This window comes from Leptosomus discolor, chromosome 5, assembly GCF_034619465.1.
Source record: "Leptosomus discolor isolate bLepDis1 chromosome 5, bLepDis1.hap2, whole genome shotgun sequence".
NCBI lineage: Eukaryota > Metazoa > Chordata > Aves > Leptosomiformes > Leptosomidae > Leptosomus > Leptosomus discolor.
The window spans coordinates 31,086,762-31,147,709 of record NC_141395.1 but is presented as its reverse complement, the minus strand read 5'-3'; the positions used below and the strand labels follow the sequence as shown (position 1 = coordinate 31,147,709).

Below are 60,948 nucleotides of genomic sequence, written 5' to 3'. Positions count from 1 at the left end.
ATCAGATACATCAGATTCATATTCTCAGTTAAATATATTACAAAATAATTAAAAACCATTTCAACTGTTTACAATGCTGATCTAAACCAAAATGCTAGTATGTTAGAAGATCAGATTTTAAAATGAGAAACAAGTGTAAGTGGATTTATACAGACACAAAAACAGTATGCTGAACTTCTACTGTGTTCAGTGGTACAATTTGCAAATAGCTGGAATCTCAGGTAACAACATTCCAGGTTCACTTGCCACAATTTTATTAGTAAAGGCCTGGGGTTCTTCACGGCACACAATCATTCTTAGGCTTAGCCGCTATTTCTTTTATTCTGAGCAGCAATTTGATCAGAGTCCTTGCTGGATGTTCTCTGAGCACTCTCTGGCACTTAACTCCTAATAAGGCCAATTCTACTCTTGTTTCTACAAATGAGATCTGACCAAGCTCCTCAATAAGTAATAGAATTTTCTTTGTGACCTTTCTTATCTTTAACATATAAAGAACTTCTGTTTGTAGTTCTTTGCAAAGAATAAATGTCTTTATAGGAGTTTACTCACGCTGAACTTCAGCACCTCCCATACCTTACAAAATGGAAGAAGGAATGACTGTGATGCAACACTAGTGATCCATCAGAGAACGTTGAATATATAGAGCTTTTGCTGTAATAGCTTTCAACAACTGATCAGCAATCCAAAGTCTGAATGACTTATATATGTTTTTCAAGTTTTAAAGCTTATCACTAGAAATGTGCCTAAAAACGCAAAGAGGACAGTCCTATTGTGACAAGCAGACTAAAACTCAATCCGTGCTCCAAAGAGCTGACAAACTATTCATCATTTGTCTGTTTCAGAAACAGAACACAAGAAGAGGTTATAGTGTAGGTCACAGTAATGAAGACAGGACTCCATAATTCTGATCTGTTCTCTAATGCTCAGCCTGCTCAATAATACCAAATTCCACAAAGAAACCCCAAAAAACTGTAAACAAACCAACTAATTTTATTTAAGCATTCAATACAAAAGACTGTTTTAGTATTTTTGTTATGGATAAAGAAATCACAGAAAGCTTCACGTTTCCATGGCAATTCTGCCATTTAAAAACAACAAGCAAAAAATGGGACAAAATCCCCACCAATGCAAACCATACAGCTGGTGATCCTGAAAGTTACAGACCTACAGTGAACCAATAGGGATGCAAAATCCTTATGCCAGATTGTTTAAGCACAGAAGAAAGCACAAATGCACATAATTAAGATCTGATGTTTGATTTTTCCTCTGAACACAAATGCAGTATTTGTGTTTGAGCACTGGCAATAACAAGTGTGAACTATGCTATTAATGTCTGATTTAAAAATGCTTGTGGCAGGATCCTGTCTGGAGGAACAAAAATAATAATGTATTCAGACAAAACAACAGTGAGAAGTGCATTAAGAAAATTAAAAGCAGTGATTACAGAAGAAAACCATGTATTCTTCTCTTAGAAAGTTATTCACATACAACTTTTCTTAAAATAGATCCAAACACTGCCATTCTCAATAAAATTTAAGTTTCTGAAATGATGTCTTTTTAAAGTATATGCAAATCTTCGTTTTATTTAAAGGGAGAAATATAGCTCAGTACCATTTTTGCTTATTTTCCCTGAACATCTTTCAGGTTAAATAAATTGGTACTAAATGGGCTGAAGAGTCTAGCTGCATTAATGGCTTCATTTATTAACTTGGGTTTAAGAATCTACATCTGTAAAACTAGATCATAGAATTCAAGTTTCTCAATTTCAGTAAGGAATGCAATGAAAATTGCTGGCAGCTTAGAGAAGCAGTTCACACTAAACCAACATTTGCTAGACAGTCTCCTAAATTGATCTCTGTCTCTAAATCAACACCTGGAAGTGCACCCTTTCACTGACCACCCATGAAGTTTATCTGCCTATTCTAAGTGGATAAAGTAGGACAACACGAATTTGTTTCCTTACCTGTTCCTATTGAGATATTCTGTAGTGTTCACAGTGCTGTGCAAATCAGTCCTATCAATTAGTCTTTTTTTGAGATATGCACATCGAAGCATTTTGGTGATTTACTCTGAATTTTTAAAGATATACAAGACTGAACACAGCCAAACCAGAGGCTTTGGGAAACCCATGATCCAGGTAGGCAGAGAATATCTGTCATGTCATCTTCTTGCTGAGTAGGGGTTTCTGGCAGCCACTGCTAGCAAAGCATCCTGCCAAATTTTGTATATTCATATTGCTATCAGTCACATTGTTTCTACCGTTAGATTTAATAAAAACAAAACTTCACAAGATGGCACTAAATTCCTTTTGAAAAACAACTGCTCTGTTGGATCTGTAATCGATTAAAGGTTTGGGCTTTTTTCCAGAAAAACACAAATGGGCAAGACTGTACAAGCTAGAGACACTTGTGAATGTCACCAGCTATTCTGAAGATGGACTTTCACTCAAAATCCAGCTCAGTGAAGTCTGGGTATGGAACTCCTAATAAAACAAAACAGCATCCTGAATGTCATTACATGCCCTTAGATCAACGAGTAAGAGGATTAGGAAAGTTTTGTATCACAGACATATTTAGCTTCAGGTCAACGTGGTCTGCAATATGTTTCTTTGTCTCAGGTTTCACATGTGTTTGCTTAAGGTGAATTAGAGAATCACAGATTAGCTAAGGTTGGAAGGGGCCTCCAGAGACATCAAGACCAACCCACCTGCTCAAAGTAGGGTCAGCTTGGGCCGGTTGCTCAGGACCACGTCTAGTTGGACTTCTGAACATCTCCAAGTGCGGAGACTCCACAACCTCTCTAGGCAACCTGGTCCAGTGTTCCATCGCCCCCACAGGAAAGATGTTTTTCCTTATATTTAAACATAGCTTCCTGTACTTCAGTCTGTGCCCATTGTCTCTTGTCCTGTCACTGGACACCACTGAGAAAAGTCTGGCTTTGTTGTCTTTAGTCACTTCATCAGGTGTTTATACACATTGAAAACATCCCTCTGAGCTTTCTCTTTTCTAAAGAACAGTCCCAGCTCTCTCAACGTGTTCCTGTCTCTTAACAATGTCACCAGCTTTTCATTGGACTTGCTCCAATATGTCCATGTCCTCTGTATCAGAAAGCACAGAACTGCAGGTGTGGTATCACCAGTGCCGAGTAGAGGAGAAAGTACCAACTCCCTCAGCCTTCTGCCAACACTTTTCCTAGCACAGCCGAAGGTGTGACTGGCCTTTGCCATGATGGTGAACTGCTGGCTTATGGTCAGCTTGGTGTCCACCAGGACCCACAGTGCCTTTTTTTGCAAAGTGGCTTTCCAGTAACCTTTTCCACAGGTGCAAGACTTCACATACCCCTTTTCTGAACTAAAATAAGTCACCATGGTTTCAAGTGAGTTCCATCTGGAGAATTTTCTTTCCTCCCTGCCCCTTTCCTCTAACCAATTCCCTCCCTCCCCCACAACACGTATTGATTTTCAAAACCCAAAAATCCAAAGCAAAGCTTGGGAGGCAAACCAAAAGCTACCAGGTTTTACAGAATTTTAGCTTTAAGTCCTAGAGAAGAATGACAAAGTCATGAGTGTTTTGAACCTCCTTGCAGGTACACAGATCTAAAACAGAACTATCTTATAGAATTCACTGCACTATTAAACTTTATTGATAGAACTTCTCTCACAGTGAAGTTGTAACAAGTTAATAACAGGACCTTATAAAAGGACTATTCTTCATCTTTGCTCATTGTTTACTTTCGTTTATAACATTTTGGAATCCCAAACATGAAATCTATTTTATGAACTTTTGTCCTCTGATAAAGTGATACAGCTTGATCTCTTATTGCCCTTCTGCGAACTCAGTCTGTATGAATTTGTTTGTCATTTCCTTAGTTATTCAATTTCATTAAAAGTTTATTTGTGTTTGTTATGGAATGAAAGAAAATTATCTTCCTTCAGGTTCCTTTGCAAACACTAGACCTGAAGTATTAAAATACATCAGTTTAACAGACATTTATTGAATACTTCAGATCTGGAAATAAGGAACACTACTGATTTTACTTGTTTGCCCTCTATCTAAAGTTCTAATGACAGTTAATAAAACCTGTTCCAGACTAAAGTTTGCTTATTGTTATATTTTAATATAAAAAAGAACCTTCTGTGTGATTTCCAAGCAATGTTGTAGCACATATTTTTACTCTATTTGAGAGAAAGCATATCTATATTTTCCATAAAGTATTTAGGATGGCTGAGCACAGAGAGTTGTGGTGAGTACAGTTAAATCCAGCCGGTGGCTGGTTACAAGTGGCATCCCCCAGGGCTCAGTATTGGAGCCAGTCTTGTTTAACATCTTTATCAATGATCTGGATGAGGGGACCGAGTGCTCCCTCAGTCAGTTTGCAGGTGACACTAAATTGGGTGGGAGTGCTGATATGTTCAAGGGTAAGAAAGCTCTGCAGAGGGACCTGGACAGGCTGGATTGACAGGCCAAGGCCAATTGTATGAGGTTCAACAGGGCCAAGTGACAGGGACTGCACTTGGGTCACAAAAACCCCATGAAACACTACAGGCTGGGGGAAGAGTGCCTAGAAAGCTGCCAGGCAGAAGGGACCTGGGGGTTCTGGTCAACAGTCAGCTGAACATGAGCCAGCAGTGTGCCCAGGTGGCCAAGGTGACCAACAGCAGAAATAGCGTGGCCAGCAGGAGTAGGGAGGTGATCATTCCCCTGTACTTGGTACTGGTGAGGCCGCACCTCGAACACTGCATGCGGTTTTGAGCCCCTCACTAGAAGAAGGACATTGATGTGCTGGAGCGTGTCCAGAGAAGGGCAACAAAGCTGGTGAAGAGCCGGGAGAACAGGTCTTATGAGGAGCGGCTGAGGGAACTGGGGTTGTTTAGCCTGGAGAAGAGGAGGCTGAGGGGAGATCTTTTTGTTCTCTACAACTACCTGAGAAGAGATTGTAGTGAGATGGGTGTTGGTCTCTTCTCCCAAGTAATAAGCAAGAGGACAAGAGGAAATGGTCTCAAGTTGTGCCAGAGGAAGTTTAGATTGAAGATTAGGAAAAATTTCTTTACTGAAAGAGTAGTCAAACATTGGAACAGGCCACCCAGGGAAATAGCAGAGTCACCATCCCTGGAGGTGTTCAAAAAACATGTTGATGTGTCAGTTTTGGACATGGTTTAGTGGGCACAGTGGTGTTGGGCTGACTTGGACTAGATCTTTTCCAACTCTAATGATTCTATGAAATTATGAATTAACAGATTTGCATAGAAATTTAAAATAAAACCAAAACCAACAGTGATGTTTTAGCCAAAATTCTCTGCATATTTATTTGTACATGACCATTGGGAAAATAACTTAAATTCTTAGAGAAACTTCTCACAGTGTTTGCTTCTCAGGAGCTGCTGGCTGAGAAAATGATGATAAATGCCAGTCTTGAACAAGAATTTTCAACTCTAAGCAGATTTACTTGTAAAGCAGGGGATGATGCCTGTCTGCTCTCATATGAAGCATATGGAAGATTCTGTTCCTGTTCCATAACAGCTCAACAGCTATTAAATACGCTATTTCTCATAACTCAGATCATGCACTCACCTCACCTTCCTCCTAGAAACAAAGACTTTTTAAGTATCTCTCCTGTACTTTTTAATGGCAGCGTAACTGTTTAGATTTCATGAAAAGTCAAATCCTAAATTTTTTTATTTAATTATGAAGACAAATTATGGACATCATCATTTGCTCTCACTGTCTGAGTAACAAACTTACAAAAGGAATTAGAAGTCTTACAGCAAGCATGCTCAAAAGCCTCAGCGAACTCAGAGCTACTCTGTAGACTGATTGACTTCACATTAGACTGAGAGCAAACATTGCTGACTACACTGAATTGCAGTTCCTACCTGTTGGACATAATCATTGGGAAGACAGAATTGCTACATCAGGTTGAAGTGCCAGTAAAAAGTGCCTTCCTTTAAAAACAACTTCTTTCTGTGAATGAGACTTCATTTCTCAGCCTGCTCAAGAAACACACTAGTTCCTAGGACAAAGTCAGATGCTCAGCTACATCGGAAGAAAGAGGGGAATAGGAAAACCAAAGAAAAATGGGCCAAAGAAAGGGCAAGGAAGAAAAAGGATTAAAGACAATTAAATTTCTTTATTTTACAGAAAGCAACTTTTAGATTTAACTGTATAAGCCTAATAAAGCAAAAATATCAGACCAGTAAATGTTAGAATCTCAATGCCAAAATGGTACATCACTCCACTGATGCTTCAACACTGTTTCAGTAACTAAGTGTAAGTTTTACCAGACACCAGAGTGTCTTACCTCAGTTTTCTTGACTGAGGACTAAAGACTCAGACAAAGATGGTAGAAATAATATCTGACTTTTGCTAAAATGATTTTAACTCATTTGAAACTACTGCTTTGCAAAATGCTGCTCTTAGCTTTGGATATTTGGGTAATGAGTTCAGTGACATTTTGTTTGAAGAAAAGGTCTAGTTGCTCCACAAAAGAGGAATTATAATTTCAACATAAGAGTGAGATAATAAAGTGTTTGTGAAGTACTAGGAAGGGGAAAGAAGCATTTTAAGTCAAGACAAAGGATTCCACATGAATACCCATTTGGAAAACACTTCAATAACCTGATTTTTTCCTCCAACCTGATCTCAGGTAAGAGGTTTTAAAGATATTTACAAGGTCTTACAACTCTTAGAAATGCGCTTATTTTAAGAACGCCTGTAATATACTAAGAAATTTAATCAAAAAAAATTTGGAGGGAAATAAAACCTTTTCAGAACACAATTAACATTTTACACTGCTGGTTTTGATATTTAACAAAATTCAGTAACAGTTTATTTTATTCAGGCACTGAATGTTATTGCGTTAATATCTGATGGCTCTTGACATTCACATAGTGCTTTATTATCAATATGCCACGTTTGTGCATGTCAAATATCGAAACAATGCCTTTTAAAGGAAAAAAGGCAAGTCTTATTTGTCCATCAAACAGAAGAATTACAAAGCAACTTTGAGTTGGTATGACAAAAACATATACTTACATGAGTTGTAAACCTCAAGTACTTCAACAAGAAGAAATTAATAGTAAGGGCAAAGGTTCTATGCTGCCTCCATAATAAAAGCATTCTCCACAAGGAGAAATCTTAATTCCACTGACTGGTTTTGTGCCATTTTAATATTTGACCTGATTAATTAAAAAATCATATGCATCTGAGAACAGTTACGTCATTGCCCTGCATGCATCTATTTTAATGTAGAAAAAAAGTTCTGGCTCTTTTTGAATAGAAGACCTGTTTTGAGGTTGACACTGTAAAGACTGTGATAAAATATCAGTCTATTGAATATTTAAATAACACCTATATAACATAACTTTTTTTAATTTCTACCTTTATGAAAGTATCACTCAGACAATCCTGCTGACATGCAAGCAGTCTTATAGTTATTTCCATTATTTAAGTAAAATTCTTGGTTGATTAATAGCACGTGATATAGCAGTGTCTTTTTAGTAGATGACTGTCTTTTCACCTCACTGGTAGTATTGAAACTCTACACATGAATTAGCTACCTACCTTCTCCTGGTAGATGTGCAGATATCACCATCCATGCAAACATCTTCCATCAAGTTTAATGTTATCATTAAGTAGTATCCACTTTGATTAAAAACCATGTGTTTAACGCTGCTTACAAAATTATCGTAAGAGGGACTCCTAACTCCCGACTCATTCAGTAAATCTCTAGTCAGGTCTGTAAGTCTATGTACAGTGTCAAAAGGTGTCCAAGAAATGTAAGAAAAAAGTAAACCTATCATCAGTAAGCTTGAATTCACTACAGAACAGCTGGTACTTGCAATAGCAAAGCTCTGCAAATGGAAAAAGTGAAAACCAGAGGCAGATACATCAGACAAGTGGGAAATAAGCCTCACCTTTCTTCTAATCAGACAGAAGTTTCTTTTGGGTTAAAATGGGTTTAGGAACATAAAAAAATAAGAGTTCTTCTTACCAAACATATCAACAGTTGCTTTGATTAAAACAGACTATTATAAACAGTCTGGAGATATATTTAGCACTGCTACTTGACTACATTTCTGCCCTAGGGGAAGATAAAAATTCAAGATTTCAAGTGTGCAGCAAATAGCTAAAACCTCAATTCTCCATATCACACAAGCGTATATATAACTTTCTGCCTGCACTTAAAGACAAGTCCTTTGATAAAGCTGAACAGAAACCTGTGCTTAAATACTTTGAATGATAATGATGTAAGTATTTATTTACAGTATCAATATTACATGCGCTGAAATCTTCCAAGTCTATTTGAAACAAAAGAGATATTCCTTATCCACATTATGTGCTGACCGCAACAGGATTATTTGAGGCACAGGAAGTTCTGCCTCAAAATGAGAAAAAACTTCTTTATTCCAAGGGTGACAGAGCACTGGAACAGGCTGCCCAGGGAAGTTGTGGGGTCTCCTTCTCTGGAGATATTCAAAACCTGCCTGGGCATGATCCTGTGTGACCTCCTCTAGCTGAACCTGCTTTAGCAGGGGGGTTGGACTAGATCTCCAGAGGTCCCTTCCAAGCCTTGCCATTCTGTGATTTGCATTAAGAGGAATGCAGAATTGCCTTTAGAGGCCTGGTACTGTAAATTAACAAATGCCTGTTGCATGCTTTCCATTGTCATTAACTATTGGAAAATATTACTGGAAACTGAAGAACCTGTACCACTGGAAGTCACACAGCTGAATATGTCCCTCATTTCATACAACCATATTCCATTTGAATAATGCCTTTTTATATCAGCATCCCACAAACAAATGAACTAGCACAGAGTCCCAAGCTCTCCTATTTGTTTAATGTACCATGCAAGCAGCATCTCCAGCCACTTTCAGAAATAAAAAACTAGAGCAGAGGATTTAGTATAAATTCCAGAAATCCATGGTACAAAGATACTGTCTGAGGTCAAATTCTGACCTCATTTTTGTGGATGCAGCAAAGTTAGTAAGTGGGACAGCAGAAGTTAGTGCCATGTTGAATACATTGCAGTATCCATCCATAAAGCCAGAACAGTCTAAGGAAAAGAATGAGAAGAGAAATAGAGATACAAGTACATAGAAGCCAAAATTTCACAATTTCACTGCCAGACAAACCTCAGACTGCAGAAATGGTTAGGGGGCTGAGCTTTGGTCCTTTTTTTTTTTTTAAGAAAGAAAATCCCTTTCTATTCCACTTCCACAGTGTATTCTTTTAAATCCCAAATAGATTTCCCAATTTATATTGATTTATACCAGATGGCACAGAGCTTCCTTAAGCTGCAAGTTTTTCTTGTGTACTTAGACAAAATGCAAAGCACAGAAACTTTGCTTGCCATGTAACTACCTGTGCCACGAACAACAGAACTACCAGAGCCTTTTTATGGTCCTTTGTTCTTAACTTCTCTAAAGTAATTCCAGCATTTCCTACCCACCATGTCCTGTGTAAACTGGACCAGGACACAGACAGCACATGCTGGCTCCAGTACACAGAGCCAACACATACTGAATTTTCAGCCTATTGCTTTCAAACCAACTGTACAACAGCTGAATTCTCCCCAGTCTTCCTTCAGTGGGGGCATTCGTTTGAGTCACCCTAATCTGTTAATTCAGTAGCTTTCCCCAACACTCCCAGATTATTTGCTCTGCAACTCCTACTCTTCATTTAAAGTGGCTGATAGGGCCATTGGAAACAACTGACAGGTAGACAGACTAATAAAACAAAACAAATTTACACAGAAGAACAGCACAAGAGAAAAAGGTGCTTTAAACAGTAGCAGTAGTTCTGAATTCTTTATACACCTGATTTTTCTCAGCAATGAAAAAACAGAAGTGAGATCACATATCCTGTTCTTTTAGTAGCTTCTCCACAGAGCTGACAAAAAGAACACGGATTTATTTTTCATGCTGAAAAGCTTTTATTCTCACTTTCATAAAACTCAGTAAATTGCCGTGAGTAATTTATTTTCTCTTATGCTCTCCTGAATATCTGTACACACACAAAAGATGGATGCTGGCAGGCAGAGTTATCAGTAGGAATTTCATCAAAAGTAAATTGTTTAGTACTTATAATGGAGCATAATAGCTGTAATTTCATTTGAACTGTTGCCACTAATAAGCTAATAAAACTACGAGTCAAGACCTAGCCATTCATCACCATGTAGCTGCTGGGAATTTCTCTGTGCACGCTTCACCACAGAGACAGGTAACTCAGTCCTTTAAGTGTTACTGTACCTGAAAGAATGATGAGCCGTGCCTGGCACTTTCTCTCAATAGTGATAGACACAGCTGCATAACAACCACAAAGGGTTTCCTATCCGTATTTAATGGGTGTTTTCACAGCTATTCCAATCCTCTCCCAAAATACAAACTAGTAACTTGAATGCATATGTAGCTGAAAAAATGTTTAAAAGGAAATTCAAACATATAATACACAGATATGCAAATATGTATATATGCACGCTGCACACTAGTTGGGCAGGAAGCATGTTTTTCTGAAGATCACTGAAGTACCATGAAATATTACAGTTGCTACATATGAACAGATATAAATTCATATATATTAGATACTTGGCTAAAGATATTATTGACACATCACTGAACAGTTCTTCACCTAGAATTTTGGTGAAGCATCTATCAAAATGCTTTAATTTAAATGGTGTGATTAAAAAAACATATCTTCCTGGTCTGAGAAAATACATAGCCAGAATTATATTATATTCTGTGCTGTTTGTGTACGCTCTGAATGAAAGCACAGAATTAGTATATGAGCTATAAAGGCAATGAAACATAACCAATTCCAGAAAAAGTGCTTTGACTAATAAAGATTACTTTTGCAGTGGTACCCTTTCTACTTAGAAAGTGCATATATCGTTGCCTCTGATAGATGAAACTAGTTAACCACTCTGAAGCAGCCACAAAGGTCTATACAGGAGCTCAGACATATTGAAGTGGTGAATAAGTCATCAGCTCTCTCCAGAGGAATTGATTTTGAAATGCATGTCTTTCATCACTGCTTATCAACTATGATAGACATTCTTTCTGCCAGACTCCCTGAAATATAGGGGCAGACTTCTGCAGAGTCATGAAAAAACACTATGCATTTTACCTGCCTGTCCGACCTATAGTAGGCAACAAAAGTGAGCAGTGAACTGCACAATGCAGGCAGACAGGACAGGCTAGCAACTCGGTGGTTGGCTCATGACAGACTCTGTATATGAAAACAATTAGGGCTGCTGTAGGGAAAGAAGAGCAAATGTGGTAAGACAACAATGTAAAAAGGAAATGCCATTCCTTTTACAATGATAGAGAGCATAGCAAGCAAAAACTTGTAAAGAATAAGAAAATAGATGAATGGAGGAATGAGGCATCACAGGGAACAGCGAAGGCTGACAAAGGCCCCTCAAAATACAGTATTTCATGCCTACATTGGGTGATGCTTGTAAGGATTGATTCACTCAAGTTTATTGAATCTGCTCACATATTGCAATAGCCACGTGACAAAGATTACAAGAAAACTCAGAGCAATCACTACCATCAAAATTCATAGTATGCCATGGAAGATTTCTTGTATCTTCTTGAAAGTAGGAATAGGTTGATGCTTTCTATTTTAAGTGGGAAAAACCTGTTATCTATACCATTATTGCCTATAATCAAAAGACAGCCCATTTCATTATGGTAATTTTGTGCATCTGAATTCTGGCTAAGACATGGACTAATTTTCATGCTCTCCTATAAGGCTCATGTAGCATTTGGGATGAAGATGAAAGCCTGTATACCACCTTACATACTAATTTTAATTACCTGGTAACCGTTGCATCATGAACAAACTGTATAAGGATTTCTGGGCATAAGTACCAGTACCACCTTTGGTTACCATAAATAACTGTCACTACAATGTTAGTGATGTAGTAACAATGTCTGTAATGCTTGTAAACCTGTCTGGACAAACTATTCTCTCATCTGGAGAGACCAGAGGAGGTCTCTCTCACAGGCAACATGAGGGTAAGAGCACAGATTTTTTTCTTCACACTATTGATAGTAATGCACATTTCTCAAAAACAATTACTAAAATGCAAACTTTCATTCTCTGAAACACTTCTTAGATGGATTCTTACTACTTTATCAGGTATCACTAATCATAACAGAGCTCTGTGTTAGCAACCTTAGCAATCAAGGTCCAAGTAACTAGATTTTCATATCTTGTGGGCAAATTTTTTATATTACTTGCTTCATATAAGAAAAGCAGACCACTCATTTTTTCTTATGCTTATACATTTAGCAGGTCTTGCCTAATATTTCTTAAGCACAGTGCCTAACAGAGAATAGAAATGACAAGGTTCCATTAGCCCTTCTAGTGAAAACTTTTAGTGTTAGCATGGACAAGAACTGCTCAAAATTGAATTAAGAAAATCTGCCTGCATGAACTGAAACAAAGAATTGTATGAGGGAGATAGAGATTTTTTTCCTTAATAATTCTGCTTCATGAGCAGAGGCACTGTGAAAGTTTCAACTAAGATTATAGCCTTAGGGCATGCTCACAGAGAAAAACCTAGAAAGCATTCTACAACTATACCCCAAAAAATAAACCAGAAGGGAATGAGGATGTGCTTGGGGAAATTACAAAGTGAACACCTGAAAGTTTCTAGCTGGCCCCAGGCACAATAAGTTGCACTCCCAGCAAACACAGACGCCTCAAGATTTTTAGGAACCTTGACCCTTATTATTTTTTCCTTAAATGAATCTTCCTTCCATACAGAGCCCCACTAACTCCAGTGCAGCCCCACCTTCCTGCAGGCAGTGCCACACCACAGTCTGTGCAGAAGCAGGGGTGAAACAGAATCCCACACTTGCAAACATTTACTTGATGTCATCTTCTTTACTTACCTTTACTACTGTTCCTCCAGGTAGTCAAGCTAAGTACCTTTCTGAGTATATGACAGATTTGGACCTTCCTAGTTTGATTTCTAATACATACAGGTAGCACATTAACTCATTTTTTTCAGAAAATCAAACTACTGGTTTATGTGCCTAACTTCAGGAGCTAATTCAGGCATCCATTTTCATCTTTTTTCATCAAACATAGCCTGAAATGTCCTCAAAAAGTGTTGTAAGTTCTCATATGGAACTTACTCTGTGGCTCTTCTAAGGAGGTATTTGGAGTCTGCTATCACATCACATTAAACATTGGTATTTCCTAGATGATTTATTCTACATGGAAGTGATAAATACGCAATATAAGTGACACACATACAAGACATGACATGCAATGTGCCCTTGTGGCAAAGGTGGCCAACAACATCCCGGGCCATGTTAGAAAAAGCTTCACCAGCAGGTCAAGAGAGGTGGTGCTTCCCCTCTACTCAGATATGGCACCACCAGTTCTGTGTCCAGTTCCATACTTTCCACTACATGGGACATGGACATACCGGAGCAAGTCCAATGAAGAGCTGGCAACATGATTAAGAGATAGGAGCATCTATTATACAAGGAGAGGCTGAAAACTGGGACTGTTTAGCATAGTGAAGAGAAAGCTCAGTGTGTGTTATAAATGTGTATGAACACCTGAGGAGGTAAGTAAAGACAACACAGCCAGACTCTTCTCAGTGGTGTCCAGTGACAGGATAGGAAGCAATGGGCACAAGCTGAAATACAGGAGAGTGTTTAACCATCAAAGCAGCACCTTTCTTCCTGTGAGTGTGATCAAACACTGGAACAGGATATTCAAAAGCCCAGCTAGACATGGTTCTGAGCAACCTGCTCTAGGCAACCCTCTTTTGAGCAGATGGGTTGGTCTAGACCACCTTCAGAGGCACCTTCCAGCCCCAGTCACTCCATGGTTCTACATTGCTCAGAGTTTTAAACTCCTAGGAGCACAGGCAGGAATTCCCAGGGAAATTCCAGTTCCAAAGATAGACTTTGGAACTGGCCATTAGCTCTCTGTAAAAGTATTAGAAATATTGCCTTTATTAATCAGCTGCTAAACAAAAGAAAGCATTGCTGAAATGCATCTCTAAAATCAGGCTCCCAAGACGTCAAAGCAACTATAGTCAGACAACCATTCTGACAGTTTTTTCAAGCCACACAGCACAGCACCATCTTCTGGTGACCAAAAGTTAGATATTTTTTCTTTCAGCTTTGAGAAAAAAGTTCTAATCATATAAACACTAATTTTCATACAAGATACAGTAATGTTAAGTTTAAAAATAAGCAATTTAAAGTAAACAACACCTATAAAACACAGAAGTCAAAAAATTGTATTAAGCTGTTACCCTTAGAAACACACAATGTGAAAAAATATCCTTTAAAATGTCTTACCCTCAGGAGGGCCAAGCGTCAACCTTGTTCTGATTTCTGCAAATAAAGAAAAATACTTATTGTTCACATAGTAATAAAATCTCAAAGTGTATATCCCAATGCAATGTTCTTCTGAGCTTGTACATGGATCCTCAATGACAAGGTTCAAGCCTGCTTTCTGGAAGAGCCTTTAGATGAGCTTTAGAATATGTGAAGTAAGAACTGTTGAGCCTGCTCTGGCAGGAAACCAAAGACACACTCATGAAAAAAGCAAGTGTGCCAAGTAGACCACGCACACATCATTGCTCAAACTGGATCTCCATGAGCAGGTTGCACAAAAATTTGCAGGCTAGAATTTATACCTAGAAAATAAGCCACTCTAAAGTATTCTGCTTGTTACTAGCTTGCTACACTGACAAATAGCCTCAGTATCACCACATTGCCTTTTCATTTATTGAATTGTCCAACAAGAAGAAACTAGTCAACAACTTGATGCAAGTTACTTGATGATGCAATCTCTGTTCAATTAACTCTGCTTCTTGTACAACTGACTCAACCAGTAAGAGTCAGACTTGATATCTGGTAGTTTCCCAGATTCGCATACAAGCATTTTTAACTAGACTGTGCCAATAGAATAGAGGAATAAATACATTAAATAGGAAAATTCTATACAAACCAGCCAGGAATGCTTAGGATTAAAGGAGAGTCTCCATTTCCTTGCTTTGTTTGCCATGTAAAATGCAGAGTTTCTCACAATGGTACACATGAATGCTTTTCTTCCAATGCAGTAGCACTAGTATAACCACAGTAAAGTAAGTATATCTAAGCTGCTTTTTTTAAAAAATACAACCAACACCTCTAGGAAATAAATGAACACACATATCTCTTTGTTTTGGAATTGACTGCCCTACATGGAGCATAAGTCACCCCATAGTGCTGTAACTGTGCTACAGCAACACACTCTGGGGTTTTACTGCTCTACAGGATGCCTTCTGCAGTCACTACCAGATTCTGAGGCACCCACTGGCCTAGCTTTCCTCAGGATGTACCGGCCCAGCACTGTTTTCAAGGGAAGGCAGCACAGGTAAAACACCAGCTGGGCGCTGCCACCTCCACTGTGTTTTGGCAAGAGCAGGGTGAGGCGGTGAGGCCGAGCGGCTCACCTGCAGCACCGCACGGCCTGAGTGGAGCCTGGCGGCACCCAGGAACATTCCGGCCCCTGAGCCCAGCTGACGGAGCCCTGCTACCCACAGCCGCGCCGGGAGGGGGCGAGAAGGCGGTGAGGAGCGCCCCGAGGGTCCGGCACCCTCAGGGGCCAAGAAAAGCACCGAAGGAGGACGCTGCCGCGCGCGCGACGACCGCCTAGCTGCTTCCCGCCACACTCATTTTAAAGGCTTCGGTGACGTCAGCCGTTTGACGGGCTTTGCCCCGCCCCCGGCGCTCGGCCGCGGTTTCGCGGCGCGCACGTGCACCGCCCCCTGTCGGGTCTCTTGAGGGGGCCGTGGGCGGTGCCCGATAGGCGGAGGCGGGCGGGCGGGGGGGTGTGCGCAGGCGCGATGCGTGGTAGGGCCGCGGGCGGGTGGCCGGCTGGACGGGCGGGAGGCGGCCGCCTGGGCGCGGGGCTGGCGCTCTCATGAGCAGGCGCTGCCCGCCGGTCGCTGCCTCGCTGCTGCGGGGGCTCGTCGGCCCTGCTGCCCTCTGCCTGGGCAGGAGCATGAGCCTCTGCGGGGCGCCGGCCGTCTGCGCCGCGGGGCCTACGGGCGGCGGCGGCGGCAGCAGCAACGGCAGCGGCGCGGGGTCCTCGTCAGTGCGGATGAGCCCGCCGTGGCTGCGACTGCCTGAGGTGCCGGGCGCGGAGCCGCACCGGGCCAACGAGCTGCTGCTGCTGCTGCCGCCGGCCCCGCGCGGCCCGGCCCCGCCGCAGCATCACGTTGTCTACTTCCCGGGGGACGTGCAGGTACGGCGGGGCGGGCTGCGGGCGATAAGCAATGGCGGGTGGGAGCGGCCCGGGCGGCTGAGGGGGCCGGCCGGCCAGGCGGGAGCGGGGAAGTGGCGCTGGAGGGAGCCGCTGGCTGCGCGGGCTCTCCGGCGGGTGAGGGGTGGGGAGGAGGTGGCGGCCGCAGCTCCCGCGGCGGAAACGATATTGCCGGGCTGCGGGAGTCCCGCCGCGGCGAGTCCGAGCTCAGCCAGTGGGAAGCGTCTCTTGTGTGCGCTCCGCCCGTCACCGCCGGGTAACTGTGGCGGGAGCGGGCCGTTCTTGAGCCCTGAAATGGAGCAGCAGTGGAGGGGGAGTCATCTTCTGTAGCACTGCCCGAGATGGACATTTCTGGCGGTGGCGGCAATGTCTGAAATCACATCAAGGACTGTCAGTGGGGAGAGGACGATGAAATCCTAAAATGGCAAGTTGTCCTGGTCAGGCTTAGCACCACGTCTCTGTGCAGGTGTACAGACATTCCAGAGGCCCTCCTGCGGGTAATTCACAGGCGCTGACGCTTTCTCAGCGTGTCCCGAAGAAGGCACGTGTTGTCTCAGAGTTGACAAGAAATTGAAAAGAGACTCTGAAGTGCTGTTCCTAAGCATGGGGTCGACCTCTGTAACATTACGTCCTCTGGTACTCTGGCTAGTCAGAAGTTGTCACTTCTCAAAAGCAGGGGCAGCGTGGTTTTGTTCTAGAGAAAAGGCTTTCTTTTTGTGTAAGGTAAAGATGCAGAACTTTGTGGATTTTCATTTTAAGGATTGAGATGGCCTAAGAAAACCTTTCTGATTACTATTCCTGGGTAAGGCTTTATTAGTCCTTAATTAGAGAAACAAATTAGTGTTCGCTGCTATTATGAATTCAGAGGTGAGAATCATTCATGACTTGGCGGTTAGGTTTTTTTCCATCTTTGCCCCACATGGATGTGAACAAGGGGAATAAAGACTCCTTACAGCTGAATGAGAGGGAATTTTTTTTTCTGTATAAAAGAAAACTTATTACAAAGTTTTAAGTCTATCGTTGGTAGTAAGATAATCAGTATTTCTGCAGACAGAGATAATACAGTAAAACTATGTATTCTGTGTCGTACTAAATTGAATAATACTTTAATCTTCTCTTGGAGTGAAGTCAACAAAACTATGAATGCTGCTGTGTTCTTATTTTTATTTTAGTAATTTGGGGGGGTTTAAAAATGTGTGGTACTTAAATAAGTACATTTAAAAATGCCAGTTTCTGTAATGTGTTTCTTGTTCTGGAAGCCTAGCAAGCAAGCACCCCTTTAATGCATGCTTCTCTGTTACTGCTGTTTCTTATGAATATAAGTACACTAGAGAGAGCTGAAGTCTTTTCACAATGTAGTAATGCGTCTCTTCTATTTTTTAATTTTTCAGAACTATCATGACATCATGTCTTGCCACCCAGAAAACTTTCAGTGGGAGCACTGGAGTTTTGAAAATGTTGCTACCATACTTGCTCGCCGGTTCCCTAATAGCTTTATTTGGGTTGTAAAGTGTTCTCGAATGCACCTGCACAAATTCAGTTGTTATGACAACTTTGTTGTGAGCAACATGTTTGGAGCACCAGAGCACAGCACTGACTTTGGAGCTTTCAAGCATCTCCATGCGTTGCTAGTTAATGCATTCAGACTCTCTCAGAATATTCTGCTGTCCCAGAAAAGTGTACATGGTGTCAGCAAGGATGCAAAAGTAGCTGCTTGTAAATCACAGCCACAGTCTGTTCCTACAACAAATGGCTGCTCATCCACAGAAAGAGAGAGAGATTGTGAATGCTCTGATAATTCTGCTATGAACTTCATTATACCGTCTGCTGTAGGTGCAGTGTCATTTACTTTGATTGGCTTCAGTAAAGGTTGTGTGGTTTTGAACCAGCTGCTTTATGAGCTGAAGGAAGCTAAAAAAGACAAGAATATAGATGCCTTCTTAAAAAACATAAAAGCAATTTACTGGCTGGATGGTGGTCACTCGGGAGGAAGCAATACTTGGGTCACTTACTCTGAAGTACTGAAAGAACTTGCAGAGACAGGAATTGAAGTTCATGCTCATGTTACACCATACCAAGTGTTTGACACAATGAGGTCATGGATTGGGCGAGAGCATGAGAAATTTGTACAGATACTTGAAGAATTTGGTGTGGAAATAAATGATCAACTGCATTTTGCTGATGACGTTCCCTCCTTAGATAACCATTTCAGAGTACATGAAGTATTTTGAGACTGTATGTATCTGAATATTCATTGTAAAAGCACTTTTAATACTGTAAATATTGTCATCTAGATATACAACTTCAAGCAGATGCTTTCTGAAGAGAATACTATGTAAGTCCTGCCTTGCAAATAGATACTAGGTATAAATTTCAGTAGCTTAAAAAGGAGGATTGGGACCCCATACCTACAAGAGATGTTGTCATTTGATTCCTGGAAAAAAATGTTGTGAAGAAGTATCCTATATGTGGTTTTTTGTTAAACGTGAACGCTTATTCTCAAACTGTTGGCAAAATTTTTAGTCCTGGATGTCTAATGTCATATACTGCCTTTAATAGGAGTTTAAAGTACTCAAGACTTTCAAATGTCTGGATGCTTCAATTTAGCAGCTTCCAGGGCTAAAAGCTTTGGTCTTTGTCAATAACAGACATAAGGTTAGTTTTTTAGCTTAAGGAAAATGATGATTGTTAGAACAGTCTTAGTTATATATTGTGGTGAAAACTATTTTAGTTAGTTAATTACATCTTCCAGTTTTGTAACATTTCTCCTAGTTGAAACAAAGTCACAAATACATACCTTTGGAATAACAGTGCCAATCCATTTTTCTTCCTTATGTGCACCTTGCCTTTTCTGTCACTATGAAGTTTCATTAATTCATTCTGCAGTATCTGCTGGTGAATAGCCATTTCACCTGGGAGCTTAAAAATTTTGACATAGCTATGTTAAGTGACCGAGAATGTTGGTGAGGGTGTAGCTTATTGCTGTTTCAACATACCTTGCTGTTGCTTTGGCTAACTTCTATAAGGACCAGCAGTAATATCTGTATTTTCAAGTCAAGAGGTGTCTATCCCTGCCTTGGAGTGGTGAGGTTTGTCTTGCTAAGTGCTACATTGTTGTTGACCTAAATCGAGCCATAAGTACATAACGTATTACAAGTTGCGTAAGAAATTTTAGACTCTGTTGATGGTAGCTGTTTCAAAATGCTTCAATTTTTAAAACTATTATCTCCTTTAAATGTATTGCAGTAGTTGTTTCTAGAGCCACCCAAAAATCTATTTTCAGAGCCCAATTTTTCATACAGAAAAAAACCCCTCTAATTAAATACAAAGCCAGGCAAATCAGATACAAAAGACGTAATCTAGTTCAGGCCCCAAATTTGAATGTTCTTTAGAAAGAATTACTGAAACATGGACAAATCAGGGTATCAGTGGAACTTTTCTACTGTTGTTAGTAACTTTCCATTTACCTACAAATAAATCTTAGAGTCACTGCAGCTCTTAATAATGAACCAGTAGCTTAAAATGGTTTTTGATTTCCTGGAAGTATAGGAATACAAAAGCAAGTTAGCAAAACACTGAAGATTACACAAACAAATGTGGCTCAGTTCTGAAAAAAGGCATTTTATTCAACTTTGTGTGTTTGATGGCTTAGCAACATCTTTTCCTTGCTTCTTGCTTCCCATGACTTATACTGTGGAAGGAAAGTCCTAGGTAATCTTCTCTTGGCATCATTAAAACTTAGAAGGTTCACTGGAGACAACATTTTCACAGCTTGCAGAGGTTGCGCATATGTTTGTGATCACTGAAGAATGAGAAAAGTGTGTTGAACTCTTAAGAAATTTTTCTTAAAGTATTAAGGGTAGTAGGAAGGATTATGCATACAGTATGCACCTTACAATGTGAAAGTGAACTCTATTGCTAATAATAGTTAGACTAATGTACCTAGTTGATCAAAAGGGGAAATACTCTATTTTAATTGATGGAAAAAAGTGCAACATGCAAACCAACTCTGACATTTTATAGAAGGATCTGAAATCCAGTTCCATCTGCCTTTTTTTTTAGAGCTCTTTCTTGGAGGCTTTGTTCAACCCTATTTATTGATTACCTTCTTAATGGGTTTATAACAACTTGTTTATGTGTTCCAAGGAAGGCTATTTCCCTTTTTTGGTCCTTTTGGTAACACTTGCAGCGTATGTGGGGACTTTTTTCTGTAAAAGAAAATATGGATCACCTAACAAAGGGGTTTTAATAGAAAGCCTACAAATTGCTTGAAATATCTTAAATTATCCACTTATAAAATTAAAATAAACAACAAAAAAACCCAAACACACCACTGATCTTGCTCCCTCTGTTTTAGACTGACCAGGCTAACTTGGGTATGCTAAAACTTGCCCTATCCAACAACAGTGCAGATGGCAGACCAATTTCTAAACAATTCTGTGCTAGCCAAAACAGCAGGAGTAGGTTGTTGCAAGCTTTTGGAAACAGCTATTAAAATATTGACATTGTCTTCAGAAGTTTTTGGATGTCTTGTCCTAGGAAAATAACATTAACCTGTTTGATGGAGGCTGCTTACAATAACTATTAAATAAATTGGCTCAAGTGTTGCTGTATTAATTTGAAGAATAAGCACTTTGTTGTAAAACTAATCTTGTTGTGAGACCTCCTGTTGTGGAGGGAAAACTGACTGGTTGTTTTTCATTCTCTAAACAGTTGTAGTACTTTGTTGGAATGTGCCTCTGTCATTCATTACAATGCATGCTAAAAATAAATTTTGCAAACAATGTAGAAAATAAACTATTTCTAATGGGTGAAACCACTTTGATGTGACTGTAAAACCATTAAACAAGGAATGTGCAGTTAAGTTTTGTGGATTAAGCTTTATCAGGTGGAGACCTAGTTTAAAAAAATCAGGTTTATTTGATAACTTTTCTTCAAAGAGGCTTTGTATTTGTGTAGTCAGCATCTGTAATTCTGAAACAGCTTAGTGGCATCTCGTGTACATGGGAAAGCTGGCATGAAGTACGCAAGGGTGTGAACATTTCTATGTTAGGATGAAATGGGTCATAGTTTGTATATGCCTTTTTTTGATGCTAACTGTAAAGGCAGTTTTTAATAAGCTTAGATGTAGATGCCTGAAGTTAAGCAGTTCTCATGCTTACAGTGGTTTAGTTCAAGACACTTTTCAAATGGACTGAGCAATATGACACAGTCCTTGGTACAACCTAGTATGTAATAGCTGGTATTCTTTATATTACGTGCTCGTTTCTTGTACAATAGACAAGACATTCTTCAGTTTTTGATAAATGCTGGGATGTTTTAAGCTGTGCCTGTTAAATTCCTTTAAAACAAGGCTTGATTCTGTCAAATTGTCCAGGTTCTATATGACTTAAATTATTTTATTTTGCGTGCGTCTTAAGTACTTGAAACTTTGGTAGCCTTCTCCCTATTTAGGACTAAAGTAATCACATCTCTGTAAATGCTACTGCATAAATCAGTATTTGCCCCTAATTTTGCAAGGTGATTAAGGGTCCAAGTCTTAACATGTTGCTGAAAGGAGCAATCTCTTCTGTCCTTCCATTGATAACATCCTGCTTTCTCCCTTGTGTTAGCACAAGCACTTTATGGTGAGCTGTTCTATCTTACTAAGTTAACATTATTGCTGATAGAGATAACTAACAGGAGTGCTATCTATTTAAATGGTCATATAAGTTAAGTGAGACTGCTAAGTCAGGTCAGGAGTTAGATGTTAAAACTGTGGACATTCACAGATAAAAGTGATTGTGCATGGTCATGTGCTCAGGTTTTCCCAAGAGGTTCTTTTTGAGCTATTTGCAGAAAGAAAACTTTGCCTGTTTTTTTCTTCCCTCTTACCGTGCTTCTTATAATGCTCTGTGTCCTAAGGTAACAGCTACTTCATCTCTGCAGATAAACAATATTTGTTGTCTCATACAGACTGAAAGTTGAAGCACTGAGGTTAAAGTATGCCCATCCATTTACCTTGAACGCTTTTTTTAAATTACATGGGGTCTTATCGGTTAATATGAGAGAGAGGTTAAAGAACATTTTTGAATGTGTGTGCTTTGCTGTGAGCCACATTTTTAGGCACATCACTGCCTAGTAGAATCCACAAATTCTGTGCCTGGTGTCCCTGTGCAATACAAATGCAAAGGCAGATGTCTCAGACAGCAGTGCACAAGAGACAGCCTTTTCAAATCACCTTTGGAGTTATTTCTTTACAATCTTTTTAATCTTATATTGAAATCTCCTTTCATTTTTGTAAGGGTGGGAGGTTAAATTAAAAAAAAAAAAAACCACTTCTGATGCTTTTAACCTGGTGAAAATTTATATAGGTTTAAATATTGCTGATGAAGACTCTAAGACCAAAGCTGGCTTTCTGTCAATCTTACTGATCTCTTAACTCTGTTCAGATGCAGGGTGACTGTTTTTAACTTGAATGAAATAACATGAAGTCATTAAGCCATAAGATCATGTAACACCTATGTGGCAGACAGGCAGGCACTGCTTCTCCCAGTGCCAGACATACTGTTCCTGACTAATTCATTCTGTCAGTATTAACAGCATAATTCACTCCTCCCGCTGACAAAAAACACTTGCACAAGATTGGCTGTTCCACATCACTGTGGAAACCATGGAAAACTGATTCAGGCAGTCATTTTGCATATAATGTGGTGTTGGTTATAAAGTAGTGATGGCTGTGTTGTGGTTTCCTGTCATTAGGGCTCCATTACATGTTTCCAAGTGACCCAAGAAGTGCTGAATTCTACTTAAGCAAATGACTGGGGAAAAAAAAGGGAAAAACAAATTCGTACCTGTTTTTTCTTCATGTGTATAAAGATCTCATGTACTTGTGAAAAGGAGCAGAATGCCATCACTTCAAGGTTCAGAATAAATTTTCCTTCTTTTAGTAAGCTTTCAGAGAGCACTTTCAGTCACAATTGTTAGTTTCCTTTGTTAAACTTGGCACTTCAGAGCTTTGTTTCTAAAGAGAGCACTGCTGCAAGACACAGAAAACACTCAATAGTCATAGCAGTGCTGAAGTGCAAAACAAGGCTCTTCACACCTTCCACACCACAGTTTACCCTCTGAGCAATACTCCTGAGCCTGAGTGTCAGATAAAACTATTGCATCCCTTACAGGCTATCTGCATATCTCTTTCCCATTCCCCATCATGAGCAATACATTGATTTTGTGTGATGGAGGTTTTAGGCAATTCATGTCCTGTTTGACAGCTGAAGTATAAATGTTTTCACAGCAAAAATTGTCTGTTACTGTGATCTGTGTTGTTATTGCAAGGAATAGCTTCTGAGCATTTTTGTACGAATGTAGTATCGCGCGTGGAGCTGCGCATTTTACATGGTTGAGCAGTTCTTTTAATGTTTTCAATCTGCTCTTGAAAATGTTGACTAGGAACAGATCTGAACAATGGGAAAGAAAGTAATCTGCTCTTGTTGCTGTCAGGGATCGCCACTTAAAAAGAGATCATTGCTCTCAGGAATTACCACATACAGAGCTCAGAATCTATCCCCACTCCTCGAGTCTGACCCAAACCAAAATCAGAAATTTTAACGTGCAACTTTACCGCACACTGAAGATAACTGTCAAAAAAATATAAAATTTCATCTGTCCTTCTAGTAACAACAGAATCTTTGGTTATTGTGTCATACTAACTTAGAGAGAATCCCTTGTAAAAATTACTGTCTCAGAACGCATATCTTCTGTGTTGTCTGCGTGGAAACATCTAAATGTCTCAGGTTTGGGAAGATACATTTTGGCCAGAGGAAAAAAAAATCAAGTCTGTGCAGGAATGTTTTTGAAACTGTGAAGTAATGCATATTGGGGTGACACCATATGTAATGTAACCTCTACTATGGTAAAATCATCCTTATCTTAGTCAGGTTAGTAGTCCTGTTGTAGGACTAACAGCATGCATATTTAAAAAGGATTGCAAATATATTTCTGGACCTTCATGATCAAGTCAAACCCTTTACGTTAGGCATTTAACTTGACACTTGTATGAAGAAGCTAGGCCTGCATAGCTGCTGGAGAGAAACATGTTCTTAAATTAGGTACACCAAGTCTTCAGCACATACATGATAGGCAGATTTTTAATGACCTGTTTAATAGTTTGACAAGAGAAAATTTTTACATCAGTTTTTTCATTTGTTTCTTTCCGCAGCAAACACATTAAGGAAAATGTATAAAGCATTTATCTTCTGAAATTATTTGTTGTCCTTTATATTTCATATGACCTAGAATAAATAATTCTTCCCAGGTGTTGATTTGCACACGTAAGTTAAAACTTTCATTTTAAAAGCCTCAGTCACCAAATTTTTAGAGTAATTCAAAGTTTGGGGTAGACCAAGTTTAAACTACTGATTTCAGATACTGTTTATATTTAAGGATCTTAACTCATCTTTCAGACCTGGGCAGTCTGCATCATGTAACTTCTCTGTTGAATACACTGTTTGAAATGTCTGTTTCGAATGCTTAAGATGGTCAGTGTTTATTTTTATAATACCTGTTACCACAACTTCATCTGTTTTATTGTGGCATGATCCCATTTTGCTTTAGGTCTCTAAAGAACAAACTTCCACAAAATGTCAGTGGCTCTAATTCTTTGTGTTATTTCAGTAATGGATTTTTTTAAAGTGTGGCTACATGTATTCTATCACTATGTTAGCTGGAAGTTATTCCTTTAATGCTTTCACTATTCATTCATCACACTATTGCCAGTTTCACACCATGTAGCACCGTGGTTAGAATGCACCAGCTAATTTTTTTTTCTTTTAACACCATTAACTTCAATATTTTTATGACTAGTCACATTATGCTCAAATTAAGAAAACACGTTTTTAAACCATTTTGTTTCATCTTTTATAACATTTCAGAACAACTGTTTCATAGAAGTTATTTAATAAGAAATTGAAGAAACTGGTTCAAAGTGAAAAAATGACAGAACAATTGCTGGTCTTCCCACTGATCTACATAGAATAGTTTTTGCTGATCTTTGTTGAATATGCACTTACATCTGGTAGGGTTTACTGACAGTCTTAGAGAAATGAAAAGCAAAGGGGTCATGAGGAGCAAAAAAAATCTGCACTGTCATTGCAGAGATTTCTTACAGAAATCTGTAAGAGAAGCATAAGCAGGACTGGGTTATCCACCAGCTGATCAGGGTGAGCTAACCTAATTTGCTGACATACAAAAATGAAATAAAGGCTTCATTTTAAAGTTGGTAGCGTGAAGAAGAAATAGCTGCACTTGCATAGCACTTGGCTCACATTTAATTCAGCATGACCCTCTCTTCTCAGCCAGATACACACTTTCCAATCCAAACTTCACACTAGCCTAAACCAGTGAATTATTGCAGCTTTCCTGCTGGGCTACCTCAGCACTAATAACTGCAACTGAGGGATGAAGCGTTTCATTTGACCTGAGGTGTTTAGATTAATAGTTTAATAGCCTCCCTTACAAAATAAAAAGGAGGATTCAAAAATACTGAAAATGGCATTCTGAATACGTGTGGCTTGGCAGATCTTATTTATGCTTTTTTACATACATACTATGAAACAAGTATTATTGAAAATCTTACTATCACCATTAGGTGGCACAGCAGTGAATGCATCTGACCCATAGGATTGTCCTTTTACTTTCTCCTCTTCCCAAGAGCCACAAATGGCTCCCACCCTCCCTCTGGAGTGCAGCAGGCACTTCTTACAAGCTGAGACATGAGCAGGTCGCTCATATTGACTGCTGCTCCATGAAGCTTTCCTTATTTATACTTGAGTGTTGACAGGGCCTGAGAACACCAAGCTAGCACCTCTCTTTTGGCAATGGAGAATCAAGAAATAGCATGTCATGGTTTGAGGCTGGGCCGGCCACTAACGAATGACAGACGCTCTCTACTAACCCCTCTCCCCTCCCAAAAGGGAAAAGGAGAGAGAACAAGGGAGAGAGACTTTACGGTTTGGAAAAGAAAACTAAAACAGCTTTAATGGAACAATAACAATAAAAGAAAAGATAAATAATAAGAATAAGGAAAAAATGAACTATATACAATATGTACAAATATATACAAAACCAATACCGAACCCAACTCCCCCCACCCTGATGACAATACGTCACCACCACACTGCAGGGCTGGCACTGGGGCAGTCCCAGGCTGGACTCGGCAGCAGACAGGGATGGGATACAGGAGCTGGACTCAGGCACTGGATTCAGGGATGCACGGATCAGTCCTCCTCAGATGTCAGCCATCGAAGAAGAGAGGAAGAGACGAAGAGGGCAAGACCCTCGTGATCTCTCAGCTTTATACTGAATATGACGTCTATGGGATGGAATACTCTGTTGGTCAGGTTTGGGTCACCTGTCCAGTTCGCTCCTCCCTGTAGGTGCGACCCTTTTCACTCCTGGCACCCCAACACGGAGTACAAGATTCAGCAGTGACCTTGGTCGCCATAAGAACAAGTATAAGCAAGGGCCTCTCTGCATACCATTCCTTGGTACAAACTATAAACACCAGGCCTTATCACTGCTAGGAGCAGTCACTGTCTGGAAAAACATGCTGCTGTTTCAGAAAATGCCGTTAGTTAGAGGAGACTTAACTGAAAAGTTAAAGCACTAAAACAGAATTAGTTCTGATTTAGCCCAAACCAGGACATAGCAGAATGAAGGATCAGCATAGTACTTCTCTGAACTACCATATTGAGAAACTGCCAGGGGTTAGAATTAAAAGTGATAGCTGTGCAGGCACAGTGCTAGAAGACAGCTTTGTCTAGCCTAGCAGGCGCTCTCTGAGCCTCGCCATTTAGTCCAAAGAATATGCTCTGTACACCTCTGCAATTCAGATGGGGCCCTCGACATTACCAGTCCAACAAAGCCAAGAGGCTTCCCCAGCATAACAGGCGCAGAGATTCTGTCTCAGCAGTATGCACAAGCAATCCTTGTTAATTTTTGAACAAAAATCTTGGGAGACCTATTTGTGATCCCAAATTTAAATTCTACCCTCAGAACGTACAATGATGCCCATCAGAATCGCTTGACTGGTTCCATTCATGCTCATGCCTATTCATTAAGATGGCCGGGTGCCCATTCACATGGGAGCAGACTATTTTCACTGTGTTGAACTGCCAAGAAGAACAGGTTTAGAAGAATAATCTGCACAATGTTGCAATCTCCTGCTCTTCTGGAGAAAGCTTTTTCCAGCACTTCATTAACACTACATATCTATTTAGTCTAAGAGCTTTTGACAAGTTACAGTTCTCAAAAAACACTGCTAGAAGTAACAGACTGACCTAAGTCAGATAAATGCTGCATTCCCCAAACAGTACAAGTAACAACATCAGAGGGATTTCAAAGGGACAGTGACAGCCTGTCTTTTCTGTGAGATGCCCATCTTTTTTTCACAAGGCTTTTGTAAGCACTGCAATCTGATGAAAAGTAACCATCTACAATGCCTGTACAACAGGCTCCCAAAAGGTGCAATGCAACCCCCTTTCATACGGTAACATAATGTATCTCGAATACTGCTCCCAAGAGATCCTACATCTACTCCAGACCTATGAACTTAGTAGCAGATTCTAGTACTATACAGCTGGATGGATTTGTGGGCACATTACTTGCAAGTGTTTCACAGCTGCAGAAACAGCAATGCTGCCCGACTGCACTGCGGCAGTGACAGACAAGGTTTCCTGCACGATACATTATTCAGCTAGGGAAAAGGTAAATCATTTACCTTGCGGTCAAGCTGCTGCACAATTCTAAGCTTAACCTCGCATGGTTATCTTCTGCTTTTTTCCCATGCCCAATCTCAGTTTCACCAGACATGGGAGCAGAATCACCCCAGACTTATTACCAGGCTTGTTAATCAAAAAGAAACCATGACTGTTACAATGACCAACAACAGCTTTCTTGGACCTCCTCAGAAACTGCTATGGCTTTCCTAAGCTTGAGTAAATAAGGCAGCATTCAGGAAGACGTGCAGTTACTTCTAAGCATTCATGCTGTCAGCCCAGCACAGATACCAAAACTTTTGTTCAGAAAAATTTAAATAGAACACTCCAAAAAAGTAGTTGTAAGTGCAGGCACTGCAAATGTATGCCTTGTTGACATACCATCTCCAGATCAAGCAGACTGTGCACTCATGGCACATGAAGAAAAACAAGAAAAAAATTCTACAAAATAAACTTTTTTATAGATGAATTGTTATCAACATAGTTTTTATTAAGTCTTACAGAAAGTGTATGTATGTACACATGGACAGATTCCATATTAACATACAATTTTCTACTTCCACAGGAGCCTGCTGAATTACAATGTGTTATTTTATCCATAATCATTCCTATAGGCTTTTTCTTGGATGCGTAACACCATTCTCCGAGCATAAAAATCCCTATATTCCTCAGGCAGTTCTTCAAGTGTTTTCAAGGCCCTGTCCAATATCTGTATAGCTCTAGAGGCTGCTGTGGGATCTTTATTTCCGTAAGTGTCACTCTTATCGTAGCATTCAGCAGGAAGGTGCTTCCAAAAGACGTTCACTGCCACTCCAAATTCCTCAGCAATTACATTGTGAAACCACAAAGCTGTAGAAAGAAGAAAGTCTAAAATGAGAATTACTATTGGAAGCTTCCATGATGTGACTCTTAACATGTCGGAATTGCCCAAATTCAATCTAGTTGAGGAAAAGCCTCAAGTACTGTTTTTTTGTTTATTTATAAATATTAATCCCCGAATATATTGCATTGTACCAAATTTAAGAAGTTCTTTGTTTACATCGATCCGTAACTTCACACAAAAGTGACAATGGCTGATGTATAAGGAGATACTCCTATGTAAGCAAATAATAAGCATGTGTAGGATGAAAATAAGACATCTTCCTTGTTCACCTCACTCATCTCTACTTTGAATGCAGATATCTGTTTTCATAGATTTAGACGCTAACCTTGCACAGATTATCCAAGCATTAATGTAAACCACCAGCGTCAGCCAGGTTGCCCATGCAAGTTGCTAGTCTTTTCAGAGTAAAGTCATGAGGCCTTTCAGTTGAATCATCATGGCTGTGGTAAGGAAGCAAAGACATTTTTGCCTCATCAAGTACAATTTAAAAATAAGTTTAATATGGTGTATTTACCATATTTCAATTTTAAGCTGAAAGCCTGAATGCTGTGCTTATTGCAGCTTAGTTGTTTATACGTGCTGAAGACATGGAAAAGCTCATTCTGAGAAATGAACAAGAATTTTCTTTCAGGTTAGGAAAAGGGGCTGCTTCTACCTTCTCCATAATAACCACATACATTTCTTAAAGAACATTTCCCTTTTTTCAGTGATGTGCATTCCAGAATGCTGTCAAACTAGCACCATTCTCTGGATTCCAAAATCAGTATACTCCCCAGTCATTCTTAAGAGTGCTGAGTGTGTCTTAAGTTTGGACCAGCACACCTACTGGCAAAAACAAACTAGTATCTGTACTGCATAGAACAAAACAGAAGTTATGTATGCTGACATTGGCAACAGTGTGACATACCTCTCACTAACTGTAACCAAAAGTTTCTTAAGAAAGAAACACAAATGCCACGTTCAAAATTAAGTAATGAGTCGAAGGCTAAGAACCTAGGTTTTTTTTAAAAAACCAACTTCCTAAAAACCTACTGCCTTCTTGCCCAGATAATATGAAAAGCAACAAAATAAGTATCTGCCACAAGCTCGTGATGAGTTAAAATAAATTAATGACAAGGAGGAGTAGTTCAATAGAAGTCATTCAAATGCCTTTCCCTGATCAAGAGAATTTTGTCATCTCAGCCCAGGAAGCAGCTTTGTATTTTCTGCTTGTGCAGAAAAATGGTTAGGACTTTTCTTTCCGCTCCCCAAAGGTGATTATAAATTTCTAGAAGGTCCAATAACGGTACCATCCATAATTCTCATCAAATCACATGCCTCACAGTTCTGAAGTGCTAGAGCTACAGAACAACGGAAATGGTACTTCACTCAAATTCTGTCAGAAAACCCAGGTCACTGAAGTAATTTCAGATTTCACAAGTTGATTTTATAGTGCTAATCTGTTAAGACACAAATTCAGAAGCATACAGTGTAATCTGGAGGAAAGGTATACAGTAATACCTTTTATTAGGGTAGTTAGTACAGTTGGAAGAAGTAGGTAAGTTTTGCCAATGTCTTTAGAAGCTCCTACTTACACAGAAATGCTTTAGTAACCTCTTACCATCCCTAGAAATGAAAAATTGCAAATAAAACTGTTTAAAACCACAACACGGTCAGGAACTGTTTGTTACTCACCTGGAATAAATAACACATCTCCTGCTTCCAGACAACATTGATAGCGCTTGGCTTTCACAAAAAGGGGATATTTCTCTAAGTCTGGGTTATCCACATCCAGCACCTCTGACTTAGTACCTAGGAAAGTTTTCAGAAGTAATAAATAGATGTTCCTATTCTTCCATCAGTAACAAAGCATTATCACATTGCTGGAAATGGCAGTTCTTGCATCAAATTTAATACTGGGTTATTGTTCTGTAACTCTTCTAAAAACCAGGGAAAGCTGATGGCACTCCTCATTTACTGAAGAGACATGTTCTCTGTTGTCCATATTTCTCCTTTAACTGCAACTGTATTAACACTAAAAGATGCTTTCCCTGTCATTTAAAACACCTTTTTGGATCCAGAGAGAACACTGTACTCCTCCATAGTTAGGTGCAGAAAACAGAACCAGCAAAGCTGCTGTGCTCCTTTGCAAATTTCCTAACCTGCCCCACTAAAATGATTAGCTTTGACTAAAGCAAACAGGATCAGACTTAAGGGACCAAATGACTTTTTTACATCAAGCTGTTAGTAATTGTTTTTCTACAGTGCAACACTTATGAGCTGGAAACGCAACTACGATCACCAAACTCTGAACTAGATATATATGACACGCATACCTGATAAATATAAATATGGTGCATCTCGAGGACTATACAAAACAACTCGTTTTTTCCCTGTTACTTGGATTAAGAAGTTATCCATTACCTGGAACAAGCATAGTAGGAGAGATGTCAGCCAAGAGTTGAGAATGAATACATAGCCTGCAACTAAACTAAAATATCACCAGCTTAAAAGAGGGCATTATTAAAACCTTTACACGTCAAGAATTAGCTAAAAGAGCTTCCACATATAGTTAATCTAAAAAACTCAAGAATGTGAGTTGCTTTATCCCCTTAGTTGCACATTCTTGACAAAAAGTATATCTGGAAACACAATACTGCTTTCCAACAAGTTTGTGTTTTTTCCTTAAATAGGAATCAAGTTCTTCCATCTTAAACACAAAGACATACCATACTTTACACATATAAACCAGCATAATATAATATAAAATACTTTTGGGATTCCTTTTCTTTTCCAGTGTTACCCCTACCTCATTTTGCTGACTTTCTATTGAAAAAGTATTCTTTTTCCTAATTATAACGTAAAAAACTACTTTTCTTATAAATAAATTTATTCAGAACTACTGTGCACAATGTTAGAAGACAATCTTATTTGAAATCTACTGCATTGCAGCAGCAGACCATCACAATCATTGTACAATTACCAACAATCTGGCCTTTAGAATAAAACAATGAAGGTAATCTTGAAGACAAAAATGGTGGAAGTTACTGTGTTTCAGATTTTTGACTGAAACTCAAAATGGTAAAAAAAAAAAAAAGGAACAAAATCAAACATTATTTAACATTACAAGTGTGGAATTAGACATAAAAACAGTAAGATATTATTCCCACACATCTATTTAAAATTCACTGCACCACTAAATCAAATTCATTTTGCCATTTCAAAATATGTGAAGTTTGTGATTAACTGATCTTTGTCAGAGATTTGCACGTTAATGTCTCAACTCCATAATGCCATCTGCAACATTTTATTCTAAACACATGTATTACTTACATCATAGTGTGTCCATAACTGTAACCCAGCTGAGCTGATGCGGAAGACACTAGAGAAAAACTGTTCCTTCTCAAAATACTCTGGAATCTGAACATCTTCTGCCAAATTAGGAAACTGCTTTCTGATATCTGCAATATCCTGAAACAAAAAGGACATAACTCTTACAGAACCATATAAGGACATTAAAATAAGGGAGCACTTCACTATCATTTCCTGTCCTATGAAACACGGGGCTAGAACTTCAGCATTGGTGAACAGCTGAAAATAGCAGTGCTGTTTGGTGGTCACCCTTTCAGCACTGACTTGGTCAACGATATTAGTAACAGCCAGAGAGCTGCTCTGAGCCACAGCTGCTAGAAATCACACTGAAGCAGCAAGAGCTCATCAGAAAGCCTTTTATAGTAGTTTACAACAAAAGCTAAAGAATGAGAGGCAAGGAATGTACTCTTCAGTGACCAGCCAAGCTCTTGTGTAACAGCAACTATTTTAGACACTTGGGTTTAAATATTCTGACCTAAATCCAGTCAGATTCACAGGCCAAGTGACCATAAACAAATTGTATGCCTGTACTACACAGCCAGCAGATGACAGCATGCTTTTTAAAATATTCCTAAACTGTGACTTTACAATATTAGAATTGTAATCTCAAGTAACTCACCTTCCTAGCATCTTCACCCACTGATCGCAAATAGTACTTTTCATCCTGAAGAGAACACAAAAAGAGAATTGTTTTGTCTTTTTAGTAAGAATAACAAACACACTTTAACAAAGAGCCTGTATTTTCTCACTAATCTAATGCAGGGCTTCATTAAAATACGGTCCAAATAAATGGCATTTACAAATTCAGCTGCTTTGTTACACTGCCTTTACTCTGCTGCTCCCTGCTGTTCATCTCAAGAAATGGGAAAAAAATGTTAACAGAGCAGAAGAGTAAAGTCGGGGGGAGACTTGTCAACTGCTTCAGCATTGCTGTTACTAACAGGTTCAAAGCAAATGCAGATTATAATTTCAGTTCGTCAGAACACTGATGCAGGAAGCTACTTCAATTTGCTTCAAAACTTACAGCATCCTAAGTAGCATAAAAGGTGAAAAGCATGTCTGCATTCAAAACTGTTGGCTTCCTAATCACAATTATCTGAAAAATACCTAGTTTGAACACTAACATGTAAAGAATTGCCACATATTTGCTACTCACAAATTATGTTACAATAAATCTGTGTTTGTATTTTGATAGCAGATGTAATCGAACTCTAAAATATCTTCATGACATCTTCTTGCAAAACACATAAATGATATAGTTATTATTCTACACCAAGGTTTGACTTCTAAATGTTATGCTGCAATTTTTGCTCATGTAAGCAGTTTTTGTTAACAGAAACAGGATGACTGTACACATACAAAACACTGTACACATACAAAACAACTTCTGAGAAAAATTACTTCTCCCCATGTTTTTTTCTCTTGGCTCCAAGCCACACAAAACAGTTAAATCTAAGACCAAGTGCTTTACTGGAGTAAGACTTTAAATTACAATTCATCCTTTTCCTCTCCATATACTGGCAAAAAAAATGACAGAAGAAACTGTGACACTAAGGAAATTACCTCAGAAAGAAAGTACTCCTTGTGTTTGACTTCAGCCGCTCTTCGTACAAATACATCAAAAGGCAGAGTTCTGAAATACAAATAATTAAATTTATACAATGAATCAAAGTAACAACACATGGTCTAAATGCCATGTTTAAAATCATAAAAATCATAAGCTCTGTTACCATATCTAGCGTTACTGAAGGTGCAATATGCTGCTCTTTTTTTTTTTTTCCATTTAACATGGTGACTAATCAGTGTTTGCAGTGGATATTTGAAGAGTTCTACCGAGACAGAAATCCTACATTTATAAACCTCTCCACTTTAGTAAATTGTTCCAATGTACATCCAAGCAGAATCATGTAACTGCTGAGGCTGGAAGGCACCTCCGGAAATCCTCCAGTCCAACCCCCTTGCCAAGAGCAGGGTCAACTACAGCAGACTGCCCAGGGCAGCATCCAGTTGGGTCGTGCGTATCTCCAAGGATGGAGACTCCACAACCTCTCTGAGCAACCTGTGTTTCATTATTTGACCACTCTCACTATAAAAAAGGGCTCTTTTTTAAAATAGTTTAACATAATTTCCTATATTTCAACTTGTACCCATTGCCTCTTGTCCTGTCACCGTGAACCACCGAGAAGAATCCGGCTCCATCTTCTTTACTCCCTCCATCAGCTATTTATACACTTCAGTAAGATCCCCTCTTGAGCTTAAGAGGTCTGAATGATTTAAGTCACAGTGCAAGAAATTTCTTCACAGTGAAATTAGACTCAATCTGTGGCCAACACCTGACAATACTTGCTTAGACTATTTCTCTAACAGTTTTTAGGCTTGTTTACTGTATGTTTTTATAAATTTGCAGAAAAGCTCAGCATCAAGAAGACTACTGCAGGTGATATATACGTTTATATCTCTGCATTTTCTGCTATGAATTTGTGCGTGAACACAGGTGCCTATCTTCCTTTGTAAATCTATAAAATTTATTCACTTATCTGATTTTTTTAAAAAATATGTGCTACCTCAGCTAAGCAAAATACAAGGAATCTTGGTATTTTCAAGTGGTTTTTTACAGGTTTCCTTGAATTTATTAAGCACAGCTTTAGAAGATTCAAAAAGAATCACTGGGCATTAGAGCCTGTCCCTCTGAAGTCAATAAAAGCGTTACATATTTATTTAAATAATGGGAACTTTTCATAAGGATTACAGATTTTGGCATTGGTTGATAGCTGAACGGCAAACCAAGCACAAGTAGTAACAGGACATGTATTCATTGTTATGAATATTATGTTATTAATTCAATGTTATGTTCATTCAACTCACCATCTCACATTGTCACTGAATAATGAATATTATTGCATGTAAACATCAAATTTCAGAGCAACCACCAAGGTTAAGAAGAAACTATCCTCAAGCAAAATTTTTCATGATCCTGTATCCCTTCTACCAGAATGTGACTTGCATCTGACAGTACTTAGACCGCTTCTCTAAACATTTTAGGCACTGAAGTCAGTGAAAAAACAAACAAACAAAACCCAACCCTCTGACTTCAGCTGAACTGTTATATCATCCCCATTTACATTTGCTACTGAAGAGAGCACAGCTCCACGACAACTTAAACTGATGCATGCTGGTGCTGCCACAGCTCTGCCCTTGCTGTCTACCCTAATCATCCATCCCATCTCCTCCCTTACGGTAGCACTGGCATTCATCTGACCTCATGGTGAACCTGCTTGCAAAGCTAAAACAGCAGAAAAACGTTCAGATTTCTGCAGCACAACACAACGTGGCTAAGTGAGTTCCAGAACCAACACAAAGACAGGGGCAGAAGCATGCAACTTACAACAGGATTGCAGTACTACTCACATCCATCAGTTTAAACCCATGGAACGGCACATTAAGTCCTCAGCATTTCTATTCTTTTAGCTCTACTTATTCTCCCTTCCTATTAGAATGGGGAGCTTGCTGTGGAAAGGGTTGAAGCTTCCTGAATTTCAGGTGAAGCAGGTGAAAGTCCTAACACCTGCTATAATGAAGCATCATCAGAGCACTTCTACAAACCTGCTAAAACTAGCACACCAGATCAACTGTATGTGAACTCACAGTAAGAGATATTCTAATAATAAACAAAATAGAGCAGGGAAAAGGAAATATGGAGATAAAGCAGTCATTCAAGTACAACCTAATTTCAAAGATTCAGAAGTTCATTATGCAGTGAGCAGAATATAGCATGATCATAAGGTGTTTTTTCTTCTGAACCACAGGCTTGACTCAGAGACTTGTAGCTTGTTTACACTTACAGCATATGCTTAAGCCTTCTTAAAAGTTTAATAGACTAAACACTTCTTGTTCCCACTTAAGAAAAACAAACCACAACTAAAATAAAGGCATTTACCCTTGAAGAACAACACAGTGACTGAGATTAGGTGAACTCCAAAGAAATGTTCTGGCAGCTACATGACAGGAACTTCAGAGGAGATCAAGAGTTTGTGTGACCCACATCAAGATTAAAGAGCTGGCGAAACGTGTGATATCCAGTAGTTGGAATATTCTGAGAACTGCACGTGATAACTTTGAAAGGAGCTTGGTTTTAATTAGTAACATCTCTCTAGAGTAGAGTAGCATGCCTGCCACATGCCAGCATTCAAAGAGGTTCAGACACATGGTGAGTCAGAAACTAGCACTATTCAGTAACATTGAAAACACACCATGTAATTAGAACAAAATAGCGTATCACCTAGTATCAAGGGGGTTTTGGGTTTTTTTTTTATTAACGCCACCAAATGCTAGGCTCAAATTTCCTACAAGAGTGCTCTGTCAAAATATAACACTTCTTCATGCCATCACTTTTAAGGTCCTGTTTGGCCCTCCTTTGTACTAGTATTTATTCTGGGTGTTAAGATACTTGTGGAATGAAAAAAGAGGGGAGAATCAAGGACAGCACTGATAATGTAATTTAGTTTTCACAAAGGATCTTCATATTCTCACCCTCAGCTTCAAACAGATGCACTCTAAGTCTGAAAGTTACAAGCATATGCCTTTAAAATACAAGAGGTCTTGGAATGAAGTACCTATACACAAAGTTCTTACTGAGGAAATCCATCTGTGGCACCGCAGAAACATGAATCTTTACTTCTTTAGATCCTTCAGCTTGGCTCAAGTAATCTACTGTCCATTTGGCTGTGCAAGTGCCCAGTTCCATTCCTTTCAGCACTACTGGCTTTCTCTAAGGAACAAAAAAAATTCAATGGTGAAATGATTGTAGCATCCAGTGGAAAGAAAATCAGAACTAGTTTTTCGAACTAAGTACATGCAAACAAGTCAGTTGAATACCGGGACCCACTACACAAAGTCACAACTGATCTGTTCACAATGTGAATCAGAATGCTAAATGTTGAAACAAAATGCAGTAAATTATGGGACTGTTTCTCTATTTACTATATCCCCTTTCCCAGCTGGGTGAGGAAGAATATGGAGAAGCAAAGACTTACTTTGTGCTGGGGCCATTGAGGAATCTGGCCAGACTAAGGAATAGCTTTAGTGGTTCTAGCCAGAGCTTGGCAGAAAACAGACAAAGGACTATGCAGTTAACGTGCAGCGCGTGAGCTGTGGTGGTGCTCTATGTTCTCGTGAAACCAGCTCTTTCCACCTATATTAAGGCTCCTTGGTGCTGACAACCACAAACAGGTTTGATCCAACGCACATATGAAAATCACCAGAAAGGCAATTTTGCTTTGAATCAGGACCTTGGAGAAAAAAGGAAGCAGCAATGGCAAAGCAACAAAACCAGCAATCACACTTTTTTTAACCGCTGTCACGAACGCACAGAGATCAGCTGTCAGAGCCTTCCAGCAGCTCAGAACGGACGTGCCTGTAGAAGCTCCTTACTCCTAAAATCACACCTAACGGATCCCGGGACCTCTTGGGAAACACACAAAACCGAACCCCGCGGTTTGTCTGCACGAGCTCTGCCAGGCGAGGAGGGGTCACAGGAAACCTGCTGTCTCCCCCGCGTCGCCCCGTGCAGTCCCCGGCCGGGCCGCTGCCCCGGGCCCACCTCGGCCGAGGAACCCCACCGCCCCCCGCGCGGCGGCGGAGCGGTTCCGGGCCGCTCGGGTGCGCCGAGCTGCGGGCAGCAGAGCCGTACCCGGGGGTAGATGTCCCGCAGGAACTGCTCCCGCGTGACCCCGGCCAGCCGCGCCACCGGCTGCTCCCGCCGCTCCATGACCGCTTCCGTGCCGGTGATCCCCGTCCTTCTCCCGCCGCTCCCTCCGGAAAGAAGAGCCCGCGCAGAAACGTTCCCTCCCGTCGGGCAAGGTAGCCGGGGAACAAGGGGATTCCTCCCTTCTCCGGGAAGCGGGTCGCGTGGTGACTGCCCGCTCCTCCGAGCCAGCGCGATCAGAACCGCCGGTCACCCGGACCGCCCCCGCCTCCGGAGGACGCCCCGCCGCGAGGGAACCTCTGGCGGCGGCTCTGTTTCCCGCGGAGCGGGAGTGCCGAACGGACGGGGCGCATCGGCCACCATGGCGCTGCGCGCGGGTCCTAGCCGCGGCCGCTGGATTGCGCGCGCGCTCGCGGCGCCGGGGGCGGCCCGGATCCCACCGCCGCAGCCCGCCGCCGCCCCGGTCCTGCCGATGGCCGGGCCCCGCCCGCTCCGGCCCGCCGCGCGGTTCGCCAGCAGCGCCGGGCAAGGCCCGGAGGCCGAGGGTCCGCAGCGACGGGTGGTGGTGGTGAGGATCACTAGCCCCTTCGCCTGGCTCCGCACCCGCTTCTATTACCTCCTCATCCGCCTCTACTTCGACCAGGAGTTCAGCATCGAGGAGTTCACGCGCGGGGCCAAGCAGGTGAGCGCCGAGCGGGCGGCGGGGCTCGGTCACCCGGCCCGGCCCGGTGCCCCAGGGAGATAAGAAGGGCCTGTCTGCCAGCCTGAGGGGAACGGGGCCCCAGCTGTGCCCGCCGCGGCACCCCGCTGAGCCTCCCGGCGGTGCCCGGGTTTAGTTCGCACGCGGATGTCTTAGCGCCTGTGTTTTGTGGTGTGTAAAATAGATGGAGTTCCCCGCTTTCGGCTCCATGTACCTCGCTTCTGGAGGAAGTGAGACTAGTCGGAGGTGTGATTTTCTTCAGACCTCTCTTGTGTGCTTTTCCCAGTTTCCAGAATTAGAATGAGCTGGTTTAGCCATCCCCCAGAGTAGTATGAGGGAAGGTCTCCTTCCAGATGCTTTAGGGACTTTAAGGGGAAATGTATTTCCCCTTAGCTGGTTTTCCTAAAGTGACAATGCTTACGCAGGCATAGAGCTGGTGTATATATTTGTTTCTCCAAATTTATGAACTCAATAAGCTTTATCAAGAGAATGTGTCAAAGAGGGGGTGATCTCAAAGCTAATTGTGTAAAAATTACAGAGTTACCTGCTATGAAACTTCAGTTATAGTATTTAATTTTAAAACAAACAAACAAAAAACCAGCTCAAAACAACACAGCAGGTGATAGGAGACAGAATGTTAAAATTTTTAAGATCAATTGAAGAGAGACAAAAAAACCCCTACACTGAATTGGTTGCCATGTGTGTAGCACCACCTGTTTTACCGTGCCCTAGTTTTTTCAAGTTCGTTTTTACTTGCTGTAGAGTCCTAAACACTCAGTCTGCATTTCACAAGTGCACTGTTTGAATATGTAGAGGCATTATTGTAAGTAAACATACCTGCAAAATTGAGGGGGAAAGAGGAGTTAAGTTTCCTGCAGTTCACAGACCAAACCAGATTTATAAAAAAAATTTATAAACTGGAGCTTCTGTTTTGGCTGAAACCAGGAGATGAGCTGGGAAAAGGGGCGGGGAACAACATATTTACAGGGAAAGACATAGACTGTTTGAATTATCAAAGAGTAAAACCAGCTTCCATAGATTAATGCCTTTTTTTTTTTTTTTTTGTAACCTATGTATTCACTTGCCTGTTATCAAAAAGTTTGATGCTTTAAATGAGAGACTGGAAACCTTATATCAGTTCATGGAATCACTTTTTTAATGCTGGAGGACTTCCATTTCAATGGTGATACACTCTGCAAACACTGAAATCTTAAATCATGAAATATTTGGGTAGCTTGTCACATAATGTTAGAATTGTCTGAAATATAAGCTAACCTAGTGTTAGTCATGCATGTATTTCTATCTCTTCTTTTGGTAGGCCTTTTCTGTTGTTTCAAAGCTGCTGTCTCAGCGTAAACTTGACCTGCTGGATGAACTTGTATCAGCAGAGGTAAATGCTTTCCATCTCTTACACTAGCAGTTGATTCTCTGTTATGAGGTAACATGCATTCAGCCTGTCATCATCTACAAATACTGCCGGTTTGGTTTAATTTGGGAAAAACAGCATAATGCAGAATAAGGGTTTGTCCTGCAGCTTTTTAATATTTAATTTCAAGGCATAAAACTTAATTCAAAGTTATTGTTTTTAAAAAAAAAAATAAATCTTGCCATTAGGCATAAAGACCACTTGCCAAAAAGATTGCTGGTGTGCCAGAAAGGATGGAAAGGCAGTGAGTTCTGGATGGCAGGTGGAATCGCATGCCTCTGTTGGTGTAGGCAGGTAGGTCTTTCAGTCTATGCACGAGAATTCAGATGAGGAGAAGAGCTGGTTTGCGCTCATCCCTGCTGCACTAACACATTCCCACCCTCAAGCAGATCTTACAGCCAATGACTGGTTTCAGCCTCAGTTTTGTGTCATGGTCTCAGGGATATGGCTGACCTGGCTGATTAAACGTCAGTGCTATGTGTTCTGTGTTTTTGTGAATTTTTTATCGCTGAAGTTGTCTTGGCCTTCCCAGGGGACGGAGGTAGCAGATGCATCAGAGTCAAGTGGAGGAGATACTTCAGGTCTATGTCTGCCTTGTTACTGGATGTCAGCTTGGCCTGCCCTATTGCCACCCATGCCATTGCAGCAAAAATTTTGGTGCTGTTCTAGTGCGTCCCCACTGGACAATCTTGCCTTCTCTCTCTGAGCAGACATAGCAATAAAATGTGAGTTTGTTTCTTATAGTTGTTTTGAAAGAGCATCTCCTCTTCCTCTGCTCATCTTAAATTCTTCAGGTGATTAGGTTAATATTGATCTAGAGACCTCATGTAACCAGAGCATGTAGTGGATAAGGCTGTGATACCACACTATTTCGTTGTTGCTTCGGCCAGTGAATTTTATACCTGCAAAATGTACTAGAAACCAATGTCTTCTAGTGAAGATTGTCTCTTGCTTCCATGTGACCTCTGGATTTGTTTGTTATTCAAAAATGGCAATTCAGGTTAGGCTAAAAACTGAGTATGAGTTAAAAATAAGAGCTGCATAGCTTTATCCTTCCTTGTGTCGTGCCTTTCTCATGTGGTGTTTGAGGTGATGTCTCTGTTCCATTCATGCGCCATGGCCTTTTTCTTCTTAACACAGCTGTGTAGGTCTTAGGACACTCAAATACTATGGATGTGAATGTGGTGTGGAACTTAAGTCACAGAGCAATGATTTTTCAGTCTTTTCTGGTTTGCAAGTGTTTATATTTTTTATAATGGGAATATGGATCACAATGGCAAAGATAAACTTAGTAGCAATGGAACTGATTTCAAAGAAATTTCTGAAAGATAACTAAAAAGTAACTGAATCAAAAGTTAAGGAATATAGGCATAGCGAAAAATCAGCAGTGAGAAGGCAGAGTGTAAGTATGATTGTGGAAGCAAGCTTAACTGGTATTTTCTAGGCTTACATGCCCTGCTCTGCAACTTCTGTTTTGACAGTACCTTTCCTAAACATTTTGTAAAATACTTGGTTTTCATTGGTTTGAGCAGTAAATAGATCTTGTTTAGTATTGCTGAATTAGGGTTTGGGAGTGCCCAAACTTCCCAGTGCTTTTTTACTTTGGCTATTGTCTATGTAACACAAATGTTTTAGCGATACAGCTCATTTTATTAACTACTGTAGAAAAGATTGTTACTTTAATTTCCTAATGAAAAACTAAATGACAGTTTTTCTGAATTTAGGTACTTCAGGTGCTGAAGGAAAAGATTTCTTTGCTCCCTGACAGCCACAGGGATGCTTTAGCAGCTGACATTGATGCAATCATGTACACAATGGAAGGAGATGTTCGCATTTACTATGATGATGATGGTATGTTTAGAATTGAAAAATACTTCAGCAATGGGCAGTCTTATTTATATGGTTTTGCTATTAAGCAGGCATTCTCCATGCAGATGTGTTTTTGAGTACTGTTTCTCATTCCTTGTTTTTCTGTTTATAGTTCATCTCTATATAATTCCTCAATTTCCTTTTAAACCAGAAACTAAGGGATTGTTGTTAATAAGTCATGGTACTGTTTTGACTTCTGTTTAGGTTTTGCTTATTGCTCTTCTTTTGTAATTTCAGATTTTTACATTATTAGTCCTTAGCAATGTCAAACCACTCAAAACCAATTGTTCTACTGTATGCAGAAAGATGTTAGCTTCGGCAATGAAAATATGTCTTCTAAGAATAGTAGAGAAGGCCGGATAATGCCTATAATAATAAATTTTGCTGTCTTTACTTCTATGCTGTTTTCATGGAATATACTTTGTTCTAAGACTTCTTGATTTATTTTTTTTAAGCTAGTGATGAGCTCAAACAAGTTTTTCTTTTGGTTGAATACCAGCGTTATGTGCTTAGTTCACTATCAGAAACAGTTGAGATGATTTGTAGTCTAACTATAGGTCTTCCAATGAGCATTTCAAATTGTCAGATCTAGTGAGCTTTTTTCCTGTTTTGGGAGATAGGGATTTTTTTTTTCTCTTGGATTACTCCTGGGTTTCAACTACTCTAGATGCTTTTGTAGTATCAGTAGTTGGCTTTGGACGTTGTGTTAACCAGCTTTTTTTCATACAGTTTGATTATGTACAGCGACACACACACTCATAAAATACATACCTTTCTACAGAGTGTATTTTTATTCTTGCTGAACAGCATGGATTTGGCTTTAAAAAGCTTTATCATTCCTTATTCTACCATGCATTCTTTATGGCTGAAGTCAGCTGCCCTTCTAGGGTCTCACTAGAATATATGCTAGGCAGCAAATAGGAGTATTTGACCAATGAGAAACGTGAGATCTACCTTATGATGCTTTGATTTATTTCCAACAGGAAGAAAGTTTGTTAGCATCCTCATGCGTTTCTGGTATCTGAATGGTGCTAACCTACCTGATGAAGTGCCAGGTGAAACCAAAGTTTTCCAGATTGTGTTTGGAGATGAAAGCACAAAGGAAAAAAGGCATCTTTTAACAGCAAACTATGAGTAAGTTTACTTGTCCCTTTTTTTTCCTCCATGTGCATGGGCTAGCTGTGTGGAAAGTGGTTTGGGAACCAAAAGCATTCACACTGTGCCAGTGCAGAACTCTATATATAGAGTTTTAATTTGCCTTGATTCTAAGTTAGTTCCCATCCAGCTTTTCAGTTTTGATTCTAGGGACAAATTTTTTAAATACAGCTTAAAGTCATTATGTTGTCACCTTGCTTCTGAGTTGACGTTAATGGGAACTGTTTCTCTATCAGGAAGAGCCATAGTTGGAGCATGGAATGCAGTTTCTGATCCTTTCCTATGCTGCTCATGCAGCTTTCAGGAAATAGGCCAGTATCAGTTCTTGTTTCCCATTTCTTGTAGTGCAGCTAACGGCAATGCAGTCACGCCAAGCAGTCAAGTGTGGTGCTGTTGACTTGTCACTTCCCACACAAAAGTTAGACCTGCAGTCATCACCTGGTGCTCAGATAATTCATGCCACTCTGATCCAAGCCCTCAAAGCCCACATTAGGTGGATGGGTTTTCATAGGAATGCTTGTAAATAATGCCTTGTGTTAGTGCACTGATGTCAGAGCAGTGCAGTGATATCTACATGATTGGCAAAATGTACTGAAAATAACATTCTCAAAAGTTGGGAAAAGTGAGGATTTTTGTGTGAGAAATGCAATATAATCCATGACTTCTACATCCACATTTGAAATGGAGAGACTGTGGGGTCTAGTTGATGAGGAGCTCTGAAACAAAGGGGCACCAGTGCTTTTTGCCTGGATGGATTTTTGTGGATCCATCCCTTAATTGAATTCAGCATCTTCCTTAGAGTTGGAGGCTTCTGAAGCTCCATTAACATCAAGAGCCTCCCCTTAAGGCCCTAAATATCTTTCTAATCCCCAGCAGAGAGGTCTTTGCAAGTATGCATTTCTTCTGCTATTTACAAGGCTAATCTAAACTCAAACGGGCAGATACTACAGGCCTTGGTAGCCTAGTGTTAAGTATTTGGGTGTCTGGAGAAGACAGTTTCCAGGAGTGGATTTGCATGTAATTGCAAAGCAGTGAAGTTGCGTTGTGCTCTTGGCCACAGTGTGCAGGTTACTTGGGAGCATGAGTATTCATCTTGAAGCTTATCTTTAGGTGACAAGCAGTCAAAACTGACATGCTCGGGAGGAAAGAATGACTAAACAAGGAAGAGGAAGACTCTTCGAAAACAGCTGAGGACTTTTTCGTTTTCCTATCAACAACTGCAGAGTTCTCTTTCAGGGAGATTCAGTGCTACTGTTAGCTTGATCTTTGATGTATTTCTGAAAAATATATTACTTTTTAAGTATAGTTCAGTAAAACCGAAAATTTTCAGGTAGAATGCATAGCATGTGATTCCCCTTACAGTGCAATTACCATCTCGCTAAATGAAACCCTTTTTTAAAAGATGAAGATCTGCCACAAAGCTGTTACGAAACTGAGTGCTTGCTTGATATCGGGGCCTTTACTGTTGCTGCGTGATCCTGTCTGTGGGATCTGAACCAAACAGTCTGAAGTCAGTGCTTTTTCTTACTATAGAATTAATTTTGATCTTCCATTTTGGGGTACAAGCATCAGAGTCTAAGGAGCTTTTACAGGAATAACTTTGAAGTAAAATATTTCTTCATGATTTCTTGTTGATATTAGTAGCTCTTTAAGGACCAAGTAAGTTTTAACAGCTCTTCGCTTACTGTCTTTCTTTTCCAGGTTCCAAAGGGAATTTACAGAAGGAGCAAAACCAGACTGGACAATTACACGGATTGAACATCCAAGGCTATTAGAATAAATGCCTTCTAGTCTTTTTATGTACAATTGTAAATTTTCTGATGTAACAAATATCAGGCTTTTTTGGTCTCTCTCTTTTTTTTTTTTTTTTTTTTTTTTTTTTTTTTTTCCCCCCCCTTCCTGCCTTCTACTCCAACAGAGGCTTGAATTTTTTATGTTTGTTTTCCCAAAATTGTTTCTGAAACTTACGCTATGCTGCAGCATTACAATAAAACCTTTTCCCTGGAACAGGCTGGTACAAGTGTAATTGGTACAAATGCTCATCCAAGGCATTTACACAGCATAGTTTCACACAGGCTGGTATTATGGGTATGTCAACTTCTTATATTCTGAGAAGGAATGGTGCTACTTGAAGATAAACAACACTTTCATGGCTGGTGGCTCTTCTGAGTTATTTTGCCATTTCTTTTTTCCCTAGGGACTGTCAATATATAACTGAATAATAGGGAAGATGAAATAGAGGTAGATTGACTTCTTAGATTGTCTAGCCACAGCAGTTCATGTTGAGGTAGTCTTGCTTTTTAATATATTTGAGATTAAGAAAGAGCCGATATCAGTATTTGGTACAGGATTGGAGTAAGAAAAAACTTTTAGCATTGCACTGGGAAAATGGATCAAAGGGGGGGGTGTGTGTGTATATATAAAAATAAAACCAGCATTCCTTTCAATTCAGTAACATACAGGCAATTCCAAGTTTAGAGGTTTATGAAAGAAAAATCAATTGAAAATATGAATTTAAAAGAGGACCTGACAGTGAAGCTAAATGAAGCCCTTTAAAATGCTTGTTGAAGAAATGAGCAAATCATTAAAATTAGATGTTGCAGCTGAGCAGTTTCCCCATTCACAGATTATCTCTGTTTCTGGAACATGAAAGTCCTGGTGTAAGTAGCTTGAAGTTTTTTTATGCAGATCAACAGGAGGTCATCCTAACAGTGTTTTTTATCCCGTCTCAACTTTAAAGCTAACTGTCTACCCAGGCTTGTTGTAGAGATTCATGCAGTATTTTGAAAGTGTAAAGTATAATTCTTTTGATTCACTGTAGCTGTGATTGAAAGGTATAAATTAAATTTTCCATAGTTCAGCTCTTTTGATACAGTGATTTAATGAGAAGAATGTTTAAAGTTCATTGACAAGGTTTTTGTCAGATCTTGACAAAAGAATCATGGTATTTTTTCCTGCCTTAGCAGCAGCAGCCTGGCTTTATAATGGAGTTTGTGATTTGTCCTCTGGACAAAGATCAATGATGACAGAGAGGCTTGTCTTCAGGGGACAAACAAAATTCTGTATTTAAAATTATACATAGCCATTTTGTATGCAGTGAATCCGGAAAAGTTTGCGGCAAAGCAAAAAATGTTTATTATTTTGTGGGCCATTTGCTGGAGTGATGCTAAATGGTAGCATGTCCGGTTTGGCCACTGAACTATGTGCTGCAAGAAGCTGAAATCAGATGTATTTGACATTGTAACAGGAGAAACAAGCAGAACACTTGTGAAGAAACAAGCAGAACGCTTGTGAAGTGTGCAGATGCACTTCTGAAAGAAATTATTATGGAGCAAAAGAAGACAACAGCCAATGAAGCCATCTATATTCAGGCGTGTCTGCTTGCACGTTTAAGTAACAGAGGGCTATCTAGAAATGCTGGTATATCTTAATTTTTAATTTGGGTTACTTTATTTATATCATTTTTGTTTGGTTATATCAGAATGGGATTCTATGTCATGACTGATAAGGGATTACCCTTTTAGTAGTGAGTGCTAGATTTTTGGAAGCAAAGGCAGGGTAGACCCTTTTGTATGATTAATAATGAAAAGATTTGTTTTGATTTGTTCACTATAAAATGGTGACTTGTTAGGAACATGCTCCAAATGGATGATAACACAGTTTTGCTGAAGAAAGAGTTCATTAGACATTTACATGCACTATGTTATTCTTTCAAGGTTGTGTTTCTCTTGTGGGGTGGGGAGCAGCTGTTGGATGTTTGGTTGTTTTTTCCTCCTCTAATCTTCATTTTAAAAATGATCCTAGAGACTACAAATCTCCATCAGATGCAGAACTATCCTTGGCCTTATTGCACCATAAATAAATCAGAAAGGCACATAAATTACTAAGCTTACTGTACTGGAAAGTGGTTTGCTTCCACAGTGAATGAAACTAGTGTAATTAAACTGGGTTTATGGTCTAATAGTGACTTCAGGAAAAAAACACACACCCCCACCGCACCCAAAAAAATCCCCACAAAACAACCCAAACCCGACTTGGAAGGAATGAACAAATGTATACCTTTAGTTTACAGGAAGCTTTGTCTCCTTTTTACCTGCCATCCATAAACTCTCTGGCATGAATCTGATCATTGTAGCAATTAATCAAACTGAAATGAATGTCAGTGAGGGGCATTTGTCATCTTATGGCATCCATGTTTTCTCTTGTGGAAATGCTTCTCTTCCATGTTGCCTGTTCAGGCAAATCAGGAACTTCTGGTTTCTATGTTTCCAGCCAAAAGTATCTACTCAAACCTCCTGTTATCTAAGAAAAGAAATTTATTTAGTCTCTTCAAGTGAGCTCCTAGTGAATACGTTTCTATATGCTATCAAGGTTGTCTGAAATTCTCATGCAAAAAGGATGAGTCGAGGGTTAAGTTTGCTTCATCTTGATCAAAAACAAAGATGGAGGGGGATTTTGTCTTGTAATTTGGGGATTTCCAGTGCTGCAATTCAAACATTTTACTCTAAAACTCATAATACTGACTTAAGCATTATAGCATTTTTAAAAAAGAGCTAAAGGAAGTTTTTATTAGAAACATCTTCATGATTTGGGAATAATGATACGGAAGAGGGAACAGTAGAACAATGTGGGGATCTCTGTGTTGCAGCATGCTAGCGCTCCCAAATTCGCTTGCTGATTTGTCTCAGATATCACCTTAGAAATCACAGTGTGTTAGGATTTGGTGTGTGTTTCATTCCCCCTCCATCTTCTTGCCTGACTTCCGTTTCTGTTGCTTTAAGCCAGGGACAAGTACAATGGTAATTATGATGTACAGCCTATAAATTTAGCCTGCAAATTTCTTCATTCAGACCCCAGTAATTCCTGAAAACAGTGTTACTGGGTTTGGTCGTGGTTTTTAGGTTAAAATTTGTATCTCTGGTAGCAACACTGACATTTCTGATACATTTTACACAGAACAGTGAGGTAACAAGATGTCATCTATGCTTGAACTAGGGATGGAGATTCAAAATACCACATTCTTTTCCCCTGGGCAAAATCACATTTCTTTAGATTGATGTGGAGTTTAGTTTATTTATTTATTTGGTAATCTGAAACTGTGGTCATGTTTGCTGACAGCTGCTTGGCACAATTTCCATGCATCTGTCTAAATCTTGACAACCACCAATGACATCTGGCCAACAAAAAACACATCAATTTGCACACTCCACTTACCAGTAGATGGCCTTGGTCACAAAGCTATTGTGGCTGGAAAGTGACTGGCATTAATGAGAGTGTAAGAGGGATAAATAATAAAATGGTAGAGGCATTGATTCTCATTTAAGTGCTATTTAAATCGTTTAGACTTGTCTTATTAAAAAGTCTTGATATTCTTAGTGGCTTTCATCTTGAGTCAATGATCCTGAGTCAAACTGAAAGAGGGTAGATTTAGATTAGATATTAGGAAGAAATTCTTTACTGTGAGGGTGGTGAAACACTGAAACAGGTTGCCCCAAGAAGTTGTGGCTGCCCTCTCTCTGGCAGTGTTGGAAGGCCAGGCTGGATGGGGCTTTGAGCAACCTCGTCTAGTTGAAGGTATTCCTGCCCATGGCAAGGTGGTTGGAACCGGATGATCTTTAAGGTCCCTTCTAACCCAAACCATTCTGTGATTCTATGATAGTGTCTTCTGTCCTCTGTGCAGTGCCTCCTGCTTTTAAAGTGGCAATTTAACAACGATCTTAATATGGAAAAGGTGATTTGTACATGTGAATTCATGGCATCTTAATGTCTGACAGTAGCAAACCTTAGTTTTATATTCATGTTTTAAAGTGTGTTTATCATATTGATTGTGGTTCCTTTCCCTCCTGTCCCAGCATTGTTTGATTAATTCAGAGGCCACATTCAACTTTCTCCCGTTTTTAAGGCATGTTCAAGCTTGATTTGCCTTCATTTCAGGTTTTATTTAGTTAATTATTTTCAGGTCTTACAGCTGGAAAGCTGTTTAGTAGTAAGTCACACTCTTTGTCACAATAGTGATCATACTCCTTCAAAACTTCACAAGTCCTGTGCTTCTCTTTAGTTGTGTGGTTAAACTTGTTTTCTGCCCCATGTGTTTCACTGGCTGCAGGTGGGGGCCTTTGAAATGCCTTGCAGGCTGTAGTGACATGATGGCTCCCAGCGTATATGAGATGGGATACAAGTGTATGTAGTGGAAAGTGTTTCCGGTTTCATTTCTCCTTTGTACATGCATGTGATAGTTGATCCCTAAGCATTGGATCATATGTAGGAACAGGTACTTAGGTGTTAAAAAAGCAAGTGTTGCCTACACAGCTGTGCTTTTGTTCTTCTAAGGGAAAGGCAGCTAGGCCAAATGGAGCTGAACAGTGAGTACTGACCTCAGTAAGTCATAGGGGTTTCCCTCCTTGTCTTTTACCTTTTATTCCTGTTGTGGATGTGCTCTTCTGGGTTTTTACAGTCCTGCAAAATAGGATGGAGATTGTCTAAGTCTCTATGTACCTCTACAGCACTGATGTGTTGAAGACATCCCCTTTGTCACAACTCTGTCTCTTACATATATTTTGTCTGAATTCAGTGATGTATGCTTTTTGTAACGTAAGGTCCCCCTATTGAAGTTGTGGGGAAACTCATGCATTTTAATGGGAGCAGACTGCAACTTTTTTGCTGCCTTTGAAGTTATTCTGTCAGAAACAGAGGCAAGCTAAAATTATACACGCTGTAGTTTCTGTTGTGTGCCATTTCCTCCCTCCTCTGCTGTCATAAAACAAGACTTTTGATAGTGAGCTTGGTACTGTATTGCTCAGGATCTGTGAGGGAAAGGAGCAGGACAAGCAAAGCAAAGTGCATATCTAAGCAAGGTCAGATCACAATAATGTCAGGCTGTCGGGGCAAGATTGTCCATGTGGACAAATCTGCCTTTTTGGCATTGGAAACCTATCCCAAATTTGCTACTATTGCACCTGGCAGAGGAGATGGCATTTCACCAAGGTTGCAGCCATTTGCCTTAAGGATGTGAGAGGTTTGGCATGTATGGGGAAACAAGTGGTTACTTGAATATTCCTCTAAATTATATTTTGCAGTTGACAGTAACCTTATATGTAACAAGCTATGCTTCTACTCTGATTTGTGTATGAAGGAAGGATCCAAGTTTCCAAGATTGAAGCTGAAGTCCAACCTTAAGTTTGCAGAGATGTCACGGTCTGATTGGGGTGGCGTGGGAGAGGCTGCCCAAGTAAAGCTGTGGTAAATCAGAGCAGCTACAGGCTGTCTCTGCCTTACACTAATTAGCAGCTGGCACATCCCTAGAAATCAGGAATGAAAAAGGGCAGAGGGGGTTGCCTTCATAATCCCTGTCTTCTGAACTTTCTGGAATCCCTTGGCAAGTGCAGCATCCCCATAGCTTAAGTACCAGCTGCTAAGTCTGGAAACTAAAGTTTCAGTCATGCAATTAGATTAAGAGGGTAGCCTTGTTAAAGCCTGTGGGTCTGTCAGAACGTCAGTTTCTGTGCTTGCTGGTGGTGGTACGCTGTTTGAGGACCTTCAAGCTTCTTATCTGCAGTACAGACAAACAAGGTCATTACTTGTGATGTTATTTTTTTGTAGTGTGTGTATTGTTTTGTAAACTGAGAATTGGTGAAAATAAATAATGTTTTGGGATTTTTTTGTATACTTTCAGGGGGAACAGGGTTGAGAGACTGCAATATGAAGAGCAAGCGGATGAAAATTAATTTGTGTAGTCCATAACTCATGTCATGCAAGGCTTTGACCATTAAACAGGTGAATATCTAATCACTGCTGGCTTGATTGTGGTGGAAATTAAGTCATGAAGAGATCTACCTCGGATTGGCAGCTGCCTGAAATCTCTCATTTCTTTTATGTTCAAAGTACATATATTATTAAAATCGGTAATGAGTTTAGTCAGGCAATTTGTCCTCTTTAGTTCCCAGTGGGGTGACTGTCCCTTAGGTCTACCTCAGGCTCAGCCCCCTAGAGTAGAACCTTCTGAGCTGTTAGCCTGTTCCTGAGTTTTTGTCCTTAGCGTCATTAAGTCACCTTTTTTCCTCGAAGATAAGAGGTATTTTTCATAAGGTAGGACAATAGAGAAATAGCTGATATGCTGAGCGCAGTGTGCACTGCTTGTTGGTATAGGTTAGGCTTTCCATTATTAGTACACAGAATTCTGTATGGACTTCTGCTGAGAAGTGCTTTCAGAAGGCATCATTCCTGCTCTTCTGGTTCAATCTCTGCCTAGGAAAGCATTGTGCAACCCAGTGGTGAGAGAATTAAACTGTGAGCTTTCGCTCTTGCCATAAGGTTCCAGCCCTCTGTCTAAGAGCATAGTAAAACATTTGTACAAGTACTTGTGAAGACGATAGACTCATTGTGGCTTGGATTATAAACTGTTAGATTGTGTATCTACTTAAAAGTTTCAGAAGCAAATTGACAGATCATATTTTGAGTCTGAATTTGTATCAGCCTTCAGCTGCATTAAAACAATAATTATAATAAAGTCTTAGGTAGCATGATTTCTACTGTGAGTAAGGGAGAGCTTTTTCCATTATCATTCGCATCGTTCTGTGATGTTTTTTGTTTGTTTGTATCTTGTTTTTAATTCTCTCCTGAACACCAGCAGTTAGTCAGGGCTGATAGTATAGACATCTAAGGAAAAAGCAGATTCTTTATCTGGTCAGTCATTCTTACATGTTTCATATTCTGCTTTCAGATTCTAGGTTGGAATACAGGTTTGTTTTTGGTTTTTGAATGCCAGACTGGTAGATTCACTGGCTCTCTCTGCAGCAGAAACAACATGTTGTTTCCTAATGGAATCGTCTGTGTGTATTTTGCGCAGTTTTCTTACAATACCGTTTCCCTGGGTACAGCTTGTGCTGCAGGGTCTCGTATGGTGTACAATTTAATCTCTTGCTTTCATTTCACTGAAGTATATGGGTTTCGGCAGGGGTAGCTGGATGAAAGATAGCATCTGCATTATACTGGAGATCTGCTTAAGTTGTCTAATGGCTCCTTCTGGCAAATTCTGCAAAATTGTGATAGCAGAAGTAGAGAGAGGAAAGGGATCAAAGGTGGATGGTAATGCAAGATTCATATAAAGAGGAAGCTGTATGTATTCTGACTCCAGAGCAGAAGCTGTAATAGCCCTGAAATGGAAGTAAGTTCTGACTGGATGTTGTTCTGTAGCTGCTTATCTCTGCTAAAAGGTAGGTGATTATTAATTTTTCTCAGAAATTTCAATGTTGTACTTGCTCTCGTCAGGACACCACCTCAGAATCCTACAAGAAATTCTCCTTTCTACTAGCATATTGGCAACCTAAATAGGCAATGGAATTTGTCTTGATTGTATGATAAAAGTAGGATAATCTCTGTGTTATCAGGAAGAAACTAAGTCTGGAGGATTTACTGTGACTTGCATCAGTTGTGAGTGAAATCTTTAGAAGACTTTAAAATGTGAAAACACATCTGCTGAAGCCTTCATTTGTAAGACTCCAGGTTACTTCTTTTTACCAGCAGTCAGTGCTTTCTCATGAGACTGTCTTAATATATCCAGTCTGTAGTAAAATGGCTTTCTTGCTTTTCTACTTACTTGCTTTCACACAACCCTCTTCTTTCCTAACCTTCTTGCAGATCTAGCATTTGTACAGCAACTAATTCAGGAGGTTAGCTGGTTTGCAGATGCGTTAATCTTATTGGAGTCTCAGAATCATTTGTCTTTTCTCAAACATCTTGGTGTCTCTAATAGCCTAACTAGAGCTGAGCACACTGCTGCAGATGAATCTGCTCTATTTATCTGGTGTTGGAATAATTTCCTCTAATTTAATACTTCTATTGATATTTTCTCAAGCTTGGTTTGCGGAATGTAATTTCTGCTGTTAAGCATGGTAGCAGAGAGTGCTTCAGATTTATCCCTCGCATTACTTCTGACCCTGTGTGTGACCAGTAAGGATTTCTTTCCTTGTTTCATTGGGTTGTTTTTTTTCCAATGACACATTACCACCATAGCCTCTTTTCATTTTGTTTGTAACCCTGTGTGTTCCTAGCCTTTCTACTATATTCAGTAAGCTCTTCCCTTCTTTCTTCTTCCTTTTGCTTTCTTTATGGTGCATTGAGTGATGATTTCCTTCATCCTTTGCCCAGAAAAACATAACGTAAAATATGTGTTTCATATTTTGAAAGATTTGAAAGATTATGCCCAAAGCTACTTAAAAAAAAAAAAAAAGCTTGCTGATTCAGGCATTTAAAAAATGCCAGAGGAAGGCCAGCATTTGTTTCCTGTTCTCAGATTTTCATGAACTCTTACTTTGCTGCTTGTCTGCATGTCTCTGCTGGGACAGGCATAACTGTGTCACTTGAAGTCAAGGCCTGTCTGGATGTAAGTGATTCTGAAACTTGACCACAATACCATGTCACATGCCCCTTCCTGCACAGGTCTCTAGTCATATATTCTTATGTAAATCCATATCCTAACTCTCAATATTGTTTATTTGATATGTAAAATTTCTGTATCTATTCAAGCACTAATCCAGCCTGTTGTTTGAGCACAAAAAGACCTAATTGTTTGCTTTAGTTTCTGTGCTGCTTTGCTAAGACAATACCCCTGTAGCCTACATTTATATGATCTTTCCTTATTGCTAAAGTTTCTCTTGAACTTTCACTAGACAGCTACTTGAAGAACCCACCCTTTACCATTTAGGTGTAGAATGAGCTACAAAGCAAAGAGGATTTTAAAAGTATTTAGTTTGATATGTAATCTTGCTTGCTTGCTTCTTAGCTAGTTTGCTAGACTTTGTAGTTTGTGGGAGCTGTTATTGGGGGAGTTTTGAATTGCATTCTCGTCTCTTTTAATTTTTTGTTTGCATTCATAATAGGCTGCCTGTTTTTGTAGTCTTCTATATTTCTCCCTAGTGGACTATATTTCCTGTTTTCTTTGTGAACAGCACCGTATGCAATTGTTTTACCATTCTTGCTTTCTTCCTGAATGATTTGGAAACTATTTTGGAGCTTTTATCCAGATATACCTCACTTTCCCAAGTGTGTCAGCTCTCCATGTTCCCAAGTTAGTCCTGATCAAGATTGGTTTGAAATCCACATATGCACTTTCCCATATGCCCATTTTCCTTGCCCACATTTCTGTCGCATTTCCTTGAAGTCTCGACAGTGCTATTGTGGTGTGCATTTACTGACTCCACAGCAATTTGGAACATACAGGTATCTGAGGGAAGTGGCTTGATGCTGTCGCTTCAGGTGTTCTTAAGTGGTAGTCCTGATTATTGGTGAAGACCACATCTGAATATGTGGTCTTTGTGGGTTTTGTTTGGGTTATTTGGTTTTGATTGGGGGGGGGTTGTTTTGTTTTTTTCAAATGCTGCATCCAACATAACGTTTCAGAAAGGAAATCACTGAATAAATTTTGAACTTCTGTCATCAGGTCCCTAAATGCCTGAGGGTGCCTCCTGCTTCATACTCGCAGGGCTGAATTTGCACATAAAGTCCTGTCATTTGAGCATGAGTCATGTTATTGACTCATACTTTATTTGCTTGCCTTTTCTCATTCAAGGTTCTTTGGTACGTATCAAACACTTGCATGTTAGTCCTACAGCCTGCTGTAGCAGCTTAATTTACATTAATTTCTTATGCTCCTTAGTTTGTGAAACAGCTCTGGTTTTGAGTTTTAGCTTCTGTGTTTTCCATGCTTTCTCCTCTTCTGATATTTTTTTCCCCTTCCCCCTAGAAATTGTCCAGAAAGATTGTATTTTTGGTGGATATTTGAATGGCCCTAAATGCAGACAAAAGCTCCTAAATAGGAAACACTGTATGTGTTATGGGGATTTAATTGTAGCATGGTTGTTATCACTTGTTTAAATAGCTTTTTATAATTTCCATCCCGTTATTCTCAATGCCTTATTCCATCCTAGTATTCTTAGTGGTGATTTCCACCAATGCAGACAAGAGCAACACCAAGTAAATGTGGAAGAAATGTCACTTTAGGAATACAGGAGTATTGTCCCTGGGAAGAGAGTACTGAGGAGATATATGGATTTGTAACTCTTCCCATTTTGTTTTGTCTTCCCAGGCAAGAGTGGACTGCTGCATGGAATTTCTTCAGAGAGTGTGCAAGCTACTGCATGATTAATGTTATACTGGAATGGGTCTGCCAAAACTCTTAAATCATGCACTATAGAGCTGTGTGTGGGCATCCTTAGGCGTTTGGGGTTTTTTTAAAAAAAAAAAGGCACCAGAGGAAGTCCGCACGTGGCATAAGGCATAAACACTTCTGACAAGTCAGAAGGCATGTGTAAATATATGACATGCTGGCAAAATAATCTTGGTGTTTAAAGTATTGTTTCCATTTTGCTTACCTTTCTTATGCTTAGTTCTCTGCTGTAATGAATTTCCTAAAGCACAACTGTCCTTTATGCTTGCTACACTGCTTCCTGGGTATATGGCTGTTTAACTAGCTCACAACCAGTGGTTTAACAGTGCATATCATGCACTTACCCCTCAATGTATTTGTAACGAGGATAAGGTACAGAAACCTAAAGTATATATCACTCCTAAAAAGGTGTTGTATACATGCAGAAATGTTAATACATGTGTGTCCTGTAAGCCAACCATTGTAACTGGTCTTTCTGAATCAGTGAGAAATGAAAAACCTGTTTTGCATGCAGCTTTTGAAGCATTTTATTTAATATATTAATTTACAGATGGAAATGGGGGCTGGGTGGAGGAGGTCTTGCATATGCAGGTTCACTTGCTGAGCTGACAAGAGAATGCAGTTCTCCAGCCTCAGCCTGCTGCGGTTTCTGTCAGGTCACAGTCTACTTCCCGTATTTGTGCTTCATTAGCACGTGCTTTTAAAGCATGCATTTTGCTTGTTTGAGGCCTGATGTATCTATTTTTCCAAAGGCCTGAGTACCTAGGGTTTTTCAATGACTTAGTGAATGGTTATTAGGTGGTTGCACTACTGAAGTCAGCTGACATAAGACATGACTCAAAACCTATTCAATCTTATAAATGACTTGCATTGATTTCAGCGTTCTTCAGAATAGGCTGCGATTCACTGAGGAGCCTGGGGACTCAACAATATAAGGTGCTGCTCAGTCTACTAGCTTCAGTCCTAACAAATATTCTGTAGAAGTACCATGGATTGAGTAGTTTTACTCTTGCTTTTTAAGTTATGTGAATTTCTAGGAATTTTGGTTTGTTGGTTATTTTGGGGTTTTTTGTTTTGTGTGTTTTTCAGAATTATGACCAGAGTGCCTGTCACACTGCAGACTTTATACTTCCAGTTTTAGATTCCTTTTATAAATCTGAGCCTCAGTTTCCCAGTTTGGTAGGTTTTCTTAAAAGTTACTCAGAACATGTTCTTGAGTCTTACTGTGTATGTTGTTTTGTCACAGAGCAGGAGCAATGACTTTCCTCTCTTCACTGAGTGCAGTCCAAAGGCCAGCTTTGCATGAAACCAGGCCAGTTCTACCCTAGCATGGTCTTGGAGCAGTGAAATAGCTTCTACAGTGTTACATGGGAGACAGCCTGGCTGCCCAGAGCAGCTGTATGCTGCTTTCCTGAGAGCAGCAGAGCTCTCTGAGCCAGCCCTTCCCATGAATCAAATTGCCCAGTGTTTGTGCTTCAAATACTTCCCTGACCTATATACCAGACTAAAGCTTCCTGTTCTAATATTGATTTAAGACTTAAGTATCAGTAGCTTATTTTTCTACATTATAATTCTCTTTCCTATTTAACAGTCCTCTGGGATATGCAGAGGGCTAAAGTCAGACCTTCCTGGCAGTCAAGATGGGGGTGGGGGGTGGGGAAAGGCATATGCAGGACATTGATGAAAAGAGGCAGAGCTTGAATTATAGTGCAACACGTAGAGTATTTTGGTTCAGCAAATTGTGTACTGTACTGCTTGCCAAAATATAAGAAACACAGCTCTCATTCTCTTGCAAGCTCTCTCCTGTATTTGTTAGCTTACCTTAAAGCTTCATCTTATAAATAAGCTCTGACCCAGACTTATTAACTGTTCCCGAAACACTAGAAAAGGAAAGTAGAATGTACTTCCTGCTTCATGTAGCTCTCTGGTTAACAGCTCTGCCTCTTAGACAAAAGAGAAAATAGCAAGTGGTGATAAAAAACCTCACCACGCTCACCCTCATGAGTGAAGAGTGCTGCTGCAGCATGTGCTGCTTCTCTCCAGGATCCTCGTGTGGCAGCAGTCAGCACGATGCTCCTAAGTGCTCCACACTGCGAACAATTTAATTGTGGGCAAAGAAAGGTTTACTCCTCTCCTTTTTCCCTCTTGGCTATCTATTCCCTCTGTTACTTCTTTGCTATTTTAATTTTTTTAAAAAAAACCTGACCTACCCAAAGGGGTACAGATTCCTCAGAAGTCATTGGGTTCTTTGCTCAGGTATCAGCCGGGTCCAGCAGTCATGACCTTTGTGGAAGTGTGAGAAATCATTTATATTCCATCTCTGCATGTGATCGGCCCTGCAATACTGAGTTGCAGAGTTGTGTTGCCTTTCAGCAGCAGTTCTCTTGTGGAGCCTAGTCTCTGCAGTTGAACCAGTGTTTAGGCAGTCCACTATCCCCAAATGAATCTTGTTCCATCAGACCATCATCTGCAAAGTTGGCATCCTGGCATTACGTACTAATCTTCCCCCTTAGTTTTCTGTCATTGTTGTTCTGATCCAATATTGCTGACCACAAGCAGTCAAAAATTATGGTAGTGGCTTAATATTTGTAAAACAAACTGAACTCTGAGATCTGACTGACTTTGGGTTGTTTTATTCTGGCTTTCTGAGCTTCTATGCTCATTAAAGGCATATTTTTTGAAGCTCTTCTCCGTGACGTTGGAGACTAGGTGTGTGTATCTTCCAGTGCCACCAAGATTGTCCCCAGTTCACATGCTTGTAGGAAATGGGGATTTAGGATCCATGTGACGCATGGCAAGAATCACAGGAGTTGCTAACAGCATGTACTCACGTTTGCTGGTGGAGATGGCACATAAGCATAAGCTAGTTAACCAGCCCTGCCTGTGAAAACAAAAAAAAAAAAAAAAAAAAAAGGCTTTAGATCTTTTAATCTGTGTGTTGGCATTTGAGATTATCTTTTCATAAGTGGCATATAGCTTACTTGAAGGAGGTGGTGGCATTCTTGTCCAAACTATACTTTGTAAGTCAAAGCCATCTAAATGCAATTCTAGTTGCATCTAACAGCTGAGGCTAAAACTTTTCCACATTTTCTGGTTAAGGGAGATTTGAAAGTACCATAAGGAGTTTACCCTCTGTGCTTTCTTCAGTCCTATTTAGGAAGCAAAAGCATTTCTAATCCTCCCAAACAAGGGGAATTTGAATATACCAGGAACACTGACAGCATCTCAGTATTCATCTTCAGTATGTGTTTTTTATATATATATGTAACTTAACAAAACTCCCTACTACTTACTAAAACTACATCTTCCATAAGGCCAGGATTCACAGTAGTCCCTTGGGTATAAGCAAGATCAGCACCTGACCGTTACTTTTTCTAGTAGGAAGCTCAGAGTGCAGGAGGATATTCTTGTGTGATGAACTGTTCCTCAAAATGTTTGATGTATGTGCAAGTGAAAAAAAAAGGATGCTGTTGTTTTTAAATTGCCCAGTTTGTATTCCCCATGTAGAATATTATAGACAATTACTATAATCATTAGAGAATTTACTTCTCACTAGACAAAAAAGTAGGTTACGCAATGAAACTGGATCACTTTTTTTTCCCATGAACAGAAAATCCTCTTGACCAGTTTAGTTACTGCCTGAGAATAAAATCTTATGGTTCACCTCTGCTCATGTGTGTATATACACTTACAGATATCTGTGGAAAGCTGGAGGAATTAACAAGGATTCTGAAGTAATATAGGGAATTTTTAAGAATTCCTAACCTTCAGCCTACCTGTTTTCTGGGATTTGTAACAGCTTCTAGAGATTTGACTGAAAGAGGAAGGTCCCAAACTGAAAAATGGTTTATTTGGGATGGCTTGAGGTAACTGGGATCAAATTGTTGAGAATGTTGTTATTGGTTAATGTGACTGTTAGGAGATCTGGAAGGAGGTTATCATGATGACCATAAAGCTGTGCGCCTGGCTGCCTGCCTAAGTAAACATCCCTATGTGGAGGTCCATGTGTCACAGTTTGAGTTACAATTGAACTTCCACTTGGTAAATCTGCTTGGTGTCTCTCTTCAAAAGCCATCGTACTGCCTTCATTCCTTTAAAAAAAAACCCAACCAAAAAAATCCCAAAACAAAAAACCAAAACCTCCTGTTTTCTACAAGACAGCCACAGTTTTTTCTGGATGCTAATTTTAGCATTATCCATTTAAGATGCTTATTGGAACATAAGAGAAACAGTGGATGGAAGTGTTTGTTCAAAACTATCAGTCAGTTGCAGTCCTAGGTTTTGAGATACAAAGTTTCAAGCTATGCAAGACCCAGACTCTCTTCTGACCTCTGCCAGCTGGGCCACCAGTTTGTCTAGTTTGTAATAAAGGGACCAATACTGTCTTTGACTTGAAATTTCAAAAATAGTGAACTCTGAATGAATGGATGTACACATGACTCTTTCATTACTTTATATTAAAATTCAGTGGGTTTAATTTAGACCAAAATAATCTTTGCTGTACCTTAGAGATAACTTTGGCTTTGTATATTTATGGAATTAGCCTATATCTAATTCATGCTGATGCTAAGGAAGAAGTATGCAAGCATTGAAGTAGTTTAACCAAAAATAGGTGACGTAGTTTGCTGTTTTGCTAACCACTGTCTTTTTCCATCACAGTGAAGAATCGTCTTATGAACCTCTGATGTTTGATGATCAGGATGTCAGAAGCTTTGAGAGGTAAGTAGAGCAGATGACTTAACTTTTTTGTAGTATTTTATCACTTAGCAGAATACACTTATATAGAGGAAAAACGTAACTCTGATAATATTTTAAAGTTTAACTCTTTGTATGCATATCTTTGCCAATCAATATGTGAAAATTAAGAACCTGGTTTATGGTTAAAGGAAAATAAGCTGTTACATTGTTCCCTTCCCATACCAGCCACTTTGAAGTCCTTTATGTTGCTTTCATTATGCAAAGTTGTAGATACCCAGAAAACAGAAACACTATCATCTGCTTTATTGAGTGACCTGTCACAGATGGCATATAGTTGTTAGTGATCTTGTTACCATGAACAAACAGTTTTGTACATGAACAATGTTGATGATATATTTTTCAAAAACATATTTAATTCAGGGAAAATTCATAACCAAACAAAAACCTTCTGCGTGTTTTTTTGTTTTGTTCCAAGTGACTTGTCATAGCTGTTGGCATTTACAAAGGCATTTGTAAATGGCTACAAACTAATACTTCTTTTCTTACAAAATTCGATAAGGATAATCTTACTTCGATCTTGGAAATTTTTGTCGTCACTAAAGTTGATAGGGATTCTTTCACCCTTCTGTGAATAATATTAGAAACAGTTTCATAAAGCAGTGCAACTGTTTAGAAAAGGAAATGCTGTATAATCGTATAAATCATAGGCAAAATTTAAGTTGGCAGACAGCTCTCAATGCAGGCTGAAATGCTGCAAGGTCACTTTGTCCTTCCTACCTGTTATTTGCTGAAAGAATAGTTCCTAGAATCCTTGATTATGGTCAAAAACATGAACTTCTTATCTGAAAGCCAACATGTGTCAGTGTGATACCTCTAACATTATGTTTTGGGATTAGGTCTTGATGAAAAGTGAGAAAGACCTGAAGACTCATCTTAATAAAAAGGTTTTATGCGCTT

At 39.7% G+C, this 60,948-nt stretch overlaps 3 protein-coding genes across 4 annotated transcripts; 2 read left to right on the top strand and 1 right to left on the bottom strand.

Moving 5' to 3' along the window:
• Positions 1-15,944: 15,944 nt before the first annotated feature.
• Positions 15,945-18,524, top strand: C5H2orf69 (chromosome 5 C2orf69 homolog). 2 transcript variants are annotated; one of them, XM_086465863.1, is made up of 3 exons: positions 15,945-16,289; positions 16,559-16,564; positions 17,678-18,524. In XM_086465863.1, the coding sequence occupies exons 1-3, from the start codon at positions 15,945-15,947 to the stop codon at positions 18,515-18,517; spliced, it is 1,191 nt and encodes a 396-aa protein (XP_086321989.1). In that variant the 3' UTR covers positions 18,518-18,524. The 2 variants fall into 2 exon arrangements, with proteins under 2 accessions (XP_086321989.1, XP_086321991.1); XM_086465865.1 differs by lacking the exon at positions 16,559-16,564 and having other exon boundaries at positions 15,945-16,268.
• A 10,072-nt stretch (positions 18,525-28,596) lies between these two features.
• Positions 28,597-38,043, bottom strand: TYW5 (tRNA-yW synthesizing protein 5). Its single transcript, XM_086465756.1, has 8 exons — positions 37,966-38,043; positions 36,890-37,044; positions 33,840-33,909; positions 32,896-32,940; positions 32,238-32,375; positions 31,241-31,328; positions 30,600-30,716; positions 28,597-28,891 (listed from the first exon to the last, which is right to left on the bottom strand). The coding sequence occupies exons 1-8, from the start codon at positions 38,041-38,043 to the stop codon at positions 28,635-28,637; spliced, it is 948 nt and encodes a 315-aa protein (XP_086321882.1). The 3' UTR covers positions 28,597-28,634.
• A 298-nt stretch (positions 38,044-38,341) lies between these two features.
• Positions 38,342-44,965, top strand: MAIP1 (matrix AAA peptidase interacting protein 1). Its single transcript, XM_009954795.2, has 5 exons — positions 38,342-38,662; positions 39,999-40,070; positions 41,831-41,957; positions 42,959-43,109; positions 44,832-44,965. The coding sequence occupies exons 1-5, from the start codon at positions 38,342-38,344 to the stop codon at positions 44,908-44,910; spliced, it is 750 nt and encodes a 249-aa protein (XP_009953097.2). The 3' UTR covers positions 44,911-44,965.
• Positions 44,966-60,948: the final 15,983 nt, after the last annotated feature.

What these genes read in the sequence shown, in the direction of transcription:
- C5H2orf69 (XM_086465863.1), top strand. Translation starts at nt 15,945, where the DNA reads ATGAGCAGGCGCTGCCCGCCGGTCGCTGCCTCGCTGCTGCGGGGGCTC.
- TYW5 (XM_086465756.1), bottom strand. Translation starts at nt 38,043, where the DNA reads ATGGAGCGGCGGGAGCAGCCGGTGGCGCGGCTGGCCGGGGTCACGCGG. An exon ending in AGTAAGAACTTTGTGTATAG is followed by an intron (nt 33,910 to 36,889) that starts GTACTTCATTCC and finishes TTTGTATTTCAG; the next exon opens with AACTCTGCCTTTTGATGTAT. An exon ending in TGGGTGAAGATGCTAGGAAG is followed by an intron (nt 32,376 to 32,895) that starts GTGAGTTACTTG and finishes TTTTTGTTTCAG; the next exon opens with GATATTGCAGATATCAGAAA.
- MAIP1 (XM_009954795.2), top strand. Translation starts at nt 38,342, where the DNA reads ATGGCGCTGCGCGCGGGTCCTAGCCGCGGCCGCTGGATTGCGCGCGCG. An exon ending in TCACGCGCGGGGCCAAGCAG is followed by an intron (nt 38,663 to 39,998) that starts GTGAGCGCCGAG and finishes TTCTTTTGGTAG; the next exon opens with GCCTTTTCTGTTGTTTCAAA. An exon ending in CTTTTAACAGCAAACTATGA is followed by an intron (nt 43,110 to 44,831) that starts GTAAGTTTACTT and finishes TTTCTTTTCCAG; the next exon opens with GTTCCAAAGGGAATTTACAG.